We start from the raw sequence: 71,451 nt of genomic DNA, 5'->3' as shown, positions 1-71,451 counted from the left end.
TGCCCCCCAACTGACTAAACTTCAGTCATCTAAGAGAATATTCAAGTGTAAAACGACTTTCTGTAAATCCCAATGAATAACACAATGCCGTTTGCAAAATGAACGATGTTGTAAAAATCTAATACACGTCATATGTCGTTCACATACATAATTAACAAAAGATACCATAAAACACATCCCTGGGGCACACCAAGAATCAGGTCCATTAAGAAATTATTTGAAAAGCTGTTTTCAGACTCAGGGGAACAGCAACTATTGTGCGTTTAGGCTCTAAGAAAACTTTTCATATTGCCAACATCACAAGAATAGCATCATCAATAGTTCGATTGTTCCGTAATTAAAAAGGAAATTCTGATTGAATGTACTAGTAGAAGGCCTTTATCAACTTTTAATATTTTTTTCAAGAGTCCTCCAACATGCTGTTGGATGAAACATAACCCTTCAGCTTCAATTAAGTCAATAAAGTCAATAAAAATTGAAGTGGTTTCCGACCACTGTATGTAAATAACTTGTATATTTCTCACCAACACAAACAGATGCTGTATTCCACAGCATCGTTTTCTTACATTCAAGTGTTTATATGTTTGCTGGCTCAGTCTCAACGGCATCAAATTTCATAGCTTGTTATACCCACATCTCCGATTACTAGTATGTTGTTGAAAGGGACGTTTCTTGACTCATAAAACTGATTATTTGTTGACTATTTGGAATAATTGAACGAATTAAAAATTATGATTAAGTTACAGCTGTTTGTACCAAGCAAGCCCTCACTACATTTATGTATAGAACGAATAAAAACTTAAATTGCGTTTGCTAAAAAATTGATAGAAGAAGCGAGTAGCAAGAAGTTTGTTGAACAAATAAAGATAAACTTAATGTGCAACCCATCAGCACATGCTTTTTAAAAATGAAAACTAGCGAGGTTATAGCCGCGAAATATAAACTAGATATAAAATTCCGCATTCATACATTCCGATGAATCATAATATTATGCAATAAATCGTACAGGTCATTTTTCCTTGAACAAGTGCTCATGTAATATTATATCATATTATATCTTACGAGTGGTTTTGCTATGGAACAAATCACATTCCGTTCCATGTGCAAGTTTCTACTCGAAAAGGATAAAATACAAATCACAATCCAACCAATGCCGAGAATGTTGCCGGTATTTACGCAAATCTCAACAAGCCCCATCATATTTCCTATTTCCTCGTCGATTCAAAACTCAAACCAATGTTTACCGACTTTGAAAAGGAAACATCACCGACTGGCTGGGTAAGGTAAACAAGGATCAAGCAGTTGAGAGTTGTTAGTTTGAGTACGTGCTTTTTGGACGCGTTCCGGAGCGTTTATTCATTAGCGGAAGGCAACCCAGCCTTGCCTTGGCAAGCGCGTCCAAAGGAAATTACTTCCCAAACATCCGGAATGGTTTGACGTATGAGCTCTCGAAACCGGAAACAACCAGGGAATGCTTCATACAACTTCATACAATAGCGCCGGGCCACTATTCGTGCAAGTTGAATGTTATGTGTTTTGAGCAGACGAGCGAAACAACCGTTTTCAATTGTGCTGCCAGAACTTAACAAAATCAGTAACGAGAGGGGAAAAGAATATCACGGTTTAGTTTCCGGTTCCATAAACATACATAACATACAAAACGGTAGAAACTTCTTCTGTATGAATTGAATTGTACCACGTTTATGGTGCATACGAGCTAAACTATCATTCGTTTACACTCTAGCAAAAATAAATTTCATTTCGGAACATCAACAAAGTGATGTGTAACAAGCAAGCAATCGCACTCTGAAAGTACTATCATCGTCCCCGTCGCATTACTGATCCGCATCGACGCTATTATCCTCGTACCTATTCTTTGTCGCCGTTTTGCTCTTATGAGTTAAATAAAAAGGCATCAAATTTGAACGGTAACTCAATCATCTTTTTTTTTTCGACGATGCGACAGCTAACGCAAAAGTACTTACAAGGATTTTCCATCGGAAAAGTACTATCCGCTGCCGGTTCGTCACTCTGGATGCTAGCGAAGAAGACAGTCCATTTACAGTGACGTCTCTGCAAACACGGTAATCTTACCCAACTGAAAAAGAAATATGAAAAAAAAAACTCACGAGAAATTATAAGTAAGACTTATTACAAACCATTGAAAATAAATCAACAATTTAATGCCATTTCCATCATTACTAATTACCGCTCAACGGCAGCCGGTACTGTTTCGCTTCCTCTTCACCGTCCAACGCCATCATGCTCTCTGGCCTGTTCCAAGTTCATTCTGTTTTTCCGGGGAGCGAACTTTATTTGCCAAAGCTGACTTCGGCGGTGGCGACGGAAATGTATTAATGACAGCGGGATAAATTACACTTGCAATTTACTTCTGCGAGCACAAACCTCTCCGGAAACCGCGCCAGTAGCCAGCCACCAGAGAGTGAGGAATTTTCCGGATACTCTGCGCGCCACCACCAGCATGTCGTCGGCGGGTGGGTCGGTCAGAATCACGGTTTTTATTGCGGCGGACGTCCAAGCGGTTTCCTGCACTTTGTCGGGGAGAGATGAATAAATGCCGAACAGTCAGTACCAGTCGAGTGGGAGAAAAATCCGTTCACAACCATTATTACTGCCGAAAGAAGCGGGGGGAAAACCTTAGCGGGAAATATTAAAAATTTAATTATCAGTTGGGAGATCCTTTTATGTTTGGTCGATGTTTTTGCGTGTTTTGTTCGCAATAAGAAAAGGAAATTGGATTTTAATCTTTCGGTCTGGGGTAAACCGAACGAAGGTCAACGATGAAAAGATTGCAAAGGAATTTGCTAATGAATTGCTGGCTAATGTGAACGGTCGGAAGTGCATGTCTGTTGTTCAAATGAGTGGAAATGAAACATTCCCAGTTGGAATCGGTACCGTTTGAATAATTAGCTATTTTTGAACGCTTTGCAATAGGGAATTCTCGTGGTTTCTCAGATGATGCAACTGAAAAACATTTAAAAGAACGACCCTATGCAAATGATTCCTTAAACAGGTTATTTATTCTCTATAGAACTCATACAAGATCCTTGGTTTGGCAAACCAGGCATTCTATATGAATCTCATGCAGAATTCTTCCACATGATTGCTAGGAATTCCAGAGATTCTGTGTGAATGAATTTTGTTCGTCCGAAGAGTGTAATGTTATAGTGTTTTTTTATGCGATTGAAGTGTAGAACAAATAACTGTAATTATGCAGTTAGTGAATGCCATTTACATTCCTTCGATGGAGGAAATTCTTAATATCAAACTAAAATTAACCATTCTGTTTGCAACGATGGACATTAATTATTATGATTACCTAGAATTGTTTTATTTTGCCTGCAGATTTTTTCGTTTCAGGGAAGCAAGGACGATGATGCCAAAGTTCGATTCCGCCACGAAAATGGTAAAGTCGTCAATTTCAGTATGCAATTCACGCACGTTTTGATAGTAAAGAAACAGGCGCTCTTAAAATTCTGTATACTTTGCGTCTCAGTAGAGACGTAAATACTAAATATCATCTAAAATGTGAAACAATGCAGATTTTTACGAATGATTCTGGTGAAACTCGTTGAGTAAGCGGGTTGGAAGGCTCCTATTACCAGGCTGTAAAAGACGCAACTGAGTCTGGATGGTGAAAGACTTCTAGCGCGTCATGGCGGTGATTGGTGGTTAGCAATTAGTTGCATAGTCGATCGTCTCACGCAAAGGTATTGCAATAGTAAGCCAAAGAGCGACCGCAGTTCTCAATAACAACATTGACAATATTTCCACCACTATGAAATGATGGGAACCTTACTGAATTATCACAAGTACCATCACGCAATGCAGGAAAAGATTGTTGAGAATCATATTGGTCACAGGTAAAATTATTTGACGCCATGAATAGCGTTATCACATGGAGAATTGAATCCGATGATATTTCTGTTTTAAATGTGCGATATCAAACTTTGAGGGGACATGGCTAACGAAATATTTTGTAAGAAATTGTTAGTTGCAAATCATTTTCAAAGTTTTTGTCACCCTCCCCTTGGAAATTGGCTTGAAAAATCGGGGGGCAAAAAAGAATTTGTAGGATATGAGTTAATTTTTTTTATAAAATCAATTGTCTGTGGGCTCTACAGCCTGAAAAACTCGAAAAATGAGTGTACGAGTTGAGTTAACGCTTCTGGCACGAAATGAAAGTGGAAGTTCAAACAGTGAAATTTCGGAAACTCAGCAAAAAAAAATTTCTTTCGTTTTTGTGTTTTTGTTCGAAGATTTTTGCATGAAAAATAACAACGTATTTATTAAAAGCAAGAATAGATTTAGTTTTCACGTTTAAACTTTAAGTAAAAATGCCTAAAATCCATATTTTTTTGCTCGATTAAAAAATTCTCTAATTTGACTTGATCTTGACTTGATTTACACTTCTGACTCTATCACTAGTAGTAGTACTGCCGAAGAAGCTCCCGAACCTGTTGTGCGACTGGATCCTGCTCATCCTGCTCTTTTGTTAACCATCAGGGGTCTGCCCGCTGTTGCTGATACCAATGACGTTGATGCATCCGAATACAACTTCCGTAAAACTAATTTTGACGCCCTCAATGGATTGCTCTGCCAAATGGATTGGTCTGATGTATATACCGCTCTGAATGTTGATGACGCAGTCACTGCTTTCAATAATAAATTCCGTGGCTGTTTCTCTGAGGTGGTACCCCCATTTAGACCTCCGAAAAAGCCACCTTGGTCTAATGCGCGGTTGAGGTATCTGAAACGACAACGTTCTAAAATGCTAAAGAAATATTGTCTGCATAAAAACCAGTTCTCCAAACGCCAATTTGAGGAAGCGAGTCGAGTATGCCGTTGCTACAATCGACTGCTGTATAGACGACATCTTAATCTGGCAGAAAGTAGCTTACGCAGGCACCCGAAACGGTTCTGGACGTTTGTAAACTCTAAGCGGAAGGATTATGGTCTACCTACGTGTATGAAGTTAGGTGATCTAACCGCTTCCACTGTCGATGGAAAGTGCGAACTTTTTGCTTCACATTTCGGGAATGTATTCAACTCTACCGCAGCCCTCTATGATCCAGATATAAGCAACGCTGTTCGCTATGCTTCCCCGATGTTATTGACGTTTTCAGTATTAATTCCGAGATGGTATTTACGGCTCTCGCGACGTTGAAGTCATCATATATTGCTGAGCTGGACGGCATCCCATCGTGTGTGCTGAAAAATTGTTCCGGTGCTCTAGTAGAACCTCTGCAAGCGATTTTCAACCTCTCACTACAACGTCGAACGTTTCCTACAATCTGGAAAAGCTCGCGCATGACGCTAGTATACAAAAAAGGAGACAAAACGGATATTGCCAACTATCGTGTGATAACTTCGCTGTCTGCCGGGTTGAAATGCTTAGATACCATACTGAACAAAGTGATTTTGGAAGCATGCAAAAACTACATTACACCATCTCAGCGCAGAATTTTCCGCAGGCGATCTGTGGAGTCGAACTTCTGTGAGTTTACTTCCTTCTGTATCAGCAAGATGGATGCTGGTGTACAAATTGATGCAATATACACGGATATCAAGGCTGTTTTTGATGCAGTGAACCACGAAATACTTTACGCCAAACTTCGACGTCTCGGCTTCTCAGATAGACTCTGTGATTGGCTGAAATCTTACTTAGCAAACCGACAGCTATACGTAAAGATAGGATCGGTTGAATCAACAACATTCAGTCCGCAGTGCGGGGTTCCTCAAGGAAGTAACTTAGGACCACTTCTATTCGCTCTTTTTTTTAATGATGTCTCTTCGATTATACCGAATAGTTGTGTGTTGATCTACGCGGATGATTTGAAAATTTATCTCGTCGTCCGCAAGCTAGATGATTGTTTCCGTCTACAGGATACGCTCGACAGCTTTACCAGGTGGTGCCAGCTGAATCATCTCGTGATTAGTATAGCAAAATGCTATGAGATTTCCTATCGGCGTCCGAAGAATCCTATTCTGTTCAACTACTCCATCGACGGAACTGTTTTGAATCGTGTCCTTCAAAGCGCACTACTCTGCTTCTGTGGACAAGGTTAATCGCCAACTTGGTTTTGTTTCGAAAGTTGTAGCCGATTTCACTGATCCACTGTGTCTACGCGCATTGTATTGTTTTTTAGTTAGATCTATACTCGAATTTGGGTCGATTGCATGGTCGCTATATGAATAGATATGGATTTCCCGAATCGAATCTGTGCAGCGTAGGTTTGTTCGATTCGCGCTACGTAATCTTGCATGGACGAATCCGCAAGACCTGCCTCCTTATAAAGACCGGTGTGCATTGATTGGCATCGAATGATTGGCAGATTATGACTTGCTCTCCGACGGTGATTTGTGCCTGCTGCACTGCTTTACAGTTAATAACCTTCAGTACTTCCGTCTTGTGGTGGGCTAGCTGGAGGTTCATTTTATGCATCCACTTTGCTATCTTGTCTATGGCTTCGGTGGCCAGCATTTCCACCTCAGACAACGATTCACCTGTGACCGTTAACACTACATCATCTGCAAAACCAACAATCTGGACACCTTTCGGCAGCTTCAATGTCAACACGTCGTTGTATATACCATTCCAAAGCGTTGAGCCAAGCAAGGATGGAACCTTGAGGAACTATCGCCGTAACTCTGATGAGTTTTTGTCTACGTCAATTTTTTTTGACGGGTAGTAGACCTGCACCCGATTTGGGAAATAACTCCTAACAATTCTGCATAGGCAGTCGGGGATCTTCATTCTATGAAATGTAATGGCTTCCCAGCTGGCACTGTTAAAAGCGTTCTTGTCATCTATCGTTATCACGGCGCAATAACGATCTCCCCGCCGCTTCTGCATCGACGGTTTCTTGGCCTTCTTAATTGCCATCCGAATTGAATCTACTGTAAACTTCCTTTCCGGAAACCGAAGTTTTTGTTCGACAGTCCCTACTCGCTCTCCGTTTATCTCGTCAAGCTGTTAAGGATGACTCTTTTTAGGAGTTTACCGAGTTTGTCCAGGAAACCTATACCAGACCTATACGAAACCGGATCTCCTGGTTTTCCTGGTTTATGTAATAATACCAGCTTCTGTGCCTTCCATCTGTCTGGGAAGAGGCTTTAGTTCGGGAAGTGGCGACGTTGGAGATTCCGTCCATCACAGGTGCTTTCCTCTGCTTCAACCCTTTTGCAACTACTACGAGTTCTTATTGGAGATAACTCTCTCAATGGGGTTATCTTCCTCCTACTTTTGACACGGTATCGTGGACCAGACCGTTACAGCGTGCTGTGGAAAGAGTTTGCCGATGTTCATAGTGACGCGGTACGCGTCGCCCCAGAGGTTAGCATCAGCATCTAGACACAGCTTCTTGAAGCAGTTAGATTTGCTTCGCATGATTTTCTGTGTAGGCGCTGCCCTGGTAGCTCTATAGACTTCTCTACGCCCTTTCTGCCTATCTCAGTTCTTGCATGCTATGTCCGTCTTCTGGCTGTCAGATATTTAGCTCTAAGGATGCTTAGCTCATCATTCCACAAGTACACTGGTCGCCGTTTGTTCCTGGGTTCCAGTTTTCGTGGCATAGTTATGTCACAAGCTCTCGTTAGCAATACAGTCAACTCTTTTACATTCCGTATTGAAGATACACTCTCTGCACGAAGTGCTTTAATGAAAAGATCGCTGTTGAAATGCTTCGTCTTCCACTTATGCTTGTGGATTCGAGGCCCCAGAGTTGCCGCCGTATTATGTTGGCCAATACTGTATCGGATCGCCTGATGGTCACTACGATTTGCTCTTCGCAAACTCTCTAATTTGTGTTTGCTATCAGTGATGGTCTGCAAAAGGTGATAATGGAATCCCGCCCATCTTTGCGGAAGGTGCTAGTGGTTCCTTCGTTCATTAGGTTAATATCCAGTTTTGCAAGAGATTGCAGAAGACTGGAGCCTCTTGTGTTGGTATATTTACTACCCCAATCCCAACCATTGAAATTTCCACTTATGACTGGCTGCCGATTGGTGAGCTGTTCGGTCCTCGGTGAATTCATCTAGCATGTGAAACTGCTCCATTGCTTAGTGGTCCAACCAGTGAAATACGTGAACGTGTGATATTGCGCCGGAACGTGAAGTTTTTCGCATGTAGTGTCATTAGGAACATTTCTTGGTATAACAAGCCCCTTATTGTGAGAGAAATCTTTGGGTGATTAATTCCCTTAAAAGTGATCTACGAAATTTATTTTCTCGTATATTCGAGATACAGGTCTGATACTTTCGACAAAGTTGTAGTAATTATTAATACAAACAACTTTGTGAAAGACACTATGCATGTATCTTTTCATGGAAATTATCTATGAAGCGTTATTCGTAGACAAACCCTTCAAAACAGTTTTTAAACCCTAACTTATTCTGGTCAATTTTTACGTGTTCATAGTGTTCTAGAAAGTTGTTTATCTTGCTAAAATCAACGTTTCTGTAGAACATTATTATATGTTATTTTCTAAAGTTTCGGAGATTTTGAGCTTTTTTGGTGAAAAATAGTACTTTTTAGAGCTTAAATATTTCCCAAGGTGACAAATGGTGGCAGATCAAACAACTCCTACTTAAAAGTATAATAAAAAACCTGTAAAAGCAAGTGTTAATTGACTGTATTTGTTTGTATCCTCAAACATTATAGTTGTTTTAAAAATCCATCTCAGTCATGTTTACCGAACAATTAAACTGTACTTCGGATGCAATAAACGCCATTTTGTTTACATTGTAGCAGTCAGGACTTTTTGTTTAAAATTCACACCCTTGACGTATAAAATGAATATCAATGGTCTTGAGTGGCTGCCTAGGGGGATATTAGATGGAGCAGAAAATTTATCAGAAAATCAAGTAACAACTTTCACTGCCAGCCGATTACCAGCGAGATACGAACATAACCAAATGATAACCCTGCTACTGAATCCTAGCTTTGATAATTTAGATATGGCTATTACGGGTTGCTGTTAAGTCGAATTCGCATTCGAATTGCATCAGTTATTTAGAGTGATTAGAGTGACCCTGATAATAGTTTGATTACCTCATTAACATGTATATAGTAAATGAGTTTCATAAACTGATTAAAATATTTAATGTTTTCAATCCTAATCTTAAGTTTTAGATATTTGAAAATCCCATTAAACCTATTTCATAGCTGTAAATAAAATGAGTGGTATGATGAACTTTTGAATATTATTCAATTCATTCATAAATTTTTCTCTTTCTGAGAATTGAACGGCATTTTTGTGAAATATTAACATATCTGGCAGACTAATTCTTGTGAAACATATTTCAAGTAAGCTCTCAACCAGGGGCAAGGAGGTTTGGTGTTCAAAATGAAAAATATCTACATCTTTTCTATTAACGGTGTTATAATGCAAGTTCATTTGAATTTCCTCTTCTGTTGGAGTGTTCTGTAAAGAAATTTTTCTTGTTATTTATCTGGATTAACGTCAAACTATTCTCCAAACCACATCAATTTAATTATACTTTATTGTTCAGGCCATCCGTAGAACATGATTTTCTGATAATGCCTTTTTTAATTAAAATATAGATTATTTTAGTCGAAATAATACCAGTATAGGCGTCCTACGTGTGCCTACGATAAATAGAAATTTCAAGAATCCTTCTGTTGTTTCTAATGTTATATGTACCAGGTAGAGAAACTGAGCAAATTTTCGGGCGCTTCCGGCAAAGGCGGCGGTTGCTTTTAGCTTGTTCTAGTGCATCAAGCACGTGAAAGTATGCATCTGAACCTGGCCAAAATTCCGCTTTATGTTCTATGCATATAGGAAGAAATTATTCCCTTACCTTGTTTGGTATTTGTTTTCTCTTCGAAACTGAAATTGAGAAGGGTGGTTATATTACTGAGCAAAGTTTCTGCAAAATTTCAAGGATGCGCATTTGTGGTTTAAGAAATACCCTAAGCACTTGAGATCGTTGTGAAAACTGTCATAATTTGTATTAATTGTTCAGGTGAACTTGAAGTTTTGGTGCTAATTTAAAGGGCTGCAGGAGATAAGCTAGTCTTTGGTGAAATTGTTGTGGTCACGAAACACTGATTTCTAAGTTTTGAATAAATTCAAACCATGCGTATATTTCCGAAGCTGGCATCCCAGGAATGTGATATTGTTCAGAAAATAGGCAAATTTTTAGCTGTTCAAACATTAATAAACTCAAAAATCTTCATTTTATGCTACTTTTCTACAGATTTAGGTAAATTCTTCAATATAACAATGATTTAAATTATTAAATTAACTTCTCACTTGGTGCTCACTGATTTTAGTAGTACTCCCAATTATGTAATTTTGTTCAAACTATTCAAACATTAATCGAGTAAAAGTATATGATTAAGAAACACAACAGTAGATTGGCATATGCTGCAATTGACTAAGAAAAGTTTTTTTAAATTTCCGGGTTTTTTTCTGTAGCTCAGAAAAATCGACCTTCCTACCCTTTTCGTAAAATTAGCACAAGAAAAGATAACAGGTCCTGAGAACAATTTATCTAATCTTCTAAAGCAACACTCTAATTTTCGGTAACGGATGTTGACATTTGCTTTTTTTTGCTCTTCTCACAATGCTTTTTGTCAAGCCATTCACCTAATCCGGCAGCAGCAGCAGCAGCAGCTCGGTGTATTTCCGGAACGTGCCTATTTGATCTGAAATTAACACAACTGTTGGTTATATCATCGGGTGATGAGATTCGAAACCCCGACTCAGAGCCGTACCTTTTTCAGCCCAGCCTAGAACACCTGCACCCGATGATTTTCCCGGTCGCACACCAGAATGTTGCCGTTCGACATGATGGCCACTCCTTCCAAGCCCTTGAACTCGGCATCGCCGGAACCCCAGGAACCGAAGGCGCGCAGGAAGCTGCCGTCCGGATGGAAAATTTGAATCCGGTTATTGCCCGAATCGGCGACGCAGATGTAGCCCTGATCGTCGACGGCGACGCCTCTGCAATGGAATGATAACAAGTAGGTAAGCGCGGGAAAGCAAAAAAAAAAGTTCATTCGGAAAATTCAGAAACATAACCAAACAGAACAATCGGAGGGGGACTCATCGTTGTTTCAATTTGGTGAGCAAACTGCAAAGAGCCGAATTACAGTGAGCTAATAAATTTTGTTGAACTTCAGCAATGCTGAACGGCCGCCAAGCTGAGTCGGGCCAATCCAAACAGGAAAGTGCAATTCAAATTTTTGATGGGCGGATGTTATGTAACGTTTAATTCGTTGGAATTTATGCTTGCCTTGCCGGCAGATATTATTGGACCGAAGAGTTCGATGGAATGTGTAATGTAATCTCTTCAAGAGGATTTTTTGACCTAACAAACATGTTTTATGTGTGAGATGGTTCGATGGTTGGAATCTCTTTTTTAATGAAAAAAAATCGAATATTTAAGTTGTTGATTAAATATCTGTTCGGTCATGGCCCGAGGAACGAACTGAAATGAAGCTTCTGTTGTGTTTTCTCGTACGGCTGTGGTGTTGGTTGTACGTCAAAATGGGTGCCCTTTATTGGAAAAATATAATATCGATGGAATGTTTGTCACAATAAACCCGGATCCATTCGTGGAAATTAGCATTCTTTTCCATCTTTTCCAGATTTTTGATCGAAACGGATGATTCGGGATATTGATGCATAATTTTAAGCATTTTTTAAACAAAACATACAATGAAATACAAAGTTTTTTTTAGTGAAGAGAAATTTGTGCTGCTTTTAAGTGAAGTTACCGCGAAAGTAGGGAGAAACAATTATTTAGCATCGCAAGAATGATCAGTGGCGTGCCCAGAAATAGAAGGTGGGAGCTATCGAAACCATATTTTGGCCTAGACAAATAAGGTACATCATCGTCAAAAGGGGGATCTATTGCACCATAAGGCTTTTTGCATTCAATTATATAGAGCAGGTGGGACATATGATCCAGTTCGGGCCTTAGAATTGAATTTGAGAATAGATTTCAATATTTGCGATCCACAAGGCATGGGGGAAATGTTGGGTTATAATTGGCTGTTATTAGGGTAACTTATTTTGGACCCCATGAGCAGCTGTACATAATTTGAACACTTCCATTTGATTTTGTAACTGTCCAAATTATGTGCAGCTGTTGATGCGATCTGAAATACGTTGGTTACCCTATAGCTTGGTTTGATCCTTGGATCCCCCAGCTTTGGTAACTTAATAATAACTTAATAAGATGTGAAATTGAATACGAAATTGGACATGAATTTGGTTATTAGACTTGATAATTGGAAACTGCGCACGAAATTTAGTTCGAACTCAACGAGAAATTGGACTAACATTCGACGTCAAATTAAAATAAAACTTTTATTGGACTTAAACTTGAATTTGAAGGCGATCTTGAAATTGAACCTGCTAATTTCATAAAACCGCTAATAAAACTATGAGCTCCACCAGAACTTTTTGATGATCGCTATAAAACAGCTTTCCGACCAAGTGGCCCACTCCTCAGAATGTTTTCACAACCGCTATAAGAATCAGGTTATAAGCTCAAGTAGTCGTATCACGCTCTGCTGAAAGCAGCAATCAATCCGGTTAAGCTTTCGCTGCTTGATAGCCATCGTCATAATTTAAAAAAGCTTTTCGCTTTTCTGGCAAAAGCTACATAAGTTCGCTAAGCTTGTCAACTTGAAAATATATCCGTGAGCAGAAAGGTTTAAATTTTACTGACAGATCGTTCTGAACGATTTAGTTTATAGCGATCGGAATAAAATATCCCGTAGAATATTTATTAAATTTTAAGCGATTTTGTTGGTTTGCAGCATGTGCGCATCTAATTTTATCGTGAATTCATCGTGACGCCACTGAGATTTTGCAATTTTTGAAAACTGGTTGATTTAACAAATTGAACATATTCAGTTAGTCAATCTCTATTTCTAGCAAAATCATTTTAGTTGCTTCCTCTGACAGGAAAACCGATTAATAATAACTTTCTTTGTGAAAAACACATTGCTTCGATGAATTTTTGTTTGCGAGCTAAACAGAATACTAGAATATGATTTTGCTTTTGAATTTTAGTATTCTCCATAATAGCAGCAAAAAAACTGTTTGATCAGGGTGCTAGCATTTTAATAGCTCTATAAAACTAACAGATTTATTGCGGTTTGACAAGTAACCGCGATAAGATCAATTTTGATTGGTGCGCGATTGTGTATTGCTACGCCACATTTATGGTAAGTTTATAAAAGATGTGGTGCAACCAACAGGTTTTAAGGTGGTAATATAAGCAACCACAATAAATTTGCTTTATTAACAGTTTTATTATGGTTTACCAGCTAGCTAGAAGTGTGTTTGGACTCGTATCCTCTTGGTATTGCGCAATACCACAAAAAAACCCAGAGGTAATGATTAATACCGCAATAAAACTTTTATAAAATTCAAGTAAAACCAAGTGGCTTTAGAATTGTTACTTCGCATATAACTGAACTAGAAATTTTATTTTAGGCTTGACTATAAATTCTTCTTAAAATTGGATTTCTGTTTTATATAAACTTGGATTTGAAATCGGAGTTTAAAATGGGCTTGAAAGTTTACAAGAAAATGGGATTGAATTAGACTTAAATTGGATACGAAATTGGACGTGAAACTGGACATAAAATTTAAATGAAACTGAACTTCAAATTAAACTTTAAATTAGAGTTGAAATCAGACTTGAAAGTATATTGAAATTAGACATACAATTGGACATGAAATTGAACTTTAAGCTGGACTCGAAATTTCATTTGAAGCTGCATTTGAAATTGGATTTGAAATTGGTCTTGAAGGATTACAAAAAACTAGAAATAAATTAGAAGTGAAATAGAACAACAAATTGGTCATCAATTTAGACTTGAAATTGAATTTTATAGTGAAATTCAAGCTTTGAAGACTAGCAGGATTTAAATGGACTTAAAATTGGACATGAAATTAGACTTAAAACTGGACCTGAAACTTTATTTGACTTTTGTTAGCTGTAAAATCAGGTTTGAAATTGGATTAAAATTGGACATCAAATTGAAATTGGAATTTTATTGGACGTAAAACGGCACTTGGAGTCGAATTTAATTTGGATTTGAAAGTTTACATGTTGAAATCGAACATGGAATTAGAATTGAAATTGAACTTTAATTTAGAATATGTAGGTAATATTGAAAGCATTCTTGAATTTGTACATGAAATCGGACATCAAATTCGACTTGTAATTAAACAAGAAATTAGGCCAGAAATTGGACTTCGTTTAATCGTTTAAAATTGTTCCTCTGTAGGACTTTAAATCGGGGTTGAAATTGAACTCGGAAGTTTATAGAAAATTGGAATTGAATTAGACTTGAAAGGAGATTTGAAACCGGACTTGAAATTGGACTAATTTTGGACGTGAAGCCGGCCATAAAAATAATTCAATTTCCAATTGCAAATTTGATTTCCAATGGAATTAGAAATAAATTAAGCTAGAAATTGGACATCATATTATCCATGAGATTGGGCAAGAATTTGGACTTGAAATTGAATTTGATATTGGAATTAAAATTAGACTTGGAAGTATACTTGAAATTGGACATCAAACTGAACATCAAATTGGACATAAAATTGGACACGACATTAAACTTGAAACTGGACTTTAAAATTTAAATTAAGAAATTCGAATTCGAAATTTGGACTTCAATCGGGCTTGAAACTCGGCTTGAAATTTTACATGAAATTGGAATTAAATTAGACTTGGAATTGAATACAAAATTGGACAGTAAATTAGACACGATAGTAGATTTAAATCTGGACTTGTAACTTTATCAAAAACTGTAATTAAAATTGGACTTCTGTCGGACGTGAAATTGATACTGAAATTGAACCAAAATTGGGATTCCGTAAATTGTGGACTTGAAAACGGAGTTGAAATTGAACTTCAAATTGCAACTGAAGTTAAACCTGAAAGCATTCTTGAAATTATACATAAAAATGGACATCAAATTGGACACAAAATCTATATATATATATAAAAGTGAGCGTGAGTATGTTTGTATGTTCCTCCATAATGCCTCCAGAACGCCTTGACCGATCTCTACCAAACTTGGCACTCATCCCAAGTAGAACACTACAGGTTTATTTAGTTGAAGCAACCGAATTACGACTGAAATTAGTCATATTTCGGTTACCACTACAAAGCAACAACCGTGCTAGTAGGAATATTCCTTGATATAATGGAATCAGCACTAAGAGGAAGGGCCTTAACTCCGAAATACTTGGACGCTTCTTCACCAAACTAGTCATACATGCTCCTTGACATAAGGGAATCAGCACTGAAGGGTTGACAAGAAGAGGAGGGGAGAGGGTGGGGGTTCATAATAGGGAGTGCATAACTGCGAAACATCTGGACGATTCTTCATTAAATTTGGCTCACATGTTCCTTGGAATAAGCGAATCACAACTCAGGGAGTTGACAAAAGATGGGGGGGGGTCGTAACAAGGAACAGGGGGGGTCATAGCAGGGGGGAGGCCATAACTCCGAAATGCCTGGACAATTCTTCATCAAACGCACAAATGTTCCTTGACATTAGGGAATCAGTACTGGGATATTGACAAAATGGGGGAATCCCTAACAAAGGCGGGAAGGGATCTAAGTAAGTAAAACGAGTTGCGCTTCTCTTGGATTTAAACCGATTGCAGTTGTGCAACTGACTTTGCGAAAAGAGGGGGGTTCTACCGAGGAGGAAGATGTGGTAAATAAACCTTTGTTTCGTTTCTATTATAGTGATTTTTATTGAGCAAACCGATGCATAATTAGCTATAAGACAGAAGGGGGAGCTGACTGGGAAGGAACTGGCATGTAGGGAGACGAGGAACGTGAGTATGAATGTATGTTCCACCATAGCTCCGGAACTTCTGGACTGCTCTTCATCAAGCGTCGTTTGTCAAACACCGGGGAGTTAACAAAAGAGGGAGACGGTCTCTTACCAGGAGAAAGAAAGGTTCAAATGGGTAAAGGGGTGCGTTTCTCTTGTATTTGGAACGATAGCAGTTATACAAGTTGTTTTATTTCTGAAAGGGGGAATAGAGTGGCCATTAAAAAGGGGGAGGTTCCAAAACGTAAAAAAGGCTTTGTATCGTTTTATAGGGATTACCGAGAAGAAGACCGATTTACAAGTGGTTGTGGGACAACGTGAGAGGAACTGACAAAGGGAGTAGACATATTCAAATAAAAAAAAAGAGTTTTGTTTCTTGCATTATGAGAGTTTTCGTTACTAAAACAGATGTACAAGTAACTGAGTGACAAAGAGGCCCCGAGTGAGATCGAGCAATCAGCTAATTGAACTATAAATTGGAGCCCAAATTTCATTTAACTTTGGACTTGAAATATGACATTAAATTGGACCTCTGTTGGTCGAAAAATGGAACTTGAAAACATAGCTGAAATTGCACTAGCAAGTTTACAGTGTGAATTACATTAGATTTGAAAGGGGATTTGAAATTTGTCATGAAATTGAACATCAAATTGGATATGAAAATGGATATGATATTGGACTTGAAACTAAATTTAAAATTGGACATCACATTGGGCATGAAATTGAACTTGTAGTTTTTTGAAATTGGAATTCAATATTTCAGGAAATTGATTTCGGAATTGGAAACCAAATTAACCATGTACCAAAGCAAAGCCTAGGGCTTAAACATCTTTCTAAGACTTGACCCTTCTTTATCGACAGACTTTTTAACCAGCTGTTAGAGTACAGGAAAATTACGGGCCTAGTGTAACGATCCTACTGACTCTATCTAGTAGCACCGCCTAGTTGAGTTTCGAACATACGCCGACTGGCTTGCTAGACTCCCAAGTAACAATTTGGGTTTTATTACACTCTTATGATGGCATCTAAGACCAACCATAAGACCACTGAAGACCACCATAAGAGTACAATAAAACTTACATTGCTGCCGGGGCTAGCACCTTATCTCGAAGCTAACTGGACTTAAAACTCCATTTCAAATTTTGCTTGAAATATCGCTTGAAAATGGACTTCTATTGGACGTAAAATCGGAAGTGAAATTGAAATTTAATTAGACTTCAAAGTGGACATCAAATTGGGCACTAAATTGAACTTATAACGGGTTTAAAAATGAATTTCAAGTTGAACTGGAAAGTTTACATGATGTGAGAATTAAATTTGATTTGGAATTAAACGCATAACTGGCCATCAAATTGGACATGAAATTAGACTTGAAACTGGACGGAAAATTGGACTTCAAATCGAAGTTTAAATTAGACTTGAAACTAGAAATAAATTAGACTTGAAAATAGACTTGAAATTAGGCATTACATTGGGAATGAAATTAGGCTTAAAATTGAATTTTAAATTGGAATTGAAATTCGAAGTGTACTTGAAATTGGACAAAAATCTGAACATCAAATTGGACACGAAACTGGACATGAAACTGTACTTTAATTTTCATTTGTAGCAGAACTTGAAAATTTAACTTTTGCTGGCCGAGAACTTGGACTTGAAATTGAATTTCAAAATTGACACGAAAATGGAATTAAATACGACAAGGAATTAAACACGAATTTGAAACCAAATTGGGACAAAATGTTGAACTTTAAATTGGACTAATTTTATTTTAATTTTAAACTAGACGTGAAATTAGACTTCTGTTAGACCTGAAATCGGAGCAGAAATTCAACTTGAAATTGGACTTGAAAGTTTACATGAAATTCTAATTAGATTGGACCTGAAATTGGACATGGAGTTTCACTTTAAAATTAACCTAAAGATAGGCTCGAAAGCATTCTTGAAATTGTACATGAAATTGGCCACTGAGCTGGACCTAAAATATCATTTGACTTTGGACTTTAAATATGACATAATTTACAAAAAATGGAATCAAACTATACTTAAAAGGGAACTTAAAATTAGACTTCTGTTTGACATGAAATTGGAGTTGAAATAGGACTTGAATTTGGACGTAAATTGGATACTGATGTTGAAATTACACTTCTAACTTCTATTCGATGTGAAATTGAAACCGAAGCTAAACATACGACTTTAATTGGAATTAAAATAGACTTGAAATCACACATGAAATTCGACACAACATTGGGTATTAAACTGGACTTGAATTTGAATTTTAAATTGGAATTACGGTTAGACTTGAAAGTATACTTGAAATTGGACGTAAAACTGAATATCAAATTGGACACGAAACTGAATGCGAAATTGGACTTCAAACTCAACTCGGAATTTCGCTCGAAGCTAGGCTTAAAATTAGACATAAAATTGAATTTGAAATCTGAGGTGAAATTGGACATGGAAGTTTACTAAAAATTGGAATTCAATTAGACTTCCAATTGAACATAAAATTTTACATCAAATAGAACATAAAACTGGACTTGAAATTAAGATCAAAACAAGACTTAAAATTGAACTTAAAATTGGAATTGAAGTTAATCTTCAAAGTAGAATAGAAATTTTTCTATATTAGACTTGAAATTTGAGATTTGTAGGACGTAAAATCGAACTTGACATTGGACTTAAAATTGTACATGAAATTTGACGTGAAGTTTTACTTGAAATTGAACTGAAAGACTTAAAGAGACGAAATTAGCGATTAAATTTCAATTGAGGTTAAAGAGACTTGAAATTGGATTCCAAATTGGACTTTAAACAGTACTAGCTATTACATTTGAAACTGGACTTGAAAATGGACACGTAGTTGAACTTCCACCGGACGTAAAATTGGACTTAAAATCAGGACAACAAATTATGTATGAAATTGGTCACCAAATCGAACTTGAAACTGGATTTGAAATTTAAGTTGTACTTGAAAGAGGAGTTGGAAATTGACATAACTTGAATTTCAAGCTGAAGCTTTATTTGAATTTTATTTGAAGCTGGACTTAAGATTCGATTTAAAACTGGGATTGGGATTGCTAGGCGCTAAATTGGTTTTGAAATTTGAGTTGAATTTTGAATTGGTAGTGAAATGGAATTCAATTAGATTTGCAATTGAGCATGAGATTGGACATGAAATGGGAATAGAAACTGGACCTAAAATTGAACTTCAAATTGAAACTGAAGAGTAACTTGCAAATGGCGTTTTAATTTTACTTTATGTTGGGCTCGAAATTGGACGTTTATTGTACCTAAAATCTGAATTGAACCTAAAGTTGACATTGGGCTTGAAATTTGACTAAAAACTAAACTTGAAATCTAACCTGGTTTTAGACTTGGAGACACGATATTAGACTTAAAATTTCACTTAAATTTGGATTCAAAGGGACTTGGAATTGGATATCCAATTGTACAAGATAACAGGTCCGATACTGTATTTGGAACAGGGCTAGAAATTTAGTTTGAAGATGGACTTGAAATTAAATATGAAATTGGACTTCTAATGGACTTGAAATTTGAGTTGTATTTGGACATAAAACCTGAAATTGGACACATTATTGGACTTGAAATTGAAATTTGAAATTGAAGTTATACAGCACTCGTTCGCTAATTGCACGAATGAGGCGATGCGATTAGCGAATTTCGTTTTTTGATTGCACGATAGTTGCCAATATTTATTGTAAAACGTGATGCGTTATCACTGTAAAGAACTCTTCACATGCATTCACACGTACGCTAAATTTTGGGAAGAACATCTAAATTTTTACAAACGAACTAAAAGCCTAATGAATATGTGTTCAATTAGTCAAAGTTTAGCCAAATTTGCATGAATTTGTTTGTAATATATCTACACAATGCAGAGATAGAGAGTTTGCATTCGGCAACGCTGCATTTTTGTTTATAGCAACCACCTGGAAAACAACGTGTAGTTTGACAGATAACTGTTTTTTAGTTGCACGATCGTGCAACTAGCGAACGTGCAATTAAAAGACGGTGCAGTTAGAGGACGTGCAATTAGCGCACGAGTGCTGTACTTGAAATTGGACTTGAAAATAGACATAAAATTGGACGTAAAATTGGGCATTAAATTGGACGTGAAAATGGACATGAAATTGGACACGAAATTGGACTTGAAACCACACCTGAAATTTCATTCGAAGCTGGACGTGAAATTGGACATGAAATTGGATTTTAATTTCAAATCTTGAAATCTGAGTTGAAATTGGGCTTTGAAGTTTATATGAAATTGGAATTTATTTACACTTGGCAGTTGTCCATCAAATTGGACTTGTAGCTGGACCTAAAATTGAAACCGGATTTGAAATTGAACTTAAAATTAGATTTGTAATTAACCTTCAAAGTGGATTTGGAATTTTGCTATATTGGACATGAATTTGAACCTTCGTTGGACGTAAGGTCGTTCTTGAAATCGGAATTGCAATTAATGTTGAATTGTGACTTGAAATAGTACTTAAATCTGAAATTTCGAAATTTCGTTTGACTTGAAAATGGACATAAAAATTAAAAATGTGCTTGAAATTGGACATGGAATTGGACACCAAATTGGACTTGAAACTCGATTTCGGATTTTGCATGGAATGAAATTAGATTTCAAATTGAACATGAAAATGGATAGCAAATTAGACACGGGATTGGACATTTTATGGGACATAAAACCTGATTTTTAATTGTACTTGGAATTACAAATTATAATGGACACGGAATTGGATTTGGAAATTGTACTTCAAATTGAAATTAAAGTTGAAAGTCGGTTTGAAATTGGACAGCAAATTGGACTTGAAGTGTGATATGGAACAGGATTTGCAACTGGACTTGAATTTTGACTGTAAATTGGACTTCTATTGGTGTAAAACTTGACTTGAAACTGGACTTGGAAGAATTAAATTAAACTTGAAATTGAACATGAAAACGGACATCACTTTGGACATTAAATTGGATCTTAAACAGGACATATCTACACTATAAATAAGAGGCTTATGCCTGTACCGAAAACCAGGTCTCCGACAGGACATCATAAGAGGCTTATCGGTAACTAAAAACAGGTTCCTGACAGGACGTCATGCTTTTTGATTCGGCTGCTCGACTCAACTGCTTGATTGGACAGATCGACTTGACTGCTTGACTGAACAGCTTTAACAGATTTAACTGCTCGAGTGGACTACTCGACTTAACTACTCAATTCAACGGCTTGACACATTTGCTTGACTTACTACTCGACCTGACTGCTCGACTTAACTGCACGATTGAACTACTCGACTAGACTACTCGATTCAACTGCGCGACAAGACTACTCGATTCAACTGCTCGACTGGACTACTCGGCTTGACTGCTCGATTAAACTGCTCGACTGGACTGCTTGATTAAACTGCTCGGTTCAACTGCCCAACTCGACTGCTCGACTGAACTGCTCGACTGAACTGCTCGACTGGACTACTTGACTCAACTGCTCGACTGGACTACTCGACTCGACTACTCGACTCAGCCGGACTACTCGGCTCAACTGCTCGAATAAACCGTTCGACTGGACTACTCAACTCAACTGCTCGAATGAACTGCTCGACTCAACTGTATAACTTAACCGCTTGACCCGACTGCTTCACTAAACCATCCGATTGGACTGCTCGACTAGACTACTCGATTCAACTGCTTGACTTGACTGCTCGACTCGACCACTCGATTCAACTGCTCGACTCGACTGCTCGACTCAACTGCTCGACCCAACTGCTTGACTCGATTGCTTAATTCGACCGCTCGACTCGCCTGCTCAACTCGATTGCTTGTCGCGATATCATGTAGTCGGTGTTAGATCAGACTGGACCAAGTCGCAAAAATTTAAAAAAATGAGTTAATGATAGCAAACGATCAAGAATTTTCTAAGCTACATTTTACTCTAATCAAACTACATAAATGTTGCAAACAGCCAGAAGTTTTTATTCAGTTAACAAAAATTCAATCCGACCATAAAAACTATTTGTTACAGTTTCCGGCTATGTACAACAATTGTCACAGGAATGCTGGACAATTAAACAATAAACTCTAGACTTCCGGCTTATATGTTAAGGTTTAATTTGGTTATAAATAAAATTTTATAGATGAGGTGGGCACGTGCTCCCGCAGTGGTCCCCAAACCTGGGCACGCTGCTGACGCACAGGATTTAATTTTCGCAGCTTCCAGTACAAAATGTAAAAAGTATTTCGAAATTTCGAGCATCATCTGTTCTTTCGTTATGGTATAACACACATAGTTACTGAAAAATAAAAAAACTTTTTCATTTTGTGATTTCAACCGAGCAGGAATCCAATGCCGAACGATTTGTAAACTTCGCTTCTTGTAAAAACAAGAAAAAACGAAGCTGCATAAAAAAAAGAAACGATTGCCAAGCGTGGTCTCATGTTGGAAACGAAAAAGTTTTTTTTTCTGTTGATATAAGTTGGTTGCTGCTGCAGTTGTAGTAGTGGAGTGAATGAGAGCGGAAAATGACTTTTCCTCGCCGCAACCGCAATAACAATTGACAATCACATCGCTTCGCTTCGCTTTCCGCAACTCGCGTTGCAATTGTCGTCAATGCGGTAAAATTGTGAGTCCTGCTGGGTTCCGTGCAACGTTGATTGATTCGGTGAAATATTTTTCAATCACTGTTTTTAAATTAAGAGAGTTTACAAAATTTTACTAAAACTTTTACCTTTTGTTTTGTTTTTGAAATAAATTATAAAGGTAAACGATTTTTTTCTATGATTTGCCGCTTTTCGTAAATCAGTAAACCGAAACATTTTCATTTCGAATTACCGCCCACTCGTTCCTCGGCAAGCCATCCGGTATCAAAAATGCATGACCATCATGATTAAAGTAATGTATCGATGTAAGCTATCGAAGCATTTGATCCTGCTCGTTGTTGGTGGCACGTTTGCTATCTAACGAATGTTGGAACGCTTAAAACTGATGGAAGCAATATTGTTTTTCGCTTTCTTTGCTTGATTCTAAGAAAGTTCCTTTTCAACACTTTGCACAGCTGCACAGTCGAATGGTTTGTATACATAATATATAGACATATACTTTCAATGATCAGGAAGTAAGCAGTCTCTCGTTGGAATGATGAAATACTTCCAGCGTCTTCTGCAGAGTTTAAAAAGAAAGAATCGGCAATGATCCTAAGATCACAACAGACATCGGGTGTCCGGTTGGCAGCAGATGCTCTAGAGAGGGTTTTAGTCGAGCCATTCTATGTATAGTCTACACTATTGCCAGCTCTCCATTCGATGGACGCTCATTCGGTGAAACCTAGTCGAGGATGACATCAGGTCGGGGAGAGATAAACAATATCCTTCGAAAATCATCCGGCGGATTATGTCGGCTATGACGATGATGCTGACGACGACGACGACGACGAGAGGAGGATAAACACGACCAGCAAACTAGCGACTAGCGCCAGCGCCAGCCATCGTGTTTGGATCGTTAGGATCCAAAATCAGAGGCCAGACGGCAAATAATGCCATTCTGAAGCACAATCAACGACCGACCGACCGACCGGGGGCACATTTGCTACACCGAGTGATCCGGTACGTGTTAGCAAAAGCGTTTGCTTTTCACGGCTTTCGAGCAGACAGTTCGATATGGAAACCCATGGCATTGATTGATTGATTGATGATACCTAAAATACTCGGATTATACAAGTGGGTCGAAATTTTGACAATTTACTATCCAACTATTTCAGCACAGAGAATCAAATCCTTCTCGGCAACTACCGGAATTGTAAAGCTTCAAAAACGCTACTAAAATCGGTGGATCAACATTTGTTAACCAATATTCTATCCAACCAAATCGATACATTTGCATCTGGTAAAGTAAATGCCAATTTTGCCATCGCTTTATGTCATGAGTAGGTATAAACTAGATGGAAAATGTTTTACTAGGATAAACAGCGCCATAAAACGGTATTAAAATTAGCAATTTAACGATGCATGGAAACAGAAGCTGTAAGCGGGGCTCAGCAAGTTGCAATCTTACAAAGTATCGTTGGTTTGCGTAGAGTTAGTGAAACTAAATAATAATCAATGAGTATTCCTTAGTGCAAAATTTTCATTTTGCAAAAATTTGTAAATCAATCCTGAACGATGACATTCCCCAATTCAGCTGAAATTTGTTTCACTCTAGCTCTGTATGACCAAATACGTATTTCAGTGCCATTGATGCGGGATCAATAGTTATCGACAAGTAGCTGGCACCTCTAGCTCCATTTTCGTTCCATAGATTTTGCTCTGCTTTGCAAATCAGATCAAAATGACCTTCCTAAAAAATACTCAGAATAGTCAGGTTCCACGAGTCAAGTTCTACATGGACGGACGACTCATAACTTTGGGTCTACTGGTGAAACATCCTTTTCTTAACCTAGAGTAAGTGTCTGAATTCCGTGATAAGAGCGGCTCACAGCAAGGTCTGACTCGGGACGGAAACGCTGAAGGCAAGACGGCATCACGGCTCATTGCGGAAGTGTGGCATTACGATAATAAATAGGCCATAATGCCAACGATCAACCAAGAGAATTAATCTCGGAACATTCAACATGGATCCAGATGACGGAATAAGGAACTGAAACGGATCAGTAGAACGCTGAATTTCTCCTGCGAGGACAAGGTTCTACTCAAAAGTCGTGCCACTGTAAATGATCTGTCACGAAGGCGAGGACGTGTGGAAGATCTGTGGCGATAAGACAAAATTTTACCAAAGCAGTGGAGCCCCCAATAAGCAGCGATCGGGATTTGAAATATTGGCAAGAATGCAGGATCGCATCATGGATCAATAGAGGATGTATCTGTTGAGGATAGAATTTTGTTTTTTAATTACAGTTTTGTCAACGTGCACTGCTCGTATTAAGCTAGGCCTAATAAGGAGAAGAATGCGTTCTACGCGCAGTTGGGGGTAACGTACAACAGCCAGTGTTGCAAAACGTCATTACAACCCGAGCAGTTGAAACTGTTCGCTCGCGAAGGCACAAGGCGCAGAAGAGGCTAAATAAAATCCGTCTCTATGGAATCTAATGCACGCGCTCGCGAGCTATTGGGAGCTCACGAGCTATTAGCTTCGTGAGAGGGCTGTGCAGAAAGATGCTAAGAGGCTGTGTGTTCACATGTGTACATGAAGCAGAACGTATGCCCATAACACCAGTGGTTGTTTGTCGTACGCTTGCGTAAGAGTGAGCATCGTTTGTTTCTCGTTCGATTGACAACATTTTCGACAGCTGTAGCCCACGCGACATTAATATCGTCTACGGTAGTATAAGTATGTGTATCAGCTCTGCAGTTTTGTTAGGCCTGGTGATCACAAGCGCTTTCTTTTCCCGCAAAGATATTTACAAAGTGCCCTGGAGTCCAAATAACCAATGAATAACGAACCAAATCGACCACAACATACAACGACCACAACAACATACATTCCCTTCGGACTACAGACATTGACTGGGACTAGTAGCAAAGTAATAGACATGTTACTCAAAATCATCAATAGAATATCACTCGTGACAAAGCCATTCTTCTCGACTAAACATTTGGCAATAATACAACTTACAAGCTGCCGAGAACTACTGGAGGAAATTTCCTCTGTGGATAGTAGGATACGCTCGGATATAACGAAGGCCGCATTTGCGGGGCTAGGTGAAGAAATTACAGGTAGATTTACTGCATGGCCGTAACATGATATTGAGGCGTATTTGGCGAAGACCCGGTTTAGCGTTAATTCCGTATTCTTTCCAAATCGATCGTTATTTAGAGCAATACAACCATGCATGATTCATATAGTACCCCTAATCCAGTATTTCACTACACTAATATGGCGCTGAGCATATGGAGTTAAAAAGGAAGGAGAGGTTGGAAAAACTGTTCAAGCATTGCCGCGACGAGCAGTTCGGTCGAGTAGCAACGAGTGCGATACCAGTTGACCATGATCCTGGGCAAAAAATAGCCCCTGAAGGAGGACAGAGACCGTGACGAATTAGAACTACTATTTTGGGCTAATGCACGCATGCTCTATGGCAGTATAATGGAAGAAGAAGAACTTCCGTTGATCTGAGAGTGCTACAAACGACAGTAGCTCTGGATCTTGATGAGATCCGATAAAAAATTTGACAGCTGAAGACTAGTAGTATCATCGGAAAGGAGCAACTCTCGATCAAACAAATATGGCAAGGAACTATTAGCAACGGCACTGCATTGGATGGTTTTCAGGGCTGCAGGGAGATGAAAAGCTGTCGAAGAAATACGTGTAAGAAGCGGTATGTCTTATCTACAAAAAGGGTAATTGGTAATTAATCGGTAACTTTCGGTAGTGGAGACCCCTAATTCCAGCGTTATTTGCGCGGTTGGAGGCAACATACGACATCTATTCGCCATGGGGCATCAAGATATGACAAAGCCGTCCTTCTCGGCTGAACATTAGAGAGCTAGTTTACCGTTAATCTTAATCGTTAACCGAGAAACATGCGCGAATACTGGATGAGGTACTGATTTCTTCCGAGGAGTTAAGTGCTTCAATCCTCGAAGACAGTTGGGGCAGAATATGCACAGCCATCGGAGAGACTAGGAGGCACTAAGTGAAGGATCCCGGAACATACTAAGGCTTGTTCGCGACAAAATCTGGACACCTCAATTTCGCAATGAAACAAATTTACTAGAAGTTTAATCCATGAAACAATTTTATATCACTTATGTGTGTATCGTTAATAATTATCAAACAAATTAACATTACTTATTTGGTCTGCATGAACAATTGGCGCACTTTGGAGTTTACCCTTCCATAAGGGTCAGTGCAGACTTGTTGGCAATCAATTTAGCTGCGTTTGTCCAGGATTTTCGAAATTTATCTATAGTTGTTTGTGCTGGGACAGCTCTCTCTTCACCAAAGCCCAATATCGCTCGATGGGGCGTGACTCTGGACAGTTAGGTGGATTCGCCTCTTTCGGTACAATTCGAATCCATTAGCATCATACCATTCCAAAACATCTTTAGCGTAGTGACAGGATGCCAAATCAGGCAAAATCTGCGAAGGTACATCACGGCTGTGTAGGAACGGTAACAATCGTTTCTGCAAGCCTTCTACTATAAACTAGTGTTATATTTTCAGAAAGAACAGACATATGTCTACCACTTAGCAAAATATTTCACATGTTAATGTATATCCGAAGCTGTGTGTGTTTAGGGTTGTCCAAATTTTGTCGCGAACAAGCCTTAAATCGTTGGTTTGGTGGGGAATGCCAATGAGCGGTGGAGAGGAAAAAACGGTTTTTGACACAGTTATCTAGCATTGTCTCTAGTGATAACTTGACTAAATAGCAGTTCACCTCAATGGTGAATTTGCAGAAGACGGTGGAACGGAAATTATCCTAGGAGTGCCCAGAGAAGATAGTAATGTCCCAGCACCTGATCTCCACGAAGTCAAATGAGAAATCGGGCTACTGAAGACCAACGAAGCTGTTAGTAAAGATCGCTTACAAGGAGAGCTTTATAAACTTGACCGAGGAACACTAGCAAAAGCTCTACACTGGATTATTGCCAAGATTTGGGAGGAAGAGAAGCTGCCGGAACCACGAATGTAAGAAGTGATGCTGCAACTATTGCGTCATAACGTGAGTAAAAGCCCCCAACGAGGTACTCTCCTAGATCCTATTAGGTCGGTTATCACCTATATTTTCCTAGGGAGATATCAGGCAGGCTTTATGGGGTCTCCCGCCACTATCAACCAAATATTTACCACCCGACAGATATTGCAGAAATGTTCACGCATTACTTTTTTATTGACTTCAAAGCAGCATACGATACAGTCGACCTACGCTACGTCAAATTACGCTCGAACATGGTTATTCGGAAAAACTAACGCGATTGATAGAGCTATACTGGATCGAGTGATGTAATATGTGCGCATCTCAAGGACACTCTCCAGTGCCTTCGAGATGTGGCGAGGCTTGAGACAAGATGACGGTTTATCCTGCATGCTGTGCAACATCGCTCTTGAGGGAGTGATCCAGCGGGCATCGAAACAAGAGGTTCGATTTTCACCAGCCATCTCCTAGGTTTCGCAGACGACTTTGATACAATAGCTAGGAACTTTACGACGGCGGCGGCAACCTACGTCAGACTGAAAGCGGAAACTAGTAGTGTTGGGCTAAAACTAAATGCGTCGAAGACCAAACACGGAAGAAAGAAGCTCAAAGAAGACACCCTACAAGCACAGTTGTTACAAACTAGGTGTGATAACCGATTAATAATTAATTTCAGTCATAAATGGGTTGCAGCAACCAGAAACGATAAAAGTGTGCTACTTGGGCAAATGCACACCTTCCACGGACGGTAGCCGTTGACGGCGATAAACTAGAAGTGGTAAATGAGTTCGTGTGTTTGGGATTGCTGGTGACCCCGGACAACAACACTAGTAAGGAGAGTCCAGCAGTAGTCCAGCGGGAAATCGGGCCCATTTTGTCCTTTGCAAAACGATGATCAAGAATCGCCACCCTACGAAAGTGATTATGTGCAAAACCCTTATTAGGCCGGTAGTTTTTATGGACTTGAAAACGTTACGCTGCTCCTGGAGGACATACGTGCCCTTGCCGTGTTCGAGTGGAAGGTGCTGTGGACGATATTTGGCGGAGTACAAACTGAAAGCGGAAAGTTCCGGAGGCATTTGAGCCACAGGCACTACTTGGAGAGATTTCCATCGTACACTTGGCGAAAGTTGGGAGACTATGGCGGGCCGGCCACGTTGTAAGGATGCTAGACTGTAGACTGTGCAGTGAAATCCGTTCTCTTTAAGAACCCAACCGGCACCAGGATTAGAGGGGCCCAACGTGCTAGATGGCTCGACCAGGTTGAAGCCGACTAGCGAGTGTCGAGACGCGCAACGAATTGGCGACGAGTAGCCCAGGACCGAGTACAATGGAGAGGGATTCTTGATACGGCAAGAGCCACCCCGGCTCTCGGCTGCTAAAGTAAGTAAGTAGTACATCTGACCAAAGTCGGTAATATACGGAGGGCCTGACATATCCTAAGGATGCTGGAGGGCAGTACGAAGAAAATGGTTATTTTCAACAACCGCACTGGCATCAGGAACAGAGGGGTTCAATGTGCACGATGGCTTGACCAGCTGAAAGTGATTTGTAACTTCTGAGAAACCTAGGAAATTGGCGACGAGTGTCCCAAGATCGAGTTGAATGGCGAAGATTCCTTGAAAAAGCACGAGCCACGCTGTATATTTGGCAAGAGTCGGTAGGTTTCTTTTTGTATGCCAGAGGGGCCACTGCGGCAGTCTTAATGATCGTTTTTTGTGGCAGGAGTCGAAAGGTTACGCTGGGTCGACCACGTTGCAAGAATGCCGGACAACTGTGCAGTGGAATCTGATTCTTTCAAGAACCCAACGGAACTTCAAGAACCCAACAGAGAATAGAGGAGTCAAACGTGCTAGATAGCACGACCAGGTTGGAGCTAATCTAGGTTGAAGCAAAAACTACGGGTCTTCGTAAGCCGTTACGTGTGATATGCGATATTTGGGCTTGGTGGTCTCACACTAGGGTCGCCAATTCAGAACTCCATCGTCGATGTCAGTACTGCCCAGTTAGCTTCGAGGTTCGATGGTGGTCTTACAAACCAGTCGTCGTATGGTCGAATCTCGGTTGGGTAGTGCTGCTAGAGTCAGTAGAATCGTTACACTAGCCTCGTAATTGTCCTGTACTCCGATAACCGAAGTCTGTCGATAAAGAAGGGTCTAGAGACTTTATGGTGCTTTTCGTCGATTTCATCAGCGCACAATAAAAATGGAGATTTGGGAGCGTAATTGGAGATGGATCGGCCATAAAAAATATGCAGGAAGGCACCGTAAAAATAATGCAGAAGAGGCAGACACAGAGGCTCGTAGTGCTGTAGCCCAGTCAATGATGATTACAATTGTTGATTTGAGCTAATCTTTCGGATTACCACGAAAAACTAGTAACTTTCCTGCAAACTGTTTAAATTATACCAGTGTTACAATTTGCACAACCATTTTTACTGCAATAATCAGTTCCTCAAGCGTTCTTGCACAGCGGAACGTGACCTTCTTGACACACTATTTGGGTAGTTGCCGGGTGCGTGTAACTGGCACAGAGAGAAAGTGTCGGAGTCGGTTGACAGCTTCCCGCGTAAATGGGATGAACAGCGAGTTTGTGTCAGATGGTGAACCGCAGGACAATACATTGGCGATCTTTTAACCAAATTGAACCTTTCGTGTGATTTTAGAGATAAAATATGAGATAAGAAAAATGGAATATATTCTGTTACGCAATATTCGGGGGGAACTCCGAATGTAATTGGTGATTTGCTTCGGCTGCCGTTTGTGTTAGGAAGCTGTTCGTACTATGAGTTGTTTTAGGCGGGGTTGGTTTGGGCACTCATTGGTGGCATTTGTAGCTGAGCAAGATGAGAACATCGAGCTTCCAACGTTTTGCATGAAAAGGGACGGATGGTTACAGTTGCAATAGCAAACGAAACTGGTCGGACCCCATTTGTGTTTAAAGTTTTACATGCCCAATAAAAATCCCACTATTTAGTAGGTTCACGTAGGCTAAATCGCCCACGTATTGCAATAACTCTTATGGGGTATCTGCTGAGTGCGGATTGATCGGTATGTTCAAACGATAGACTAGAGATGGTTATGCTAACGATTGAGTAGGGTGGCGAGAGGACCATGACCAGCGCATATTAAGGTTGAGTCGGTAAAAGGACATGGTCAACGCGTATCAAAAGGTGAGACGGGAAAAGCCCAACGCAAATTAGGATTGAGAGAGGGAAAGTCCATGGCCAAAGCATATTATGATTGAGTTGGGAAAAGCCCAAAGTAAACTTATGTTGGGGTTGATTTGTAAAAGCCCAAGGCACACATCTATGAAGATAGGGTCGAGATGAGTCTAAGACCAATGTTTTGAAACCACTAAAACTTTGAGGCGCACGAGCCAGTTGCAGTCAAAATATGCCTAGGATAGCCGAATTGCGATACATCACGATTGCTAAATGTGATTGTTTTGCTTGATGGTAGTACTCCGGTAGAGATTACCAGCGATCAAGTGATGAAATTGGTGGATGCCAACAAGTACTAAAAACGTTTCAATTAATGAACAAAGTAGTCCAAACTTGTGAGAAAAACTACCAAAAAGAGACGGCTGTGGTTTGAAACCAAACCAAACAATTAAAAAATTGATCACCCCAAGATCATTTGGGTGGTTGTTGGAAACGGCTCATTGCATCCGTTAAGAAAATCCTGATCAAAGTCAATCTTTCTTGAAAGCGATCGGTAACAAAATACCTCGAACGGGATCATTTATAGCAAGTCCACGGGGTCGCAAAGTAAGTCGGTTGAGTCTCTTTGGACGTGTCCAATCCATATGTTTCAAGTTAGCTGTTTAAGGAACTACAGTTTTCCAGCTGGTTAACTAGCACGGAAAACAGTGATCTAAAGTGGTGGGAATTCTTAAAATTTCTTCCAATCTTTATTATGAATCCAAGCTGCTGAGACGCTTTAGGGATATAATTAGCTCACGATGTAAGTTTTAAAAATGGTTTTGTGTCCAGCAAGACGGCAAGGTCACCAACCCGGTCCAAATTACGTAACTTAGTACCATCGATAGTGATACGATCTTACTCACGATATAAAAATGATTTGCAACTTTTGGCACTTTTTTCAACAATGATTGAAAAACCTGCAAAATTTTGGATTCACACAATTCCATCACATTGTTGTGTTTTTTGTCGACTGGATTCACTTGAAACTATTGATATTTGGCAGGACAGTCTTCAGAGAAAGTTATCAAGACATAGGTTTGACGTTTTCCTGACGTTTCGACACTTTGTTGGTGTCTTTTTCAAGGGGCACTGTGGTAAAATACATTTTTAATGTTAGTGTCTTAAGTTGCTTACATTCATTTTCATTGTTTACATATCATTTACGTCTATTGCTCTGTTTTGGGAAGTGTACATATTTCGGTCATGGAGCAACTTAAAACACTAACATTAAAACACCAACAACGTGTCGAAACGTCGGGAAAACATCAAACCTATGTTTTGGTAACTTTCTCTGAAGACTGCCCTGCCAAATATCAATAGTTCAATCACATGTTTCACTGAATATTATTACGGAAGCTTTCAAATGCGATTATGGTTTGTATTCGGTAAATGGGTATTAAACGAGTCCATTTACGTTACAAATTGGCGATAATTTTTTGTGGTGCAAAAATGTATTTTAGGTAAAAAGAGAAACAAATGGTGAAATAATTTATGTATCGTGCGTTCCATAATTAATAGTGAATTAAACGTTATATATTGTCACCCTTTAAACAAATATTTTATTTCCTCTTGCTCGCCATGATTTGTAATTACGTAATACTTTCAAAATTATTGTAGGATATGAATTGAACAAATGACTTTTGATTGTTTTGAATTATAAAATTGCATGCACTTACCTTGGGAATTTGAATTGACCCTCGTCGGAGCCTTCCCCACCAAAGGTGGTTACCACGCGGCCGTTTACGTCGAAAATCTGCAATGGATTAGCAGCAGAGTTAGCGATGTTGATCACAGTCAAATTTACAGGATAGAATGAAATTTGGAATTGGAGTTACTTCGAAAATTAGTAGCAATAATTAAACAAAATAACAATAAGCAGTTGACCCAAGAGTTTTTTTTTCTCAAAGATGATAAATATATAGGATATGTCTTCCTGGTGCAGCGACTGTAATCCTAAAAGAATCTTAATCTCAAAAGATAGAAGCCACTGTCATTGACCCTAATTCATTACGGGTATTAACTGATATTTTGTAATTTATCGATTGTAAATCGATTTTCTTCTGAAATAAATTATTCAGATTTTATTATCAAGAGAGATTTACATTTAATACCAGCATTATCTCGGCCATAAAATAAAGAAAAAGAACTTCATTTAACATGCTGGGCAAGTTCGACTGGCTAATTCGAGGAAAAAAAATTATCATTTTTCCGTTTCCTAATTGCTTCGGTATAATTCATCATCGAAAGGATTTGCGGAACCACCTGTGTGCAACACCGCTTGTGGGTAGGTACAGATTTTTCCTCATTCAATGGAATGAGATTTCGTTGATGTGCAGCCAGCCTCTTGTCCTCCACCACGCCGCAATAGGTTTCAATAAGTTGAAGTAAACTTAAGCCCGCACCGCAAGACCTACACGGCTCAATACACCTGCCATGATAGGTGGAGGAACGCCTGCTTGAGCTTCAAAAGAGCGCTTCGACATTCGAGTGCTGTTTGTGTGTGCCAAATAGGAGCTTTCATGCGTTGAACATCTCTCCGCCTCCTACCCGCCCACCCACTATACCTGTACACTACATCGCGTGAGAGGTTTGTTTTTCCAGCTGCCTTTTGGCGCATCGCAGTTTAGCATGTAGCAGTCCCATTGAGGAAACGTTACTTGATAAGGGTCCTCCTGAAGTGGAGCAAGCATGTTTGGATGAATATCCTCCGCTCGGTTCTAGAGCCGGATGGAAAAACAGCTTTTATGGTGGAGCCTTCTGGTTGTTGGCAGACACACGCAGTTCGGTTAGTCCGTTCGGTCGGACAGTCAGGAGTTTTCGGCCGGAAGCGAGTGCCTGACCGTGTGTTGTATAGCTACAGAGCAGAGCAGAATTGATTTTTTTTCGTTTGGACGAATGATCGGAAAACGGATGGAGGGTCCCTGTCCCAGGTTGTTGTTGTTGTTGTTGTTGTTATTGCTTTTGTTGTTGATAGTACAAAAGCGAATTTCTTGCTGCTGTGAACAATCCGGTTAGTTATCAGATTGGCCTCTTATTGAAATTCCATCTCGATAGTACTTTGATTGGAGGGTTTTTTCCCATACGGTATCGCTAAGAGCTCATTTAATGGTACAGGTTGCATGTGACAGAAAAACGGAATAGAAACATTCGACGTTCATTTTGTTTTCGTTTACGTTCTCAAAGACAACGTTCTTTCAGATTAATGCACCGCCTGTTATCAGTAGTATTCTTGCGCAGAGGGAAACTGTGAAATATACCTTTTAACCTCTTGTTATCTTACCTGAATACGATGATTGTTGGAATCGGATACGATAACACGGTTCGTGTTGGAAACGGCAATGTAGTGCGGATGCTCCAGTTGACCTTCATCCTTTCCGCAAGAACCGAACTTGCCGATGAATGTGCCGTCTGATTGGAATACCTGCCGATAACAAAAATTAAATTAAGGTTAACCAGTCCATGCCAATCAGCTGAAGGATACCTGAATACGATGATTCTCCTTATCACACACATAGATGAAACCTAGCACATCGGTGGTGATACCCCACGGATAGTTAAATTTACCGTCTGCTGTGCCCTGGGTACCGAACGAACGAAGGAATCGTCCGGCCGGATCCAGCACTTGAATACGATGGTTGTATCTAAAAAGGGGAAAAACAATTAATTTAGACAGTTCCACGTCAACAGACCGGCATCTCACCTATCGGCAATGATGTACTGGCCGATGCGGTTAACGGCTACTCCCGCCAGGCAGTCGAACTCTCCGTCTCCGTTGCCATACTGGCCGAACTCCTTGACGAAGATACCGTTCGAGTCGAACACCTGGACGCGGTGGTTGGACGAGTCCGCTACCACGATACTATTGTCCGGGCCGACGGCGATGCCGCGCGGCCACGTGAAGGAACCTGGTTCGCTCCCCCGACCTCCTATCTGGAACAGTTGTCGGCGCTTCTGCAGGTACTGTGTCCTAGGGGACATACCTGCTGCCCCTGGTATACCGACTACTGCCGCCGTAGGAGAGGTAGGGGAGCCTACCCCGTTTTTTGAATCATCATCGGAGCTGAGGATGTCTGTTTGGCGCAGGGGAAGGCCAAGACTCAGTCGTCGAGCGGCGGCCGACGAGGACGACGAAGCCGACGTCGAGGGCGTTGCTAGCGATGATGAAGTGGTGGAGAGGGATGACGATGGTGTATCCTTACTGTCTTTGCCACTGCGGTTGCCGTACTTATTTTTCAGGTAGCGGGCCCAGGAACTGAGCGCCGCTCCGTCCTTGTCGGTTCCGGTACTACGATCCGGCGAAGGTTCCCGCGATTTCAGGGCGTGCGTTGAGCGGCTACGTGACAGGTCGGCTGGTTGGGAGGCGAGTGATGACGATGCACCATATCTGCAAAGCATGTAACGATTAAAGCACCATCAACTACAGGCGCGTGTAGACTGTGGTCTTCTGTTCAAAATTTGGTGTACGAATGGGTTGTGTTTCATAACAATTTAGAAAACTGTTTGAAAAAATCCAGATAGAGTTTTTCTAGAACACTGACGAAATTGCAGCATTTCGTTCTTCATGCAGTAAGTGAATGACAAATGGTACAGAAATGACACGACAATACTACCAAAAGGATACAAAAAGAACCCAAAATGGTGCAAAATTGGTATAAATGTAATTGGAAGATGATTCAAAAATGATACAAAATTGTGTAAAAATTAAACAAGATAATATAGGAAACAGTACTAAGAGTGCGTGATATTGAAACAAAACAAAGAGGCACAAACAGGACCTTGAAACGGCATAAAAATGAATAAAATTGTCGCAGAAATGCAAACTAATAGTGAAATCAGTTAACACCAAAACGATGCAGAAAAGTGATACAAATTTGACACTATTCGTATGGGACAACATATAATACAAAAATAATATTCGCAATAATGAAAACGAATAAAAGCAAAACACAGGAGGACACAAAAATTACAAAAAATGCTCCAAAAATGAGATGCATGGATGGATGGATGGATGGATGGATGGATGGATGGATGGATGGATGGATGGATGGATGGATGGATGGATGGATGGATGGATGGATGGATGGATGGATGGATGGATGGATGGATGGATGGATGGATGGATGGATGGATGGATGGATGGATGGATGGATGGATGGATGGATGGATGGATGGATGGATGGATGGATGGATGGATGGATGGATGGATGGATGGATGGATGGATGGATGGATGGATGGATGGATGGATGGATGGATGGATGGATGGATGGATGGATGGATGGATGGATGGATGGATGGATGGATGGATGGATGGATGGATGGATGGATGGATGGATGGATGGATGGATGGATGGATGGATGGATGGATGGATGGATGGATGGATGGATGGATGGATGGATGGATGGATGGATGGATGGATGGATGGATGGATGGATGGATGGATGGATGGATGGATGGATGGATGGATGGATGGATGGATGGATGGATGGATGGATGGATGGATGGATGGATGGATGGATGGATGGATGGATGGATGGATGGATGGATGGATGGATGGATGGATGGATGGATGGATGGATGGATGGATGGATGGATGGATGGATGGATGGATGGATGGATGGATGGATGGATGGATGGATGGATGGATGGATGGATGGATGGATGGATGGATGGATGGATGGATGGATGGATGGATGGATGGATGGATGGATGGATGGATGGATGGATGGATGGATGGATGGATGGATGGATGGATGGATGGATGGATGGATGGATGGATGGATGGATGGATGGATGGATGGATGGATGGATGGATGGATGGATGGATGGATGGATGGATGGATGGATGGATGGATGGATGGATGGATGGATGGATGGATGGATGGATGGATGGATGGATGGATGGATGGATGGATGGATGGATGGATGGATGGATGGATGGATGGATGGATGGATGGATGGATGGATGGATGGATGGATGGATGGATGGATGGATGGATGGATGGATGGATGGATGGATGGATGGATGGATGGATGGATGGATGGATGGATGGATGGATGGATGGATGGATGGATGGATGGATGGATGGATGGATGGATGGATGGATGGATGGATGGATGGATGGATGGATGGATGGATGGATGGATGGATGGATGGATGGATGGATGGATGGATGGATGGATGGATGGATGGATGGATGGATGGATGGATGGATGGATGGATGGATGGATGGATGGATGGATGGATGGATGGATGGATGGATGGATGGATGGATGGATGGATGGATGGATGGATGGATGGATGGATGGATGGATGGATGGATGGATGGATGGATGGATGGATGGATGGATGGATGGATGGATGGATGGATGGATGGATGGATGGATGGATGGATGGATGGATGGATGGATGGATGGATGGATGGATGGATGGATGGATGGATGGATGGATGGATGGATGGATGGATGGATGGATGGATGGATGGATGGATGGATGGATGGATGGATGGATGGATGGATGGATGGATGGATGGATGGATGGATGGATGGATGGATGGATGGATGGATGGATGGATGGATGGATGGATGGATGGATGGATGGATGGATGGATGGATGGATGGATGGATGGATGGATGGATGGATGGATGGATGGATGGATGGATGGATGGATGGATGGATGGATGGATGGATGGATGGATGGATGGATGGATGGATGGATGGATGGATGGATGGATGGATGGATGGATGGATGGATGGATGGATGGATGGATGGATGGATGGATGGATGGATGGATGGATGGATGGATGGATGGATGGATGGATGGATGGATGGATGGATGGATGGATGGATGGATGGATGGATGGATGGATGGATGGATGGATGGATGGATGGATGGATGGATGGATGGATGGATGGATGGATGGATGGATGGATGGATGGATGGATGGATGGATGGATGGATGGATGGATGGATGGATGGATGGATGGATGGATGGATGGATGGATGGATGGATGGATGGATGGATGGATGGATGGATGGATGGATGGATGGATGGATGGATGGATGGATGGATGGATGGATGGATGGATGGATGGATGGATGGATGGATGGATGGATGGATGGATGGATGGATGGATGGATGGATGGATGGATGGATGGATGGATGGATGGATGGATGGATGGATGGATGGATGGATGGATGGATGGATGGATGGATGGATGGATGGATGGATGGATGGATGGATGGATGGATGGATGGATGGATGGATGGATGGATGGATGGATGGATGGATGGATGGATGGATGGATGGATGGATGGATGGATGGATGGATGGATGGATGGATGGATGGATGGATGGATGGATGGATGGATGGATGGATGGATGGATGGATGGATGGATGGATGGATGGATGGATGGATGGATGGATGGATGGATGGATGGATGGATGGATGGATGGATGGATGGATGGATGGATGGATGGATGGATGGATGGATGGATGGATGGATGGATGGATGGATGGATGGATGGATGGATGGATGGATGGATGGATGGATGGATGGATGGATGGATGGATGGATGGATGGATGGATGGATGGATGGATGGATGGATGGATGGATGGATGGATGGATGGATGGATGGATGGATGGATGGATGGATGGATGGATGGATGGATGGATGGATGGATGGATGGATGGATGGATGGATGGATGGATGGATGGATGGATGGATGGATGGATGGATGGATGGATGGATGGATGGATGGATGGATGGATTCATTGAAAAATTAAGATAATTTGTGTTGAAATTCTGACATTGAAATATTTAAAAAGCTAAACTTAGGAACAATAGCACATAAAATCGAAGGAATTTTGGTTTTAAATTAGAATAAAATTAATAATATAATTTAATTACAAGTTTGGTCTGAATTTGGTGCCCCACCTTCTACGTAGGTCGAGGCCCGCTAGTGCTATCAACCGCTACCCTAACAAACAACTCACCTAGAGGCTAGATATGCCGACGGAGAGGACGTAGTCGGTGACACCGGTTCGTCGTCTTCGTCCTCATTACCGAAGTTATGCGACGAACGGCTGCGGGCCAGCCGATTACGGCGATCCTGCAGGGCAGTGAAGCGGCTACGATTGCTACCGAGCCGACTGTCGGAATCGTCACCGGTGGCATCGTCTTCCGGAGCTACGACAGCCGTACTCTTGCTTTTGTTCAGAAACCGGCTCGTATATCTGAAAGGAAGGAATGTGTCCTACAATTGGTACCGAGAAAGAAAGAGAGAAAAAAAGAAGAAAAGCAAGCGGATAGTAGATGCGGTTTTAAGCGAAACATTACCCGGAACTGCCGTATTTGTTCTCTTCCGGTTCGACGTGGGCAGTGGTTCGTGAACGAAGCGCCGAAGCTGTTCCGTATTTTGGACTTTCGTCCCGTTCGTAGTTGCTGCGATAGCTAGTTGGGCTGGAGTATCCGCTGGCACGGGTTTCCTCGCGGGAGTTTCGCTTCGAATCCATGGCGGCCGCTTCGCGAGCCTGAATTCTGCTAAACAGCGGCGAGTTTTGCGATTCCAGACGAATAGGTGGAGAAGTAACGGTTGGAGTTGCCCTCACAGGTGCTGGCTTCTCCTCCTCTTCTTCTTCCTCTTCCTCTGATTCCTCCTCTGAGGAGGTTTCTTCCTCGCTGCTGCTTTCGGACTCATCTTTCTTGTCGGATTTTTGCTGGCTTGTGGGCGTCGTCGTCGTTGGTGTTGTTGGAGTTTGTGACAGGAATCGGCTCTGGAAGGGTTTCCGTTCCGTCGAAGCGTTGGCGACTGGGGAAGCAGTGTTACGGGCGGGTTCAGCATTTTTGAGAATCGAAGCTTTTGGTCTGGGTTCTTCGGTGCGGACCGGCGAGCTCGGCACTGGCGACGCACTGGAGGATTCGCTCGATGAGTTCGAATCACTGCTGGCCGAGCGAGTGGGTTTCTTCGCTTGTGGCGCAGGCGTTCCCGCTTTGGCGGCGGAGGATTGACGCGAGCGGCTCGAGCGTTCCACTTCATCCTGATCGCTATCGGGCTGGTCGGTCGATTGGTGGAAGAATGATGGTATGAAAAACAAAGACGGGAAGATGAGACAGAGCTAGGAAGAATCGCTGATAGAAACAGATCTAGAGTTGGGTAGTACATTTAATTGGTTGAACGTGTTTGTGTGATTTTGTCGGTAGCAAACGTTCGATGTGGTTGTCCGTTTGCGTTGACGATTCCGCGGCTAACCCGGGTGTGTATGGCTAGGTTTCGATGTTAGCAATTTTTTGACTTTTGGCTTTCGTTCAACATGCTTGGCTGAATCACATGCATCGGAAGATTAGTATGCTGCTAAAAACAAATTTACAGAGTGAATAAGTCGCTTTTTTGAGTTTACGAGATTTTTTCTTTACTTTGAGTCTATAGAGTGCAGCTTCCCGATTCGATCTTCCTTTTTTTGCGTGTCGAACAGAAAACATTGAGTAATGAAGTTAGATTTAATAACAACGCGAAACAACGTCACACAAAGTTAAAATTTTCCAGTGAGGCGATACGAAAAGTTTCCGATGCGGTGGAACATCAAATGTAGTTGCTGTAGTTGTTGTGTTGGTTATTTAACAAATAATACGTCCTTTTGTGGTGGGTTTGGTCAACAAGACTTACGTTAAAAGGTAGTTAAAAGAATGTAGCGCGCGACATAGAGAAGAAGAAACAGGTAGGTTACGAATAATACTTAGCGAAGAAAATCCGAGCCATGTCTTTCGTTGTAGTTTGTAGTGTATTCAGTTCTTCTAAGTGTGTATTCGTTGTAACTAATAAGAGCTAATAGTATCAACAGAGAAAAGGCTAGAACTCCTCATCGGATCTCACCTCGACATGCGGGGATGACCGACGAACCGGTGAGCTTGGTGTGCTGTCACTGTCGTCGCTGTTCGCTGCGGCTTGCGCCGAGTTTACACGAGCCTTCAGGGCGGACACGCGTTCTGCAGCAGGACGCTCGGGTTCCGTCGCTACCGGCGAAGAAGGGGTTGTGGTCGTCGTTGTTGCACTGGTCGAAGCCCCCTTGTTTTGCCGTTTGATTTTTGCAATCTCGTCGTCCTCGGATAGCTGTCTGGCCGTGGTTACTTTCGGCTTGGCAACAGTTAATGGCGATGGTTTAGGCACGGTTGGAGTCGTCACCGGAGTTGCCTTCTTCACTTTACCTTTTTCCGTATCCTGAAGCCGCTTCATCACACGAGGCGAATCCATTAGACGGAAGATTCCACTGAGCGGTCCTTTGGCGACATCCTCCGTGCTGGCCACCTTGTTGGTCTTCTCTTCCTTCTCGTTGAAACGTACCTGCTTTGATTCATTATCCGAATCATTGTCCAACTGATGGCTGCGTGCAAACCTTGACCGGAAACGGCCCTTGGTTGACCTGCTGGCGGGTTCATCGTCATAGTCATAATCGTTTCCACGACCATACCGAGATTCATTTCCGTACTTCTCTTTCTCCGGTGCGGCTTTTACCGGCCGTTCTCCGAAACGACGTCCACCAAGCAATGGTTCATCGTCAGCATTCCAACCTTGCGCCTCCTGTTGTCGGAATTGAGCGGCCAATCGGTGATCACTCTTTGAACGCATCAATCCCGGCCCAGGGGGTGGCTGCAGCAGCATGCTCTGGCTTTGGCTGGTTCCAACCATATCCGATGGCAGTTTTAAGTCACCGTAAGACGACACCTCCATGATCAGCTTGTTCGGATCGATGTTCATGATGAAACGCACCTTCCGGCTGTAATCCATCGTTTCACAATCGAAGTTCCTTATGAAATCAACCGTTCGCAAAAAGATCTCCTTCGTGTCCATTAACTCGCAGTCATCCCACTCAACCGAACCCTCGTTCATGTACTTCTCGGCTAAGTCAGAGTTGCTTTGAATATTTCCAATTTCCAGTTCCAGATTTTCCTTCATCGTCAGTACGTTCTTTAGCTCCGTCGATAGGTATTTATCCATTTCGCCGCGTAGATGATCGGTGCGGTCCTTGAGTGCCTTCTGCAATCGGCGATAGATTTCGTCGATTTCCTCCGACACACTGCCGCAATTATTCTGCAAGTTCTGTGCGTTCTTTTCTACCACAGCGAGAACCTCCTTCAGGCGATGAAGACCACGTCGGATCTAAGTAGGAAATAAAACAAAAGAGAAGAGTACAGTACGTCGGCATTCAAACACCTGCGCAAAAGTTTTACTTGATTGTTGATACGATTGATTTCACGCCGAAGTATGTCCATGTGGGCGCTCTTACAGTCCGGACAGATCTTCTTGTCGCAGTGAACGCACTGGGTGCAGTACGCCTTCTCCGAGCAAACGTTGCAACGTTCCATCACCTGACCTGTTGTGGGTTAGTTAAGACAGTTTAGTCAGTTCGGGCTCGATTTCTAAGTGGAAATTGCTTACCAGATGTTGGATCGGGCAGTTCGCCGGTGATCTCGATGTGAAGCTCCAGAAACCGTTGCAGCGTTACGTTGGTCGGAAACCCCTGCACCCCCTGGTAGGGGATGCGATGCTCCGCACGACATTCCGGGCATTTTACCTGTGGATGAATGGATATTATAATATGTTTCGCAGTTCAAAACTAGCGCGGGTCCAGAATATTTACAGTTCAGAAAGTGAAAAGAAAAATAATTGTGCACAATCACCTCTAAAATACATCAGTAGCAACCCGTGAACTAGCAAAACTGCTGAATTATCCCAAAAGTACTGTTGCGAGAGGGATCATAAAGTATACGGAAACTCTCCCAATAGCCCACAAAGTGCAAACTTAACAGTTAATTTAGGGTAAAGGTAGCACATAGTACCAAATTCAGATTTATGAAAAGTTTGTTTTTTAAAATTGTGACATTTTGTGATAAGTTTATACAAAATACTAATGCAAAAATGAAGGCAACACCGTATAAAAAGTGATTGTTAATCAATAGATAAGAGCCGATAAACAAAAAATGATAATTTACCAATCCTTGGAAAAGGTTTATTATAAATCGAAACGTCGGAAGTAGAAGAAACACGTTCGTTTTTATCGACAATTTGACTGCAGAGCCGAATCATATCAGGAAAATTGCATTCCAATAAAAAATAGTTGAGCCAAAAATGGCCTTATTTTCAGCTTTTTGAACTGGAATTGCTTTTCCGCTTTTATTACATTGATTGAAAAACGTTACGTCCGATTGTAGAAAGAGTCATAGTGTAATAGCAAATCGATTTCATTTATGCGTTTAGCAGTAAAACACTGGAAATGAAACTCTGTGTATGAGCCTGGTCCCCTCCGTTTGGTCTGTCTTGTTTATTTTTACTGTCCCGTGTGTCCTGTCTGTCTGCTTTATTTACTTTTTCTAGTGTTTGTTCACTCTGTCTAGTCGGTCCAGTTTGTTCAGTCTGTCTGTCCTGCTTGTGCTATTAGTCTCGTCTGTCCTGTCTAAACAGTTTGTTTCGCCTGCCTTGTTTACCCCGTCTGTTTCATATGTCGCGTCTGTCTATTTTTCCAATCTGCCATGTTTGTCCTATCTATCCCGTCTCTCTTGTCTGTTCAATCTGTCCACTCTATTCACAATATGCACTCTATCCAATCTGTCTAGTCTGTTTAGTCTGCCCAGTCTATCTCGTTTGTCCTATCTATCTCGTCTGTTCTGTATGTCCTGTTTATCCTGTCTGTTTCATGACTGTTGGATTATCAACCCAATCGGTCATATTTTTCCCGTTTGTTCCGTTTTGTGGTCTGTTTCATATGTTTTATCTGTTTTGTCTGTCCCGTGTAGCTGGTCTGTTCTAAATGCCCGGTCTGTCCTGTCTATCTAGTCTTTCTGTTTGTCCCGTCTGTCTCGACTATCTTATCTGTCTTGTCTGCTCTGTTTTTTTCATATCTGTCCAGTCTACGCTGTTTGTTCCGTCTGTCTTGTTTGACCTATCTCTACCGTTTTTCTCGTCTGTTTTACCTGATTTGTCTAACTCATTTGTCTCGTATGTTCTGTCTGACGCATCTATCTCATCTGTTCTACCTGTCTTGTTCGTCCAGTTTTGCACTTTGTCCTATCTGTCCCGTTTGTCTCGTCTGTCCGTCTATCCTATCTGTTCAGTCTTCCCTGCCTGTTTCATCCAGGGCCCACCAGCATCGTCGAAACAAAAAATGAAGCTGACTTTCTCTTTCCCACCAACTTCACAGTATAGCGGGACAACAAGTTGAGCTGGTAGACGCCTTTCAATAACTTCCCAGGTAACCAATAAGCATTTCCAATGCAATTTAAATGCAAGCCAATAAGCATGTAAGTTGCCTTAAATGCTACTTAAATGCTTGTTTGGCAAAATATGCGGCTACTTTACTGCAGGCCCTCTTATAATGCTGACAATGCTTATTTGCAGCTAGTTACCGACAAGAAGAATTTAAATAGAATTGTGGATGCCGATTTACAACAGTTATGCAGTCAAAAGGCTGGTAAACAGCAACCTGCAGTATAAAACGCCAGGAATGCTAATAAACGATTGATTTACTGCTTATACTAATGCTTATTGGTTACCTGGGTTGGTAGCCAGACAACGCCCGATGGTGGTACCAAGATTGCTATAGCCACAGGGATCAGAAAGGCCAGGGGTGTCTTTGCACATTCCCATGGCTTTGCATTTTTTGCTTTCGCAGATCTGTGAAACATTTGGATCACTCTACGTACGAAAACCTGAATTTTCAACTTAAACGTTAAATCCGTACTGCTGTATGCTTGCGAACGGCAAAAACTGCAGGTGTTTATTAACCAGTGCCTGCGATATGTCATTCGTCCCTGGTGGCTTGATAATGAGGAACTCCATCGTCGATGTCATCAACGCCTAATAGCAACAGAAATTCGTGAACGTAGGTGGAGGTGGATCGGTCACACCTTGAGGAAAGGAGCGAACGAGATCTGTAGAGAAGCACTAGACTAGAATCCGCAAGGACAGCGTAGAAGAGGCAGACCTAGAGGCTCGTGGCGGCGCAGCTCGTTGGCTAAGCTGTGTAGCTGTAGCCAGGGATGGTTCGATCACTTTGACTCAATTTTGATTCATTTGACAGTACCGTCTCAGCGGATCCAAATATGACAAAGTTGTATATGGGACATTTGTAGAACTAGTTCTTATCTAAAATTTTGCTGAATAAAGTTTTGCTGTATCTTTTGTAGTTACGGTGCTACGATGCTAGTATCTTATTAGTGACTAAATGAACGTTCATTTAGTCACTGATGAGTTACTAGTATTGTAACACCGTAACTACAAAAGATACAGCAAAACTTTGTTCAGCAAAATTTTAGATAAGAACTAGTTCTACAAATGTCCCATACATAATTTTGTCATATTTTGCTCGGCTGAGACGGTACTGTCAAATGAATCAAAATTGACTCAAAGTGATCGAACCATCCCTGGCTGTAGCTCGTTGGCTACATCCAGGCTATAGACATAAACCTGTATGGCGTAAAATAGAACACAGGGATACAAAATAAACCTGCAAATGTTTTAAAATAGTATGAATTTTAAAATGGTATGAAATTTTTCTAAAAAAATTTAAATTATGTACTCAGTGTTCCTAAGCGTTTGGCAGCAGAAAACGTGAACCTTCCACATATATTGGCACTTATTTTCAAAAGAGTTATATTGATTTCCATGGAAATTACGTTTAAAAAATCTTAAGGAAAGATAAATCAAATGTGTTTATCGTACGAAAATGCGATACCACAGACCCGAACAAAAACAGCATTGTAGCTAACCAATTCTAACGTCAACCCAACATTTCGATTCGGGATGGGGCGAAACGGCGACAAAAACTTCAGTTTGTTTTGTGCAAAAAACAGTGGCACGTTCGAGACTACGCGTGTACTAAATTAGGAAGGCACCGAACCGGAATGACAGACAAAGCCCGGAATGACAGATAACTCGCAACAACAAAACTCGCGCAAGAAAGCTTTATAGGCAGTTGCTTACAAATCGTTCTGCATTGTGATGAATGATGGAACCTATATCAAGGCAGGCATCAGTCAAATGTCAGCAGACACGTTCCAGCGTTACGGGACACAATTTGCAACTATTTTTACCGTGTAAATTGGTTGTTGTTTCACCAAAATTTTGGTAAATAGCTTATAAAATAAGTGACTCAAGGGGATTTTACTCTCCAGTTGTATGCCGGTGATTTGGTTTAATAGGAACTGATTTGCATGGCGGGGATGTTGTCCCGTAACGCTGGAATGTGTCAGCACAGCAATACCCTGCTGCCATTCTGGTGTATCAGAACAAACCATTAGATTCACTCGTGAAAATAAAAGTAATATTTACAATTCATATGACGTATAAAATACACATGCCGAACTGTGTGCTTTCTCGTAGCGAACTCGCCAAATCACGAGAGACCAACAACGGCATCGAAATTAATTTCAGTCGAAATCGGAAGGAAACAGTTGCAAAAAGGCATTTAAAAGGCGGTATATGTTGTAAATTTTAGCATGATTCCGCTTCACTATCGACGGATAATATCAATAGTTATAAAGGGGGATGGTGTACAACACACCATCACCTTTTAACTGTAAAAAGCAAACGAAAACAAACCATGCTGAAAACCCAAACTAGCAATTATTTAATACATAGCTACTTGAACTAATACCTGATTCTTTGTCCTAAATAAACTAAAAATGCAATCGTCACAAAGGTGGTCCGCATTTGAACTCTAATAACTCAACAATTTCCTGATCGATTTTCAATATATTTGCACCAATCAATCAAAAAATCTTCTACGCATCGACTCCAATAAATATAACTATTTGGCTGCGCGCATTTAAAAATGACCAAATACCATACTTCTCACTTCTACCAGCCGAGAGCCGGGGTGGCTCTTGTCGTATCATGATATTCCTCTCCACTGTACTCGGTCCTGGGCTACTTGCCATCAACTCGTTACGCGTCTCGACAAAACTAAGTCGGTTTCAACCTGGTCGAGCCATTTATCACTTTGGGTCCCTCTGTTCCTGGCGCCGGTGGGGTCCTTGAAGAGAACGGATTTCGCTGCACAGTCGTTCGGCATCCTTACAACGGTTCGGCCCACTGTAGTCTCCCAACTTTAGCCAGACTTGAGGTAATACGAAAGGAATCTCTGCAAGTAGTGCCCGCAACTAGTGATTCTTTACTCCACGCCACTCGTCGCTATCCGTTTGTACTCCGCCAAAAATAGTCCGCAACACCTTTCGTTCAAATACGTCCAGGCACGTATGTCTTCCGTAAGCAACGTTACTGTTTCAAGTCCGTAGAGGACCACCAGTCTGATAGACGTTTTGTACATAGTCAGCTTTTTGCGACGACGTGTGCTCCTTGATCGAAGCGTTTTGCGGAGGGAAAAGTAGGCTAGCCTTCCAGCTAGAGATCCCAAATCTACGAACTCATCAACCACTTCCAGTTCATCGCCGTCTGTTTTTATTGTCCGAGGGAGGCAAACATTGTTTTCTGCGAAGCCTCTTTCCAACATATATTTGATTTACGGCGCATTGATTAGTAATCCAATCCTCCAAGCCCCCGTTTTTACTCTAGCGTAAATTTTCTCCGCCATCCCAAGGTTTCTAGTAATGATAACCAGGTCATCTGCAAAGGCTAGGAGCTGTTTACTTTTGCCTAAGACCGTTCCTCTCTTTTTTGATGTCCGCTCGCCAGATCACACCTTCAATAGCGATGTTAAATAATATACAGGATAGTCCATCTCCTTACCGCAATCCTCTGTACCGTCTGAAGGAACTTAAGAATTCCCCGAAACACGCATGTAGCACATCACTCGCTCCAGGGGAGCTTTGATCAGCCGTCTCAGTTTGTCCGGGAAACCGTTCTCGTACAGTATCTACTATAATTGTTTGCGTTCGACTGTATCGTATGCTGTCCTGAAATCCACCAAAATATGATGCGTGGGCACGTTATAGCTCCGGCATTTACGGAGGATTTATCGGAGGCTAGAAATTTGGTCCGTGTTAGCACGGGCCCCCATAAAGACCACCTGGTACTGCTCTACGAATTTTCTACCTATTGGGGATAGACCATGTAACAAAATCTGGGAGAGCACCTTTTAGGCGGTGACGGTCGACATTTTTCGGATGTCATCGATGTACGGTCTTTTCGGAGACTCTGGTGTCGACTTTGATCGTGTGTATGCTTCGCGCAAGGTTGTTGAACGCGACAAAGGCTCGAGCATTGAGAAGACGTTGCGTTTCAATATCCAGCGATTAACGATAGATGCCGTAGCAACGGAATACGCCATAAAACGAATCGTAGAACAGCAGGAGGAAAGGGAAGAGGCTATAAATGGGCTGTGGAGGATTATCCATGGTGCCATCGAAATAGCTGTGAGAGACGTGGTAGGCACGACGCGCGGAAGACAGCTCATCAGCTGGTTTGATGCTGACTGCCAGTGACAGTGAAGAAACAGGCCAGGAGTCGCATGCTGACTGCGGCTATTCGTCAGAACAGAGAAAGGTACATAGACACTAGAGCTGCGGAATAAATAATACACCGTTTGAAGAAAACGTGAGCATGAGAAGCACGTTCTCTCTAGCGCAGAGGAGTGATTCGCTAGCAACCACACATGGAGTTTCTACGAAACAGTGAGGTGCAGAAATTTTACCATATCTGTGATGTATGATAATAGTGCTGGTTTCTGACAAAACATTGGTAGCAAGCAGGTGGAAGAATCCCTTACAGACGCTCTTGGGTGGTGCCACAAACTCATGATAAGGTTTAGAAGGCAATTAACGAACTGACAAACGGTACGGCTGCTGGGAAGGCTGACGAAGCAATTCGTCGGATCAATGTCAGGTTCTGGGAGGAAGAACTAATGCCAGAGGAAATGGTTTTATTTGCCTTATTTTTGAAAAAGGACATCGACTTAAGTGTAAAAATTATCGAGGCATTACATAGCTAAATTCTGCATACAAGGTGCTCTCCTATATCTTGCTCTGTAGACTGTGACCGTAAGCGGAATCACTCGTCGGCGAGTATCAAGCTGGTTTTCAGCTGGGTCGCTCTACGACGGATTAGATGTTTACCCTGTGTCAGTTACTAGACAAGTTCCAGGAGTACATGTTGCAAACTCATCGACTGTTTGTGGATGGAGGGTTTGAAGGCGGCGTACGATTCAGTCAAACGAAATGAGCTTTGGTAGATAATGCTATAACATGGTTTCTTTGATTTTAAGTCACCGCAAATCACTATCTTCAGGTTTAGTTGAAAAATTTTCGGTGAAATAATGAAACTGATGAATATATCGCGTAACGTTTCAGCCTACTACTCTTCAGCTATCGTCTGACGCCTGTAAATATTTATTACCATTAAAATGTGCTATTTAGGTATTTTTCAACAATCAAATTCGCGATTTACAATTTTTACAAAAAACACACATTACAAAACTCTTACATTCTTCTAGTATTTACGCCACATTCATATCAGTTATTCAGCCTTCATCAGTGGGCTGGTTTTCCTTCCGTCCAACTGGCTTGTTGTTGTTACTCTGACGAAGCTTTAGGACTAGACCGTTGTATGCAGCATTGAATGTTCCGCATTCTCTCTGTAGATTCACGGTTTTGCTATCACCTAGGATTTTGATGTGGAACATTTCCGCTGTTGTTCTGGTCTCCTGGCTCTCTATCCGTTCTAAAACCCGAGTTTTGGCGAAGTCAAAGAGGTGTCCTTCCTCCACTGTATGCTGCGAGAGTCCCGATTTCGCCTCACCCTTTTTGGCAACATTTTTGTGTTCTGCTACCCTGGTTTCTAGTTTCCTTCCCGTTTGTCCGATGTAGACTTTTCCATCGTCCGTTCCACATGGTATCGAGTATACAGAGAAATGCTTTCCTGGTGGGACGGGATCTTTAAGTTTACTAAACAACCGATTCCGAATTTTATCTTGCGGTTTAAACGTTAATTCCGTATTGTGTTTGTGCAAGATCTTCTTTAATTTTTCGCTTAGTCCAGGGATGTACGGGGTGGAGACGTATCTTACCTCACTAGTGGTTTGTTTAGTCGCTTGTTATAGAGTTTGTGTACTCGATCTGCTAATATTTTCCGGACAAACCATGTGGGGTAATGGTTGATGCGCAAGATGTTTTTTGCCATTTTAATCGCAGCAGGGCGATTTTGGCAATCGGATAGCTTTAAAGCTCTGTCGAATATTGCTAAAGCCGTGTTACATTTGTGTGCATACGGGCTTTGGGAAGCAAAATCGAGGTACCTTCCATCTTCCTGTTTCGGTGCCCACGTTTTCTCTATTCGATCATTATTTCTCTTCAGCAGCATGTCTAGAAACTTGAGGCTTCCACTCTGTTCAATCTCTATTGTGAATTGCAATCTGTTGTGAAAGCTGTTGAATGTGTTTAAAATTTCGTTCACATGTTCATTGGATGCTACACAGAAACAGTCATCGACGTAACTGCGGTACATACTCAGTGAGATATTTTTACTCTCCAGTTCGGTTACGCAATGCTGCTCCAACTTCTCCATCACTACGTTCGCTATCACCGGCGAGAGAGGCGATCCCATCGGCAAACCGAAGCATTGAGAGAACGTTGATCCTCTGTATGCAAAGAAGGTGGAATCCAGTACAAGCTTGACTGCCGAGATGAAGCTATGGCAGTCGATCTTCGTGTGGTTACTTATTTCGTCCCATCTCTCCGTAAGGCAATCTATTGCGTACTCCACAGGGATGTTGGTATACAGCGATGTTACGTCAAGGGAAAATAATATCATATCTTCGGGTATCTGTTTTCCTGTTATCTGTTCTGCGAATTCGAAGCTGTTTCTGACGTGGAAGTCCGTTTTTCCTACAATGTGTCCTATGATTTCCGCCAGATACTGAGCCATGTTATATGTGGCGGATCCTATGGTTGACACAACGGGTCGGAGTGGTCGGTCTTGCTTGTGTATTTTCGGAAGTCCATAGATCCGTGGTGGGTTGCCGCTGGTAACCTTCAGTTTTCTGTTTGTGCGTGGTTCAATGTATTTATTTTCACGCCACCCATCGATTAATACACTGATTTTTTTCAGAATTTTGGCTGTTGGATCGCCTTTGATTTTTTTGTATGTGGTTTCGTCGTCCAGGAGACTTTCCATTTTTTCCTGGTATTCGGACGATGATATGATTACTGTTTTGTTCCCCTTATCCGCCTTGGTAACCAGTATATTCGGGTTCTCAGCTAAAAATTTTCCACTTTTCAATATATCTTTATTAATCCATTCAAGCTCATGATGGCGGGGTTGCTTTTGAAAATTTATGTGGTTTATCATTGCCATTGCAACATTAGTTCGAATCTCGTCCGCAGCATCTTTAAACTTGATGGCATTCTCCACTTCAGCAATCATTTCGACATAGGGTGTTTTGCTTTGGTTTTGTATATTGAAATTTGGTCCCAATTTTAGTGTGCGTTCTAAATAGTCCGGTAGGGGTATATTGGTGGTGTTTTCAATCCATGTATTGCGTCCCGAGAGAGCCTCAATCTTACGCATTTTTAATGCAGCTACTTTCTTCTTTTCTCTTTTTTCTACGCGTTGATGTACCACTACAGACTTGTTTTCCACCATTTTCTCCACTTTGCGCACGTCTACTTCCTCAAAGGTTTCAAACATTTGATGTTGTAAAAAAGCTTGCTGACGTTTTAGCTCCACTATCGTTATTTTCGCGCCCGCAATCATGATGCTCAAAATGCGTATTTTATGTTTGAACAACATTTTATCTAATTCTCGCTGTGAGCGATCACTGTTCAGATTTAATCGAACACGGTAGTTGAGACATTTCGGTATCACTTTGCATTTTCTACAATTGAGCAGAAATTTAACGCGATTATTTGTTTTCGCCATTTTTGTCGACAACTTAGAGTACATTTTTAGAATTCTTTTACCACCTTGACCATATTTGGTGGTTATTTCCTTGGTAATTAACATTTTACCCTCAACTTGATCAACTGCTTAATTCTTTGATTTTAAGTCACCGCAAATCACTATCTTCAGGTTTAGTTGAAAAATTTTCGGTGAAATAATGAAACTGATGAATATATCGCGTAACGTTTCAGCCTACTACTCTTCAGCTATCGTCTGACGCCTGTAAATATTTATTACCATTAAAATGTGCTATTTAGGTATTTTTCAACAATCAAATTCGCGATTTACAATTTTTACAAAAAACACACATCACAAAACTCTTACATTCTTCAGCGGAAATGTTCCACATCAAAATCCTAGGTGATAGCAAAACCGTGAATCTACAGAGAGAATGCGGAACATTCAATGCTGCATACAACGGTCTAGTCCTAAAGCTTCGTCAGAGTAACAACAACAAGCCAGTTGGACGGAAGGAAAACCAGCCCACTGATGAAGGCTGAATAACTGATATGAATGTGGCGTAAATACTAGAAGAATGTAAGAGTTTTGTGATGTGTGTTTTTTGTAAAAATTGTAAATCGCGAATTTGATTGTTGAAAAATACCTAAATAGCACATTTTAATGGTAATAAATATTTACAGGCGTCAGACGATAGCTGAAGAGTAGTAGGCTGAAACGTTACGCGATATATTCATCAGTTTCATTATTTCACCGAAAATTTTTCAACTAAACCTGAAGATATAACATGGTTTGCCAGCGAAGCAAGTTAAGTTGATTCGTGCGACACTTGATGGATCAAAATTATGTGTACGAATAGTTGGTGAGACCTTAGCCGCTTTCGTGACGTTGGATGGGCTGAAGCAAGGGGATGCACTCTCAAACCTGCATTCAACATTGGCTTGGTAGGTCCAATGCGATGAGCAAATGTGGAAAGAAACGAGACCACCATCACGAAATCTCAATTTCAATTATATTTAGATATTTGAGTTTTTTTGTTGGATTAATTTGCCAATTTAAAATCTTTTAACAAATGGGTAAATAAGGAAGCGAGATCCCCCATCCGTGTCATTTCATTCTGTTTAGTCAATAAATAAAGGGCTTTACGATAGGGAATAAACTTAAAACTGAAAGGATTTTCCTATACCATAATGTTTATTTTTATCCCCGGACAAATGTGCGAACAGCTGTGTTAAAAATTGCTAGCAAACCTTATATCAAACTATCAAAAACAGAATAAATAACCACTACCAAGTCAGTTAGAAATTCTGTTTTTTTTCTACTCATCTCTCATTAGGTAGGGATTCTTGTTTTGATTGGCACGGATGTTCTTTTTCGTCGTTTCCATTCCGGAATGGTAGTGATGATGATGATGATGATCTGACATCGGAATGTCACATTACAAACGACGACAAAGCGTCCCACTGCGCTGCACCGCACCGGTACTATGTACTCACCTGTCGCTTGACGTAATCGATGAGACCGTCCATGCACGGTTCCATGCAGAACGAGTGCTGACATGGTAGCAGCTTCGGATTGCGGTATCTGTCCAGACACACGCAACACGTTAAAAGCTGTTCAAATTGCTCCATTTTTCACTGCAACGAAACGAGCAGAGCAGAAGAAGGAGAGGATGAGTGAATAAATAAGCGTATTAATAAAAATGCCTGCAAGAAGATAGAATGTAACAGAACATTAATTGATGTCTTGGAATGCCGGCTGTGCGTGGGTCTTCATCGCCTAGATTCCAATGGCGATGGATGGGTGGTTGGAAAGGGAGGCAGGAAACAGGCGTGAGAGTTTATTGCTTCGCTCCATTATGTTCTTCGGATGGAAAACTTTCCCGCATAGTTGGCTGTAGGACAAAAGTGGCAGCGAAATAGCACTGCATGAAAGAAAAACCCTCCAACATCAAATGAGACGGATGTGCATTAAAACAAAGAAGCTCTTCTTCCCTTTGGTCGCATTCGAGCCACAACAACCGTCACCGTACGTGTGTAGAACCTCTCAAACCCGGGATGTGTTGTATTCTTTGTGAGCTTATTGCGTGCTGCTTAGGATGACAGTGCTGACATACTTTCATCCGCGAAAATCTCGCCCTTCTCCCGCGTGCATTCGTCTAGCACAGTGTGGAAAATAGATCCTACTACTGTGAATGGGAGTGGATTTGCGGCGAAAAGAACTCTGGTTGATCTTTAAATTCACTCCCATAATCGAAAGCTACCCAGGACCTGCGAGTGTGTTGTTTTTCAATGTAGGAAATTTTTTTTTCGTTTTCATTTTTCGTCGTACCTTTCTATGGTTTGTTTTGTGGGGCACGAAACCAGCGGCACATTAATTCTTCTAAAAGGATTTTGCCGAGCGTTGATGAAACTCTCGCTTAGGCTCCTGTGTATTTCCCAGCTGAATGACACACGTCGCTAAGCGTCTGCCAAAATAAAAGCCGGTTCAGACGGTGAAAGGTATGGAAAATATTTACATTCCTCCCACGTAGCACACGGCGAGCCACCCCACAACATCGAACGCCTGATGTCGTGACGGTGTGTAGTTACTCCTGTCAGCGGCCGTCGTTACGCTTCCGGGCTCTTGTGTGCCAGCGCGCCGGAAAGTGGAGCACATCGGCGGAAATGGGGAGGAATTCATCACTTTTCACACCGCCGATGTGGGGCTAGTGGTCACCGGTGACGGTTTTAGCACGCAATAACAAAAGGATCACAAAATGGTAACCTGCTGTCTATCCACGAGGGGTAAAACAGGGGGCTGGAATTCAGTCCTAAATCAGACACTGCCAACCGGCAAAGCAAAACGGAAGAACCACACGACACGAGCGGACGGAAAGCAGTAAAGCCGCGGTCGACAGCAAACAGACGGATTACATGTGTGTTTAGTGAAAAACGGTGGTGGCCAAACCGCTTGTTTGTGCCATGTATCGGTTGGATTTACCTACGTTCCTATCTAGAGATGTGGCACGATAACAATGCTGTAGTGGTTTAGGCCCTTTCGCTCGACAGGGGGAAGTGCGTGTGCATTAACATTTCATAAAAGGTAATTTATGTCGTCGATTCGACAATTTCCGAACAACTTTGGTGTTCAGTTATGTTGCAGCGAGCAAGCCGCAATCCAATTTTTGATTTCGAAAATTATGGTTTCAATCGCTTTGATTAGTGATTACGAAGAATATCATCAATTTTTTTTAAATTCGTCGATAAATACATTAGTTACTTCCATCAAATCCAAAGAATATGGAAACGCATGGTTTTTCATCAAATTTCGAGTTGCTCAGAAACTATCGCAAAACAAACATTTCATTATAAGCAACACAATTGTGCTTCATACATCCAAATTTTATTTAATTGGAAGACTGATTCGATTTGATTAATTTGTTCTAACATTTTTGAGTTCAGCAGGGTGAGGAAGTTTTCACTCCAGCAACTTCCACATTTGAAACATTTTCACTGTCACTCATGCCTTTCTTTGAGCAGTTGTATTCCGCACTGAATTATCGAAACGCCTGAGCTGCTTTCTTCTCAACCGAGCGTGACACAAACAACTCAATCAAACACCACCTTCCGTATCCGGGCGAATCCCTTAGCCCGTGTACGTGTGTGTGTGTCTATATGTTTGTGTGGCTGCCGATGACGAATCACCGTCATTTCACCATTATTGAGGACTCGTCAAAACCACATGTACCTACCGACATACATGGTGTCACTCAAGATGGGTCTCGGCGCTGTGCCGAGTGGGTGCTACGAAATATTCATTTTTCGCGTTTTGATCGGTGACCCAGAATGTCGTAAAAGTAAATCTCTGCGACGACGGCGAAGACGACGACGACGGCTAAAGCAATTACTTCCGAATTGCGGTGGCAATTCATTCTAAAAAAGCAGCCGAGAAAAAGAAACAAGAAAACAATCAGACGAATTTCAATCCGCCCCTTCCGTCGTCATCGTCGTCGTCGTCCAATCAGTAGGACTGTGTGCCCGACGAGTGAGGGACGGAGAGATTGAACGAAATCAACAAACAGAAGCGACAGATCAACGGAAGCGAATTTTTTTTTAATCCATTCTATATTTTATTTTTATTTTTTGTTTTTTTTTTCGCTCGACTCTTCGGGGATAAATTTGCCCTCTGAAGGGGATTTTGGTTGTACACTCATGATTGATTGTACACCGATGCGAAAAAGTCTGATGATGTTGTAAATTGAACGAGATCCTGCCGCTATCGGCAATCTGAGCCTAATGCTCTTCAGAAGGGCTCCTAAAAAGTTACGGCTGTGCGGATTACGGCATTCGGCGGCGGATTGGGCGTAAACAAGCTGGTGTGAAAATGATAAATCCTTTCAAGCATTTATATAAACAAGTCGATTGAGTGCGAATGGATGCGATTTTTTTTATACAAATAGTTATTGTTTGGCTTTCCCGGTGTTGGATTTATCGAGTGTGAGGTCAACGTAGTCGCCAAGAGTACTTTACGTTTGACAAAATCGAACTGTTTGTTTAAAATCAATCGGCGATACCACTCAAAAAAGAATACAGTTGTACCGGAATTGTGACAAACTACATTATAATGACTATAACTACATGAAAAATTGTAATTTGTGAGAACATTACGCATGAAATTTATGTGATGCTAGATGCTTTCCACCAGACAGCAAAAAACAGATTGTAGCATTAACTTCCCTGATTTTCCGCGCCAAAAACTGGTTGCAGAATTACAGTAAAATATTGAGAATTGAAAAAATAGCACATTTTTCTGATATTCCTCGGGACAAACTAACTGTTCAAGAGTTTCAGAATGTTTCCAGGGTGATGGTATGGGGATGTTTCTCCAAAAATTTGAACTTCCATTGCTGTTCATTGAACTTGGTATTAAAATCAATACTAGATATTGCATCGATAATGTTTTGAAGAACCATTTGCTTCCCAACTTCAAAAAACAACAACGCTTCACAGTGCTTACAACAAAATTCTGCACCGTCTCACAAGGCGAAAGCTCACAAGGCTGTGCGTATCGTTTTTAGACACGTGCCGGTCGACAATGTAATTCAAAATATGCAAAAAGGTCAAAGCAGCAGTGTCACTGTCATTCTCATCCAAAAGTGCAACAACAATCGATACTCGTTAAATTTCTTTGGTTAAAGTTAAAATTGGCACGATTGAGACATATTACTCGTATACTACCCTCTTCTCAACTCTGCATACAAAATTCTGTTCCGTAACCTGTTTAATAGACTGAGGCCATTGTAGGAAACCTTTATAGGCGAAAACTAGTGTGGTTTTCAAGAGGAACGCTCCACGAGAGACTAAATGTTCATCTTGCGCTTGCGACAGATCCTCGACAAAATCCGAAAGTTCAACTTGCAGACTCACCATTTGTTTACAGATTCCAAGGTGGCGTACGATTCAGTTAAACGAAGTGAGCTGTGACGGATTATGCTTGAACATGGCTTTATAACAAAACTGATTCACATTCCCTGCAACATGTCGTACCCAACGTATCCGTCCAGCACTGACCAATTTTTGAATATTAGGTTCGCCGTAGAGGCATCGTTCTGTTGCACGGTGCCAAAGATGATTCTTAGCACCCGTAGTTCGAAAATTCCGAGTGGCCGCAGGTTCTTTTCATGCATTGTCCACGTTTTGTGCCCGTAAAGAACAACCGGTCTAATTAGCGTTTTGTACAGTGTGCACTTTGTACGGGGTCTCAGATTGTTCGATCACAAGTGTTTGTGGAGTCCATAGTAGACCCGACTTCCGCTGATAATACGCTTTTTAATCTCACTGCTGGTATTGTTGTTCTCTGTTGTCAATGAGCCAAGGTCGTCAACTCCCTCAAACTCATTCCCGTCGATTGCCATGGTACTACCCAAGCGGGCCCTGTCAGACTTGGTTCCGCCCGCCAGCATCTACTTCGTTTTAGACGTAACTATTGATCTTCAACCCAATCTTCTCTGCTTCGCATTTTAGTCTGGTGTAGTGATCTTCCACTGCCTCAAATGTTCTGCCGATAGCATCCACATCGTCAGCAAAGCAGATAAATTGACTGGATTTATTGAAAATCGTGCCCCGCATTTCGACCGCCGCTTGTCTTGGAACACCTTCAAACGCAATGTTGAATATCAGGCATCTGCCTGGACCATCTCCTTGACGAAGTCGCCGGCGAGATTCGAATGGGTCCGACAATCCACCCGAGACCGTCACACAGCACTGTTCCCACACAGCACTCACAGTCTTGAAATTTGCGGCAATTCTGGAGGATCTACCAGAAGATTGGTGAAGATTTGATCTGTTGTAGACCGACCCTCTATGAAACCGGCCTGATAACATCCCACAAATCTATTGGCTATTGGCGATAGTCGATGGAAGATGACTTGGGACAGCACTTTGTAGGCGGCATTCAGGATAGCGATTGCTCGGTAGTTCTCACAATTCAGCTTATCGCCTTTCTTGTAGATAGGGTCTTTCCACTCCTCCGGTAGTCGTTCCGTATCCCAAATCTTGACAATCAGTTTATGCAGACAGCCGGCCAACTCGTCCGGGTTCATTATAATAAGTTCCGCTCCAATGCCATCCTTTCCAGCTGCTTTGTTGATCTTCAGCCACTGGATGGCTTCTTTAACTTCCCTTATCGATGGGGGTGGCACATCTTCGTTGCTTGCTACACCAATGTGGTCACTTCCTCCGCTATCATGGTCTTCCGCCTGCACGCCATTCAGGTGTTCCCCGTAGTGCTGCTTCCACCTTTCGATCACCGCACGGTCGTCAGTCAACATACCTCCATCTTTATCACTGCACATTTCGGCCCGCAGTACGAAGCATTTGCGAGATTCGTTGAGTCTCTGATAGTACTTCCGTGTGGCGTGAAAGCGGTACGGCTGCTCGAGTTCTTCGTACTCCTTCTCCTGCTTCTGGCGGCGCTTTTCCTGGAAGAGTCGGGTTGGCTGTCTCCGCTTCAGTTTGCATCGCTCCACATTCTGACGGACGGCTCTACACAGTATTTGTATCCGCGTTGCGTTCATCCAATATCTGCTCCCAAGCAACAATGTAAGTTTTATTGTACTCTTATGGAGGTCTTCGTGACTAATTCTGGTCTCAAATACCATCATAAGAATGTGATAAAATCCAAAATGTTACTTGGGCTGGCACTCCTCGTCAAACCATTCGTTACGTCGATTAAGTGCCCCACGGCCTAGACGTTCTCCGCTACGCTGTCAATGGCTGTTTTCACGGCACTTCAACAATCCTGGAATCTCGGCTAGGCGGTGCTGCCGGATTGTTGCATTAGCCCCGTAACTGTCCTGTACTTTAACAGTCGGCTGCGAAGTCTGTCGATAAAGAAGGATAATGTGTAACGCCGGTTATGGCCAAGCCTTTGCTTTGCTCTTTGCCAACAATCCTCAAGAGGGCTTCATCTAGATCACCCTCTTCCGGCAGCGCGGTTTCGAGAGATAACGCGTAGCTTTACCGTGGGGGTGTCGGTATCGTATGTTGTTCATAACAGATACACGGTGTTCAAAATACCGTTATTAAAAAATAAAATAGGCCATTTAAACGGAAAATGCCAGTTGGTTGTATTGCCATCCTACACCTCTGAGCAAATTTAAAAAAAATCGATCGACGAATTTTTGAGTTACGCCCTTTTTAAGTTTTCAAGGACAGATTGCTCATATAAAGTAAATAAAAATTTTCAATGGCACTTCCAAAATGAACGTAAATCACAGCCGGTATTGATTTTTTATGCAACATATGCCCATTGCCGACCATTTTAGGAGTTTTACGCTGTATTGGGACTAACCGGAAATGTTCCGGATTAAGTTATCGCTGTGGAAAATAGCCAGTATCGAACATGAACAAATACTCACCATGCGACACCTCTAATTACGCCATAATTTAATATCTAGATCACTGACAGTCAGATCAACTACCTAGTGCCACGTTGGTTATATATGGACAAGTTCCGGGGACTTCCGGGAACACCCAGACCAGTGGCCAGTTTGGTCATAAAGAAAAACTTATCGTGCGGCACCTTAAATCACACTAGAATTCAATAACTAGATCAATGAAAGCCAAATTTGTAATCTAGGCTCAGCTTTGGTCATAGCTGGACATGTTTGGGGGACTCCGGAAAACCCTAGGAAATGACCAATTTCGAACATGCACAAAAACTCATCATACGACACCTTAAATCACACTAAAACTTTTAAAGTAGAACCAAGTAAGCCAAATTGAGTACCAAGAACCATAAAGGCCAATTCCGAACATGTCTTTATTATCAAAAAGGTACCACATTGTGTTATTGACTTCCCAGGGGCTCCCGGGGTCCCCCAAATATGTCCAGACATACCAAATCTAGCCCTAGATAGCAGATTTGGATTCCATTGATCTAGTTATTGAATTCTAGTGTCATTTAAGGTATCACACGATAGGTTTTTGTTCATGGACGAAATTGGCCACTTGTCTGGGTGTTCCCGGAAGTCCCCGTAACTTGTCCAGCTATAACCAACGTGGTGCTAGGTAGTTGATCTGACTGTCAGTGATCTAGTTTTTAAATTCTGGCGTAATTTGAGGTGTCGCATGGTGAGTATTTGTTCATGTTCGATACTAGCTGTTTTCCACAGCGATAACTTAATCCGGAACATTTCCGGTTAGTCCCAATACAGCGTAAACTCCTAAAATGTCGGGCAATGGCATATGTTGCATAAAAAATTAATACCGGCTGTGATTTACGTTCATTTTGGAAGTGTCATTGAAGATTTTTATTTACTTTATATGAGCAATCTGTCCTTTAAAACTTCAAAAGGGCGTAACTCAAAAATTCGTCGATCGATTTTTTTTAAAATTTGCTCAGAGGTGTAGGATGGCAATACAAACCAACTGGTATTTTCCGTTTAAATGGCCTATTTTATTTTTTAATAACGGTATTTTGAACACCGTGAAATAGTTTTTGACGTATTCTTACCATCACTAGGATGTGATCCGAATTAATGTTAACACCCGGATAGGTTCTGACGTCGATAATGCCGTCGATAGTGTCGACCAGGTATCAGAACTTGGTCGATTTGAAGTTCCGTCTGGTTGGGTGATCTCCAGGTGGACCAATGGCAGAGGTCATACTGAAAGAAGGCACTACGTATGGTCATGTTCTGGAAAAGTCTTCAATTTTTGAAATATCATTTTCATTCATAAGGTCTATTAACTTTGCTCGTGTACAAAGTTTAGTATTACTCCATTTCTTAAAAGTCCACATTAAGAGATTTTCATGCTAAAACTTAAAACCCAACCGCCATCTTGGATTCTAAAATGGCGTAAAATAGCCATCCCGTTAAGTAAAAAAATACATTGAAGGGGTTTTTATGCAAATGAGTAACCATCTGTCATCTTTGGTTTCAAAATGGCGTCTAATATCGATTTTTGGTTTTTAACGGCCATAGCCGTTCTAAAAAATCCGCTGCTCTAAAAGTTTTATGCAAAATAATAATTAATCGTCCTCCATTTTGAATGTTATAATCGAGGAAGTACTATACTATACTATACGTACTCCTAATATAATATTAATTATTGGTTAAGTTTTCCAGTAATGGTTGAGTTGATTTGATAACTCTCAGTTGTCTTATAAGGCACTGAAAGGTTGGATAACATTACATTTTCATTTTATTGGATTGTTATCCAATAATTACTTAAGTATTTTTTTATTGAAAGATTTTTTCACATTTCTGCGACTCATTCGATTTTCCCAGTACATTTGTTTCAGCATTCTCATTGCACCCGAATGGTTTTATAGACAAGCTATTTATTATTAAATAAGTTTTCAAATAAAGAAATACAAATAAAGTTCGAATTCAAAACAGACACTGATGAAGCCGGCAAGTCGTAGGCGAAATACGTATCGGTCTGACTAATTAAACAACAAATAAAAATTAACCAGAAAAACTTTCTTGTGATTGCTTTGTTTGCGGCCCCTACTATGCCCTTGATTAATTAATATTAGACTTCTAGTTTCTTCCACTGAAAAGTATGAAATTATTTTTTTCATATTTTAATACAGCCCGGACTCGATTATCCGGGTGCTCATTTTTATTTTCAACCCGGATAATCGAATCACCCGGATAATCGAATCATCATTTTTGGTACAAATTTTTTTTTGGTATGTCAAGTTTTTAACCTTTTAGGTATCAGAAATGTTTTATTTATTATTGGTCTATCTTCCCAAAAATCAGAAAATTCCTTTCTTACGATTTATTCCACTGATGATTTTTTTTGGTACAATATTATTTTTTTTATGTTATGTTTTTCAATATTTAGGTATTATAAATGTTATTTTTATTGTTGATCAATCTCCCCTAAAGTCAAAAAATTCCTTTTTTGCAATTTTTTTACTAATGATTACGCTGATGATGATGATAATGATGATGATGATGATTTTTAAGTAAAAAAATTGATTCCATCATCTCAGAATTTATTTTTGTTTTGTTCGCCGATAAAAGGGATATAAGAAAGGAATTTTGTAGCTTTAGGAAGGTGAATCAATACTTGTAAGCTGGAATCATCATGTAGCATGCAAACTATATCATTAAGGTTTAAAATAAATCATTAAAAAAAATATTTTTTTTTCACCCGGATATCGAGTCTAAAAACCCGGATAATCGAATCCCCGGATAATCGAGTCCCCGGTTAATCGAATCCCCGGATAATCGAGTCCGGCCTGTATTCACAATTGTATCATCAATTATCGATTGTATAGAGAGCTACGAAGTCAATTTTTTATATGTTTCCATATAAACGATTCAATTTACTTGACTCCATACAAACGATTACTTGAATAACGAGGATCAGGAACCGTTTGACGTTTTTTGACCAAAATATGAAAAGGCTACACAGGTGATGCGGTAGATCAAAACCAATTGAAGATATCCAAATTATATACAGCTGCAGATGGGGTCCAAAATAGGCCCTACGACAATGAGCCAACTAAAACTACAGAAGAGCAATTTTCCTAATGAAACACATTTCCCGAATGGCAGTGACACACTTACCGGAAAATTTCAACCGGATTATAAAAGATTTGTCATATCCAGCCGTTGTTTCCAGTCTTAATACACGCAGAAAAATAACAAATTGTGCTACCAAATAATCCCCATTCACAGCAAAGTGAGCAAAAAGAACTTGGTAATAAATCAAATTGAGACAAAGACAAATTCCTTTCCGACGCCAAAAATACATGGCATCAAAGATTTGGACTTTGCTGTGATGTAGGTTCTGACTCGGTAGCAGATAAGTATGTCGCTACGAATTTTCGTAGATGTTTTCATGTACTTCATTTCGTGACACTGATTTCACTGAAAAAATAAAAAGTAACTGCAGTTCGCATTTTCCACTGCGTTTCCGAGCTGAATCATTACGTTTGGCATCCATTAAACTAAAGCAAAAAGCTGATCGGCACGCCAGACGTCTGTATTGTGCGATGACTTTTTGTCCAAAAATAGTTCCTTTCGTTCGGATACAAATCTGCCGAAAGATGTATGATGATCATGTGTAGGTACGTTGTGTACGGTGAATTCGTATAAGTGAAGCCAAACTCGACTGACTGGCGTACGCTTCTCGATGGCGGATTTGGCAAAGATCGAACTTTTCAATGTCAGAAAATTGACGCAAACCATCGCTGCTGTATTAATATTGAATGGATCGAGTCGTTTTTTTATTTAATTCAAAGTTTGAATTCCCACGCTTAACGTATTCTTGGAAACACAAGCAAGTCAGTATCATAAATAGGGCTAGTTATTAAAGTAGACCAATTATAATTGTAAAAATAGCTTGTAAGTTTGTTGTGATAAATGATCCCACCAACACTGTTGTACTCACCTAGTCACGAGTTCTGCGTAAAAGAGGAACCCTGACCCCTGAGTAGCATCTTTCTCTTCTTCTCCAGTGCGAAGAACGCTACGAAGCCAGATAGGTATGCGAAAGACTGTGAATGCTTAAACTTGAAACCTACCCGTTTTCGTGAGAGTAAATAAACAATATAAAAATATTATCTCTGACAGGAGCTGTTTTGAACATAAAATTTCCACGACTAAAAATAGCTTAACATTTCCAAATTTACGCGTGCACAAATGGTTCTATATCTGGTATCTAGACTGGATGAATGAAGCGCCTAAAGAATGTTTAAAACTGTAGATGTATTCTTCGAATTTTCTCCTACGGGGGCGCACTGCTATAATGAGATTTCCACGTAGCCAGAGCGTAGTAATGAGATTTGGATAATTAGTGACATTTCGGTGCTGTTTTTTAATTTTACACAGGTCACTGACAGCCGGAGGCAACCGCTCTCGCCATCACAGATTTCACTTAAAGTTATTCAAATCCTACCGCACGCGCTCAACCAACGTCGTTTAGCAACAACCGGTTGCGTCCGCTTCTTCCGAGAAGAAGCGAATCTTCTAATTCGGACAGTATTGTTTGCTCGGTTCCATGTGCCACCATGTGCCGGGAGAATCAGAGCAAGCCAAAGCAGGACGCGCCCGGCATACGTAAGTCCCAATCAGCTTCGGGGATAATCAGATGTAAATTCCATCACATACAGTCTGTTCCGACGCCTACTAATTCAGCCATAGACGCGTTTTCGGTGCGAGTTTCAGTGGTTTTCGGCTCCGGATGGACGTCCAACCGGGTAGAGCGGAGTTACTCTTTAGGCGCCAACCACAAGCTTGACGACAGATCTGGTTGCACTAAATTGTTCGCTATCCTGTTCCGCAAGCCCGTTAAGGCTGTCTGATGATGGGCAGATCTGGTTATCAGTACATCACCACGCTCTGGTACGCTCTGGCACTGGTGGACAGTGTTGCACGGTGGGGTAGATTGGCTTGTATCTCGAACAGAATCGTGAAACTTTTCGAAAGTTTTATGTGTGCTTTCACTATTCCAAAATTGTAAAGACGGCAAAGTCACCAGAGCACACCAGTGATAACTGTTTCTCTTACTTTCCTTACTCTGCTTATCTATGGAACCTATTCTATCGAGCTTAACTATTAGTATTCTACTCATTCTAATATACTCATACCAAGTTGCAATCTAGGTTTTATTATATTCTTATGACGGCATTTGAGAACAAAATTGGTCTTGAAGACCGCCATAAGAGTGCAATAAAACTTAACATTGCTGCTTGGGATAATTAGGTATAACAATTCAAACGTGCACTTTTACTTGTTGGAAGTGAATCTTTAACCCTAAATAATAATTTCTTATTAATGATTTACCATGATTACTCTGAGTGTGATAGTAAGTTGGTTTTTATAGTTCTTTAGTCATAATTTTTTTTTTTGAAATATATCCATTCAATTCACTAAAATAAATGATTTCAATCTCTTACTCTATTGATAATTGTCATGCTAGTTTTGACTACGAATGGTACTTTGAACTTTGAAAGCTAATCTAATCGCGTATCGTTTTTTACTAACACGAAATGGGTAAGGCGCAGAATCTACCGGAGGGACTGGTAGAAGAGTTGGTTTGTCCCATTTATTGCTGAAACTATCGTGGTATAACGCTGGTAAACGCTACCTACAAGGTACTCTAACAGATCGTATTACGTCGGCTGTCACCGATAGCACCATCCGACAGATCTTGCACAAATCTCGGGAATACAAGCATCACACTTTTATTGGTTTCAAAGCAGCATACGATGCAGTCGATTGAAACAAGTTATGGCAGATAATGCACGAGCACGGTTTTCCAGATAATCTGGCGCGACTGATCAGAGCTACATTGTGTCGATATGTGATATATTATATTATATATCTCGGGGATGAGTCCTTTCGAGACGCGGCGAGGGTTAAGACAAAGTGACGTCTTATCCTGCATGTTGAACAGCATCGCTATTGATCGGGTGATCCGACGAGCAGGCAGCGAGATGAGAGACACGATTTTCACCAAGGCTAATCAGCTCCTAGGCTTTGACCTTGTTATATTAGCCAGAAACTTTGCGACTACGGAGGAAATTTACACCAGACTGAAAGCGGAGTCTATGAGGATTGGGGTAAAAACAAATGCCTCTAAGACCAAATACATGAAAGGAAGAGGCTCGAAGGAAACAAACGCGTGCCTGCCATGGACGGTAACCGTTGATGGCAATGAACTAGAATTAGTAGATGAGATCGTGTATTCGAGATCGCTGGTGACCGCGGATAACAACACTAGTAAGGAGATCCAGTTGCGTATTCAAGTGGGAAAACGGGCCTACTGTGCCTTTCGCAAAATGCTACGATCCAGAAGCATACGCTGCTGTACGAAGCTGACAATTTACAAAACCCTTATCAGACCGGTAGTTCTTTATGGACTTGAAGCAGTGACGCTGCTCACATAGGACATACGCGCCCTTGCCGTGTTCGAGCGGAAGACACTGCGGATGATATTTGGTGGAGCATAAATTGAGAACTAAATATCTAAATAATCAAGTGCCTGTAGCTACTGCTTAGAATGATACCCATTGTGCATACGGCGAAAGTCATTTGGCTATGGAAGGCCGGACATGTCGTAAGGATGCCGGACGACAGTGCTACAAAAACAGTTCGCACATCACTGGCATCAGAAACCGGGGATCTCAGCGAGGAAGATGGTTCGACCAGGTCGAAAATGATTTGAAATTTTTGAGACGACTGAGAAATTGGCGACGGGTGGCCCAAGATCGAGTTGGATGGAGACGGCTGCTTGACACAGTACCACCCTTTTCGGCTCTAGGCTGCTGACGTCGACGACAATTGTCAGCCGATCTGATCTCAAAGTACATTTTAAGATTATCTGCATACGAGAAATGTAAGCCGTTAATGACAATATCAACTTTGTTAAGGCAAAGCCGAAATATCAGTGGACCTAGGTGACTTCCTTGAGGTATACCAGACGAACCAATAGCCTTCGATGGCAACCACTAGTTTTGCTATTGCGATAAGTTGGTTTATCTTACCGAAAATTTCGAACTGGTCGGTAAATATGCTTTCCGTGTGAGCTCTTAAGGCCATACTTTCCGTTATATTTTATGTGTAGCCCAAAGCTTACTGGTAGTAAGTAGAGCGTTGGGAAGTGAACTTGCGATTTTCTTAGAAAATAAACCGCATACATCCTGAGAAGCGACAACAGCTTCCACGTTATATGGATTTCGGAAGGCCATTGATGTCGGGAGACCAAACTTTCTGTTTGGATATATTCAAATGAGAAGTTTATCAACACCCACCATATTCCCCAGATATTTCACCGTCCGATTATTTCGATTTGATTCGGGGATGGTCTTCGAGGAGGCCGAACAATTCTCAGCTCTGGCTCTGGTGGAAAGATGGGAAAAAGTGGGCAATATTTTGAACGATTATTTTGGAGCCATTTTTGCACAATGAAGTTGCATGTTGTTAAACAAAACAGCGAAAACTCATAGTTAGACAAAGACATTCACCTGGACATTAAATAAAAAGAAAACTTATCCAATTTAATTCTACTATGTATATTTTATTCTTGACAGACAGTATTTCGCCTTCGACTTGCAAGCTTCCTCAGTGCCTGTTTCAGAAAACAAACACTGAGGAAGCCTGCAAGTCGTAGACGAAACACGTATCTGTCAAGAATAAAATATACATAGTAGAATTAAGTTGAATAGGTTTTCTTTTTTTTTTAATTTCCAGGTTACGTATTCTACTAAGACGCTCCAAAAACTTCGGTCAAAGACATTTAGAAAGTCTCCATGAACCAGGGATGGTTCGATCACTTTGACTCAATTTTGATTCATTTGACAGGACCGTCTCAGCCGAGCCAAATATGACAATGTTACATATGGGACATTTGTAGAACTAGTTCTAATCTACAATTTTTCTGAACAAAGTTTTGCTGTATCGTTTGTAGTTACGGTGCTACACCGCTAGTAACTCATCAGTGACTAAATGAACGTTCATTTAGTCACTAACAAGATACTAGCATTGTAGCGCCGTAACTACAAAAGATACAGCAAAACTTTATTCAAAAAAATTATAGATAATAACCTGTTCTACAAATGTCCTATATATAATTTTGTCATATTTGGCCCCGTTAACCCTCTAACGGGTAAGGCCGTCTGAAGACGGCCTTCTTTTTTGGAGCTCCAGAGCCGCATACGAAATGTGTATTGAATTGACGATGTGCAAAATGTGCTCAGAACAGATTTCTTGACATTTTGATATTAATATCACAACATTCTGACTACGCATTCAAAAGTTATCATTTTTCAAAAACAAAAATTCCGAAAAATTTCGGAAATAATTAATGCGCGAATATTTCCTTTTTTACTTTTGATGAAATAGCACATCTAGAACAAAATGAATGACCTTAAGATTTTTCTATGAGTAAATTTCATGCTTTATATCAATTTTGTAATGTATTTGAATTGAAAAAATATCTGGGTAGAGCGTTAGACATGAAAAACAAAAAAGAGAAATTGAACTTTTTCTAACCTGGCGCTCGACCAGATAATTATTTTTGCATGAAAATCAGCACTTAGGGTTCTTTTGAGTGTACTTTCATGACAAAACAGTCATTAGCTTGATCGCATCGTTTTTACGATGTTGCCCGTTAGAGGGTTAAGACGGTATTGTCAAATGAATTCAAATTGAGTCAAAGTGATCTACAAACCCTGCCATGAACCTCAATCCGGTCGTGTCCAGCAAGAGGGCCAAGGTCAATATATATTAAGCTTGAGCCGGCGAGAGGACCATGGCCAATTCGATTTAAAGTTGAGCCGGCGAGAGGGCCATGGCCGATTCGTGTTAAAGTTGAATCGGCGAGAAGGCCATGGCCGATTCGTGTTAAAGTTGAATCGGCGAGAAGGCCATGGCCAATTCGTGTTTAAGTTGAACCGGCGAGAGGGCCATGGTCAACGTATATTAAAGTTGAGCTCGCGAGAGGGCCATGGCCAATTCGTGTTAAACTTGAAACATGGCGAGAAGGCCATGGCCGATTCGTGTTTAAGGTAAATGGGCGAGAAGGCCATGGCCAATTTGTGTTAGAGTTGAGCTGGCTTAATGGTCATGGCCAACGTATATTAAAATTGAGCCGGCGAGAGAACCAAAACCAATATATGTCAAAGTTGAACCGGTGAGAGGGCCAAGGCCAACGTATATTAAGATTGACCCGGTGAGAGGTCCACGGCCAATTCGTGTTAAATTTGAGCCGGCGAGAAGGCCATGGCCAATTCGTGTTAAAGTTGAACCGGCGAGACGGCCAAGGCCAATTCGTGTTAAATTTGAGCCGGCGAGAAGGCCATGGCCAATTCGTGTTAAAGTTGAACCGGCGAGACGGCCAAGGCCAATTCGTGTTAAATTTGAGCCGGCGAGAAGGCCATGGCCAATTCGTGTTAAAGTTGAGCCGGCTTGAGGGTCATGGCCAACATATATTAAAGGTTGAACCGGCGAGAAGGCCATGGCCAATTCGTGTTAAAACGGAGCCGGCGAGAGGGCCAAAGCCAACGTATATTAAAATTGAACCGGCGAGAGGGGCATGGCCAATCCGAGTTAAACTTGAGTCGGCGAGAAGGCCATGGCCGATTCGTGCAAAAGTGAAATCGGTGAGAAAGCCATGGACAATTCGTGTTAAAGTTGAGCCAGCGAGCGAGCTATGGTCAACGTATATTAGGATTAAGCCGGTGATAGGGTCATGGCCAAGTTGTGTTAAAGTTGAACCGGCGAGAGGGCTATGGTCAACGTATATTGGGATTGAGCCGACGAGTGGGCCATGGCCAATTCGTGTTAAAGTTGAACCGGCGAGAGGGCCATGGCCAATTCGTGTTTAAGTTGAGTCAGCGAGAGGGCTATGGTCCACGTATTTTAGGATTGAGCCGACGGGAGGGCCATGACCAATTCGTGTTAAAACTGAGCCGGTGAGAGGGCCATAGCCAACGTATATTAAGATTGAACCGGCGAGAGGGCCATGGCCAATTCGAGTCAAACTTGAGCCGGCGAGAAGGCCATGGCCGATTCGTGCTAAAGTGAAATCGGTGAGAAGGCCGTGGCCAATTCGTGTTTAAGTTGACCCAGCGAGAGGGCTATGGTCCACGTATTTTAGTATTGAGCCGACGAGAGGGCCATGACCAATTCCTATTAAAGTAGAACCGGCGAGAGGGCCATGGCCAACGTATATTAAGGTTGAGCCGGCGAGAAGGCCATGGCCAATTCGTGTTAAAACTGAGCCGGCGAGAGGGCCATAGCCAACGTATATTAAGATTGAACCGGTGAGAGGGGCATGGCCTACGTATACTAAGGTTGAGCTAGCGAGAGGGCCATGGCCAATTCGTGTTAAAACTGAGCCGGCGAGAGGGCCATGGCCAACGTATAGTAGGATTGAACCGGCGAGAGGGCTATGGCCAATTCGTGTTAAAGTTGAGCCGGTTTGAAGGTCATGGTCAACGTATATTAAGATTGAGCCGGTGAGTTGGTCTTGGCCAATTCGTGTTAAAGTTGAACCGACGAGAGAGACATGACCAACGTGTATTATGACTGAGTAAGGAAAAGCCCATAGCAAACATTTGTTAGGGTTGAGTCGGACAAAGCACAAAGCCAACAGCTGTGATATCGGGTCGAGATGAGTTTAAGGCCAATGTTATAAAAACACTAAAACGTTGGATAGGTAGAATATGACCATTGTATTCAGGAAGGCAAGGCTCATAGACGTACAATATCAATGACAAAATGTGGTAGATACTGGGTGTGCATGTCCTATCAAATATTTCATGACAAGTACAGAGTGTTTTCTATTTGAGGTCGTTAAATATTTCACTACAGGCTATGTGTAAGAGTTAACTAATTTCAAAATAACAAAGAAGAATAATTTGAAGAACAATAATGTAAATAATTAATAATGGACCTAAATTAATATTTAACATCATATTTTGAATAGTTCATTATATGCAGGGAGGGGATGTGGCATCCTGGTATTTACAGCATATTAGAAGATTGGCCTTCAATATGTAACGTGTGTTAATGACACATCATTTGGGTAGTTGCCGGTAGCGTCTAACTGGCGCAGAGAGAAAGTGTCGCAAATCGGTTGACAGCTTCTCGCGTAAATGGGATGAGTATTCAGTTTGTGTTAGATGGTAAACCGCAAGACATCACAGCGGTGACAGTTAGTCTCTATGTGACCTTTTACAATGCGCTTAGATTGCTAGGTGCTCTACTCTTCGACGCAAACTTGGCGTTGTGCAACTTTCAATGTCACAGACAAATAGTAACAACCTGCAAAGTACTGCTGGTTCCGGTTCACTAGATCAAACCAGATACACAGTAGCATTTATTATCAAAATGTCGGAGGATTGCGAATGCAGATCGGGTTTTTTTTTCTTTGCGATTATATGCGATTAGAGAACAACTATATCATCATCATTTTAACATAAACTTGACTCAATGAGGATGCTAGACCGCACTTGGAAATGACTGGTAGGATACGAAGAGGGGGTGTTCTCATGCCCTCAAGCTGTATTTTTATTGAGGCAGCTTTGAATTACCTCTGGACCTGAAGGAATTTGTTGGATTGTTTCGGTAAAGTTCATCAATGTTCTCTGCGTGCCTCTAGCACAACCGGTTTTTCTGGTATGCTGGAAGAATTCGCTACCATTACAGGCACTGAGACGAGATGATAAATGCGATATTTTTGACTAATCTTTGAAATTTTTTGAGCTGCTTACAAACGAACTTTTCTGTGCTGCGAAATCATACATTTTACCAAAGTAATAAGGATTCTCATAATTCTCATCGCTGTAGCTCACAGCCATCGACTAGTGACTTCAAATCAACACGATATACACCTTTACTTTCGAATAGTGTCTAGCATCCTTT

General features: G+C 41.2%; 1 protein-coding gene across 1 annotated transcript; it reads right to left on the bottom strand.

Annotated features, from left to right (window-relative positions):
• Positions 1-10,777: 10,777 nt before the first annotated feature.
• LOC128737051 (RING finger protein nhl-1) lies at positions 10,778-53,206 on the bottom strand. The gene is made up of 11 exons (XM_053831598.1): positions 53,072-53,206; positions 42,168-42,303; positions 41,960-42,102; positions 40,605-41,888; positions 39,071-39,786; positions 38,728-38,967; positions 34,425-35,108; positions 34,206-34,365; positions 34,005-34,145; positions 32,401-32,477; positions 10,778-10,991 (listed from the first exon to the last, which is right to left on the bottom strand). Exons 1-11 carry the CDS (start codon positions 53,204-53,206, stop codon positions 10,778-10,780), a joined length of 3,930 nt encoding a protein of 1,309 aa, XP_053687573.1.
• Positions 53,207-71,451: the final 18,245 nt, after the last annotated feature.

Source organism: Sabethes cyaneus, chromosome 2 (genome assembly GCF_943734655.1).
Source record: "Sabethes cyaneus chromosome 2, idSabCyanKW18_F2, whole genome shotgun sequence".
Taxonomy (NCBI): domain Eukaryota; kingdom Metazoa; phylum Arthropoda; class Insecta; order Diptera; family Culicidae; genus Sabethes; species Sabethes cyaneus.
The sequence above is the reverse complement of the archived record's forward strand: the minus strand, read 5'-3'. Positions and strand labels throughout refer to the sequence as shown.

Bases quoted from the DNA above. Each gene is read 5' to 3' on its own strand.
- LOC128737051 (XM_053831598.1), bottom strand. From the start codon at position 53,206: ATGGAGCAATTTGAACAGCTTTTAACGTGTTGCGTGTGTCTGGACAGA. The intron at 42,304-53,071 runs GTGAGTACATAG...ATTCATCCACAG, and splicing joins TCGATTACGTCAAGCGACAG to GTAAAATGCCCGGAATGTCG. The intron at 10,992-32,400 runs GTAAGTGCATGC...ATTCCATTGCAG, and splicing joins GGTCAATTCAAATTCCCAAG to AGGCGTCGCCGTCGACGATC.